Source organism: Lolium rigidum, chromosome 5 (genome assembly GCF_022539505.1).
Source record: "Lolium rigidum isolate FL_2022 chromosome 5, APGP_CSIRO_Lrig_0.1, whole genome shotgun sequence".
In the NCBI taxonomy this organism is placed as follows: Eukaryota; Viridiplantae; Streptophyta; class Magnoliopsida; order Poales; family Poaceae; genus Lolium; species Lolium rigidum.
Window position 1 is genome coordinate 22,523,925 of NC_061512.1, and position 72,089 is coordinate 22,596,013.

Genomic DNA, 72,089 nt, shown 5'->3' on the forward strand with positions numbered 1-72,089 from the left:
AGGCTTCCACCAGTGAGGAAAATCCTCACATGACGGAACCAGTCAGTGAAGTTGCTACCATTGCCCTTAAGCTTTTCTTTCTCTAGGAACTGTGATAAGGGGTGGCCCGATCTTCTCAGTAAGCAACGGTGGTGATGATGATCACGGGGTGATGGCAGCGGAGAAACACGACGATGTAGTGGATGATAACTTGTATGACGAAACGAGATCTCTCGATTGGTCCACTGTCGCCGGATGCAACGGCTCTCAACCACCGCAAGATATTCGCAACTCCACACACTTGCGCACGTAGCCGCCGACCACGAAGCGGTAAGTTGCAACCGTATAATTCCCAATGGAACAACGAGATCACACAAGACTTAAACGGGATCTACACAATATCCAAGCAATATAGTGTAGGGAATTCAATAGTTTTGCGAGCAAACAACTAAGAACTAGGGTTTATCTTAAACGTGGTCTAAAGCAACTTGTGGGGCGTCCCGAGGGACTTATATAGGCGTACGGGACGACCTCGGAGTCCAAAAGTACGAAAATAACCGACCCGGAATAGATCCGGTCGAGACAGACTCGGACTGGTCCGGTCTGGAATCCGGTCGACCGGGCTGTGGACCGGCCGGTCCGGTCTGTGGTCCGGTCAACCGGTCGGCAACCGGAAAACTGCGAGGTTTCCGGTTTTCGTCCGGTACGAGGGGCTTCGTCCGGTTGGCGGCCGGTTGGCGGCCGGTTGGCGACCGGTCGACCGGGCCAGGAACCGGGCGGTCCGGTCTGGGGGCCGGTCTGACCGGGTTCTGGACCGGCCTGGACGTCGTCTTCTCCTCTCGCGCATGCCTCCCGCTCCTCCCTCGCGCGTCCATGAGATATCTTCATGTCCGGCTCCATGTCCGGCTTCACGGCCATCTTGACGTCCGTCTTCATGTCCAGTTGCTCCTCTCCTCGTGCGATGCTCGTCTCCTCTTGATACCTGATGATACATAAGTAATAGGACTTAGGCGGTATAAAGTTCTCATCAATCAAAGTATCGTTTAGAAACAAGTTCACTGTTGTTTAAGTAGCTTCGCACGAGCTCGTGTCATTGGTCCAATCCCGACTTCATTGGACTTGAGCTTCACGACGAGGTTCATCTTCGGTTGGTAATGACGGAGGTAGTAGTGAGGTAGGGATGTCCTCATCATCTCCCCCCTTCAAAAGGCGTCGACCCCGACGCTCCAAGGTCTTCTCCATCATATGGTGTCAAATCAGCAACATTGAAAGAATTCATCGACACCAAACTCATCCTCTGGAAGATCTATCGAGTATGCATTATCATTGATCTTGGCAAGCACTTTGTAAGGACCATCACCACGAGGCTTCAACTTAGACTTCCTCAGCTTCGGGAATCTATCCTTGCGAAAATGTACCCAGACCAAATCACCAGGCTTGAACAACATCTCTTTGCGCTTTTTATTCATCCTTGCGGCATTGCTCTTGCCTTTCTTCTCAATCAACTCTTTAGTCTTCTCATGAATCTTCTTCACATAATCTGCCCTCTTTGATGCCTCCATATTAACTCTCTCATGTATGGGCAAAGGCAACAAGTCAAGTGGAGTAATGGGTTTGAAACCATACACCACCTCAAAAGGACATAGCTACGTGGTAGAATGTACCGCCCTGTTGTAAGCAAACTCCACATGCGGCAAACACTCTTCCCACTCCTTCGAGGTTCTTCTTGATCATGGATCTCAACGGTTGTGACAATGTTCTATTCACCACTTCGAGTTTGACCATCGGTTTGGGGATGACAAGTAGTACTTGAACAGCGGCTTCGTCCCCGACTTCCTCCAAAGCGTCTTCCAAAAGTAGCTCATAAACTTGACGTCACGATCGAAACAATAGTCTTCGGGACTCCATGTAGACGTACAATCTCCATGAAAAACGGGTTAGCAATATGCGACGCATCGTCGCTCTTGTGGCAGGCAATAAAGTGGGACATCTTAGAGAATCTATCCACTACCACAAATATAGAATCATGGCCTCTCTTAGTACGCGGCAAACCCAACACAAAATCCATACTAATATCCTCCCAAGGTGTAGTAGGTGCCGGTAAAGGAGTATACAAACCATGAGGCTTCAGCTTGGACTTAGACTTGTTGCAAGTAATGCATCTCCTCACATATCGATCCACGTCCCGCCTCATCTTTGGCCAATAAAAGTGGTCAGCTAGCATGAGTAGCGTCTTCTCACGCCCAAAGTGACCCATCAAACCTCCGGCATGTGATTCCTGCAATAAGAGCAAACGCACGAGACGATTCCGAAACACATAGTTTGTTAGCCCTAAACAAGAACCCATCATGTATGTGATATTTTTCCCATGCTTTACCAAGAGCACATAAGCGATATGGTTCAGCAAAATCATGATCGGTGGCATACAAATCACATAGTATCTCTAAACCAGGAATTTTAACATCAAGTTGAGTTAATAGCATATTCTTCCTAGATAGAGCATCGGCAACAATATTATCTTTTCCCTTCTTATGCTTAATAATGTATGGAAAAGACTCAATGAACTCAACCCACTTAGCTAGACGCTTATGCAAAGTAGATTGAGCTTTCGGGTATTTCAAAGCTTCATGATCAGAATGTATGATAAATTCTTTTGGCCACAAATAATGTTGCCAAACCTCAAGAACTCTAATTAAAGCATACAATTCTTTATCATATATTGGATAGTTCAACTTAGCACCAGATAATTTCTTAGAAAAATATGCAATTGGGTGACCCTCTTGCATCAACACACCACCAATTCCAATACCACTAGCATCACATTCAATCTCAAATTGCTTATTGAAATCAGGAAGTGCAAGCAACGGTGCAGAAGTTAACAATCTCTTAAGTTCATCAAAAGCATGATCTTGGGCTACGCCCCACGCAAAAACAATACCCTTTTTAGTCAAATCATTCAAAGGTGCAGCAATAGTACTAAAGTTGGGCACAAATCTGCGATAAAACCCAGCTAGACCATGGAAACTTCGTACTTGACTCACATTCATGGGAGTAGGCCAATTTTGAATAGCTTCAATTTTAGACACATCTACTTCTACTCCATGCTTAGAGACAACATAACCAAGAAATATGACCTTATCTTTGCAAAATGTGCACTTCTCAAGATTACCATAGAGTTGATTATCACGCAACACTTGCAAAACATGTCTAATATGTATAGTATGATCAGATTCATTGCGGCTGTAGATTAATATGTCATCAAAATACACAACCACAAATTTGCCAATAAAATCACGCAAAACATGGTTCATCAGTCTCATGAAAGTGCTAGGTGCATTAGTTAACCCAAAAGGCATTACTAACCACTCGTATAAACCAAATTTTGTTTTAAAGGCTGTTTTCCACTCATCCCCTTCTTTCATCCTAATTTGATGATAGCCACTACGCAAATCAATTTTAGAGAACACAGCGACACCACTCAATTCATCTAACATATCCTCTAAACGGGGAATAGGATGACGATATCGAATAGTAATGTTGTTTATAGCTCTACAATCTACGCACATACGCCAAGTACCATCTTTCTTAGGAACTAGAATAACGAGGAACAGCACAAGGACTAAGGCTTATGCGAATATAACCTTTGTCGAGTAGCGCTTGTACTTGCTTACGTATCTCCTTCGTCTCTTCGGGATTAGTGCGATATGGCGCCCTATTGGGCAGCGATGCTCCGGGAATCAAGTCAATTTGATGTTCAATACCTCGCAATGGTGGTAGGCCTGCGGGTACCTCCTCCGGAAACACGTCGTCGAATTCCTGCAAAACACTAGAAACACCAAGAGGAAGAGGGGTCATGTCATTAGAAACCAATACCGTACCCCTGTACAAAAGCACAAGAGGCATGGCCGTAGGATCCTCACTAAATTCTCTCATGTCTTCTTTGGTGGCTAATGAAACTAAGGAATTCACTCTCTCACTTTTCGTTATATCACTCACGACATTACAATTCTCTCGCCTATCTAGAGGTGCATCCTCCAAGTTGACTTCAATCTTCTGACGAGACTCATTGACAATTTGTTGTGGTGACATAGGCTGTAAGTTAATTTTCTTGCCCTTGTACTCCAAGTGATATGTATTGGCTCGGCCATTGTGTTGCACAGAACGATCATAGAGCCAAGGCCGACCCAATAGTAGGTGACAAACCGTCATAGGAACCACATCAAAATCAATGCAATCCTTATACGGTCCAATCGCAAACTCAACACGCACCATGTGGTTTACCTTCATCTCACCATTGTCGCTCAACCACTGAATATAATATGGATGCGGGTGCGGTAGGTACTTCAACTTCAGCTTGGTACATAACTCCTTGCTTGCTAAATTGCGGCAACTCCCGCCATCAATAATGACCTTGCAAGCCTTGTCAGGACCAACTAAAGCTTTAGTTTGGAACAAATTGCAGCGGCTGAGTAGATGCACTAGGCAACACATTAAGAGCACGTCTGCGACACAACAATGGTTCGAGCATCGGAAGGATATGCATCTTCACCATCGGTGTCATAGTCATCATCGTACTGGAGCATTTGGATCAACATCATCTCCGAGTCTCATACTCATTGTCCTCATTGACAATCATGACTTTGCGGTTAGGACAATCTCTCTTGAAGTGGCCCTTGCCACCACATGTATGGCAAAGCATATCGCGGTTGCGCGTTGTAGACATACTAGAACCACTCGTACTTGCAGCAGATTCGGATTTCTTTGCATTAGATACATTGGAGACCGGTTTGCTAGGCGGAGTAGAGTAAGGAGCGGAGCGCGTCGAAGGCGCCGGCGCCGTAGAGGGCGCGTGGGGTGTAAAACGCCCAGCTCCCGTAGCACGTCCCTTAACCTTTGCTTCTTCAGCCAACTGTGATTCAGCTTCTCTTGCATGATGTAACAGTTGATTCATATTGGTGTAGGTGTAATGACGAACAATGCCTTTAACATCATACTTCAATCCATTGAGAAAACGATGCATTGTCATCTCTAGAGACTCACGGACACGACCACGCTGCATAAGCATCTCCATCTCCATGTAGTACTCATCAACCGTCTTCACACCTTGCCTCAATAGTGTTAGCTTATCAAATATATTCCGCATGTAATTTGTAGGCACAAAACGAGAAGTCATAACCTCCTTCATTGCACGCCATGTACGGATAGGCTGCGCACCATCTTCGTCGCGGTTACGAACCAAAGAATCCCACCAACGCAATGCATAACCATCAAATTCAGAAGAAGCAAGCTTGATCTTTTTTATCTTCAGAGTAATTGGGATGTAAACTCCACAACTTCTCAATCTTGAGCTCCCAAGTAAGGTATTCTTCCACATCAGCTCCTCCTTCAAACTTGGGTATGGAAAACTTGGGCTTACCCAATCCATCTTCTTCATCCTGTCCACGACCATTGCGGCCAAGTGGAACCCAACCACGAGGACGATGACCACGAGGCGCACCACGAGCATTGTGTGCGTCATCTTCAAGCTCAGGATCTTCATCATTTTCTTGTTGTTGTTGTTGTTGTGCAGTCAAGTTCTCAATAGCGAGACGCATATCCGCAATATTGCGCTGTATATCCGTCATTTGATCGGACAATCCCGTGACGGTTACATTAGTAGCATCCAGCGTTTGTTTGATCTCATCAACTGTACTCTTAAGCTCATCATCCTTAGTGCGGAATTCACGTCGCATCTCATTACGAAGAGCTTCATACTCCCTCCATGTGATGATATCTGCCGAATTCTTGTTTTCCTGGTTAACAATCTTATTATCACTAGCAGACATGATTAGTAGGTTAGTGCACTAAATCAAAAATATATGGTGGTACTCTCACAACTCACTCAAAACTGATAAGAAAAGGAAATCTTACCGTTCCAAAGTAAATTAGTGTTGCTTACCACTTGTAGTAACAACTAGTGCACGGATGTAGCGAAGCGAATATCAAGGGTATAAGAACAATCACACGACAAAGCAGGGTATATGTAGGGCTGTAGGTAGGCTACCTATTTGCACCAATAACAAGCTCTAGCGCTGACCGTAGACAACCAAAGATACTCACACAAGGCGATATAATGGGGCAATGCAACTATATGGAGGAAAGGTTGCAATGCACAAGAGAGACGCTAGCAAAGCTCAACGAGACGAGGCACAAGATTGCTCAACTACGGATGCGGTAAAGAAAACTTAGGCCTTTCACTTGATTTCAACTAGCACACACTTTTCTTTTTGTATTTTCTTTTTGTAACACACGCAGCTATGTAGCTCTTTTTGCTTCTTTTCTATTGTCTCTTTTGTTGATTTTATGACTCAACTCCTTGATAACACGGCCAACAAGATATGCAATGCACCAAAACCCTAATGAGCAGCCTGTCTAGCGGTAAAACTAGTCTCTTCTGGGGAAGTTCCTAGTCACGTATATCGAAAGCCTGTAGCTATGGTTTGGACAAACACACTGTATGCTATGTGGACTCGGAGTAAACAAAACTGACTCTAGATGATAAACTAGATGAAAAGAAAACACAAACCCTAACAATTCTACTAGAAGAAAGATAAAGGTACGCAAAAACAACTCCGAAAAGCAACTAAAACTCAAAATTAGTGCAATCTATGGCTATGGCAAACCCTAACCCTAATTTTTTTGGCCTTTTCTGGATAGGAAAACACTCACAACTCAACTATGGGATGGATTGTGGATGGCTTACCGAGGAAAACTGGAAATCTGATACCAAGATGATAAGGGGTGGCCCGATCTTCTCAGTAAGCAACGGTGGTGATGATGATCACGGGGTGATGGCAGCGGAGAAACACGACGATGTAGTGGATGATAACTTGTATGACGCAACGAGATCTCTCGATTGGTCCCTGTCGCCGGATGCAACAGCTCTCAACCCTGCAAGATATTCGCAACTCCACACACTTGCGCACGTAGCCGCCGACCACGAAGCGATAAGTTGCAACCGTCTAATTCCCAATGGAACAATGAGATCACACAAGACTTAAACGAGATCTACACAATATCCAAGCAATATAGTGTAGGGAATTCAATAGTTTTGCAGAGCAAACAACTAAGAACTAGGGTTTATCTTAAACGTGGTCTAAAGCAACTTGTGGGGCGTCCCGAGGGACTTATATAGGCGTGCGGGACGACCTCGGAGTCCAAAAAGTACGAAAATAACCGACCCATAATAGATACTGGTCGAGACGGACTCGGACCGGTCCGGTCCGGAATCCGGTCGACCGGGCTGTGGACCGGCCGGTCCGGTCTGTGGTCCGGTCAACCGGTCGGCAACCGGAAAACTGCGAGGTTTCCGGTTTTCGTCCGGTACGAGGGGCTTCGTCCGGTTGGCGGCCGGTTGGCGACCGGTCGACCGGGCCAGGAACCGGGCGGTCCGGTCTGGGGGCCGGTCTGACCGGGTTCTGGACCGCCTGGACGTCGTCTTCTCCTCTCGCGCATGCCTCCCGCTCCTCCCTCGCGCGTCCATGAGATATCTTCATGTCCAGCTCCATGTCCAGCTTCACGACCATCTTGACGTCCGTCTTCATGTCCAGCTGCTCCTCTCCTCGTGCGATGCTCGTCTCCTCTTGATACACTGATGATACATAAGTAATAGGACTTAGGCGGTATAAAGTTCTCATCAATCAAAGTATCGTTTAGAAACAAGTTCACCTGTTGTTTAAGTAGCTTCGCACGAGCTCGTGTCATTGGTCCAATCCTGACTTCATTGGACTTGAGCTTCACAGCAGGTTCATCTTCAGTTGGTAATGACGGAGGTAGTAGTGAGGTAGGGATGTCCTCATCAAACTGGTTAAAATTGATGGAGGGGGGCGCCATGATCTACAACATATTTGCAAAGAGTTTAGACTAAGTTTATGATAAAATGAGTTCAGATTTTAATTCTTAAATTAACTAGGTGAACTCCCACTCAAAACAACATCCCTCGCATTGTCTTAGTGATTACACGAACCAAATCCACTACACCAAATCCGATCTTCATGAGAAAATATGTAGGTTCAAAGGCGAACACTCAAAGTGTTCACCATATCATTCATATGACTCATGCTCTATCTTTCAGTATCCCGTGTTCCGAGACCATGTCTGTACATGCTAGGCTCGTCAAGGCAACCTTAGTATCCGTGCGTGCAAATCTGGCTTGCACCCATTGTATGCACATGTAGAGTCTATCACACCCGATCATCACGAGATGCTTCGAAACGACAAGTCTTAGCAACGGTGCATACTAAGGATGAACACTTTATTATCTTGATATTTAGTGAGAGGGATCATCTTATAATGCTACCTTCGCGATCTAAGCAAAATAAGATGCATAAAAGGATTAACATCACATGCAATTTATAATGTGTGATATGATATGGCCTTTCTTCTTGTGCTTTTTATCTCCATCTCCAAAGCATGGACATGATCTCCATCATCACCAGCATGGCGTCAAGGTCAGTGGCGCCGCTTCATGGTTGCCCATCACTTATAGCTACTATAACAACTACTTGAAATAAAGCTATTACATGATGAATAGACATGCATGTCTTTAACAAAAATTAAAGACAACCATTAGGCTCCTGCCGGTTGCCATAATACAACAGTGAACATCTCATACATCAAATATAATCATCATCACATCATGGCCATATCACATCACCAAACCCTGCAAAAACAAGTTAGACGCCTCTAATTTGGTTTGCATATTTTACGTGGTTTAGGGTTTTCGAGTAAGATCCAATCTACCTACGAACATGAACCACAACGGTGATACTAGTGTTGACAATAGAAAGTGCAAATTGTAATCTTCACTATGGTGGGAGAGACAGACACCCGCAAAGCCACTTATGCAATACAAGTTGCATGTCAAGCGTGGAGCAAGTCTCATGAGACGCGGTCATGTAAAGTTAGCCCGGGCCACTTCATCCCACCATCTCGCAAGATGCAAAGTACACAAACTAAAGCAACAAAAGCATCACCGCCCACAAAACCATTGTGTTCTACTCGTGCAACAGATCTATGCATAGACATGGCTCTGATACCACTGATGGGGTTCGTTGCATAGAAAACAAAAAATTTCCTACCGCAAGACGAATAAAACCAACAGATCTAATCTATGGAACACCCAAGATCTAATCTACAAGATCGAAGCAACGAGATGGAGATGAGACTAACCCTCGAAGATTCCAAAGCCTACGAGATTAATCTCGTTGTTGGTGTAGACGATCGTCCCCGGTGCTGCAATCCGGCAGCACTTCCGTACTCGGTCGCGCGTACGGTGTCGATGAAGCTCCTTTCTCTCCCGTTCCAGCGGGAAGCGGAGGTGTGGTAGATCTCCTCCAAGTTCCAGCAGCACGACGGCGTGGTGGTGGTAGTGGAGGAAGAAAACTGCAGGGCTTCGCCTAAGCCTGGAGCAGCGTATGGTGGAGGAGAGGCGGCCAGAGGAGGAGGCAATGATGGGGGGTGGTGGCCGGCCACCCCCTCCCCTCTTTATATAGGGGGCCAGCCGGCCAGGGTGGCCCCCTTCCCATCTAGGGTTAGGGGGCGGCGGCCAAAGGGGGAGAGGGCTTTCCCCTCCCCCAAGTTGATCCCCCCCAGGGAAACCCTAGGGGGTTGGCCGGCCTGGGCCTTGGGGGGCATGTGCCCCTGGCCCATTAGGCCAGGAAGCATCCCCTCGGCCCATGATAGGCCTCCTAGGTCGTGGGCCCCATGGTAAATCCCTCCGGAACCTTCTAGAACCTTCCAGTCAACCACCGAAAAAATCCCGAACATTTCCGAAACCTAGAAATCAATTTCCCTTATATGAATCTTATTCTCCGGACTATTCCGGACCTCCTCGTGACATCCTGGATCACATCCGAGACTCCGAACAAACTTCGTCTCCATACCATATTCAAATCTACTTATGCGACATCGAACCTTAAGCGCGTCACCCTACGGTTCGCGAACTATGCAGACATGGTTGAGACTCCTCTCCGAGCAATAACCAATAGCGGGATCTGGAGATCCATAATGGCTCCCACATATTCAACGATGACTTAGTGATCGATTGAACCATGTACATACGATGCCAATTCCCTTTGTCTCGCGATATTTTACTTGTCCGAGGTTTGATCATCGGTATCTCCATACCTTGTTCAACCTCGTTACCGACAAGTACTCTTTACTCGTACTGTGGTATGTGATCTCTTATGAACCATTCATATGCTTGCAAGCTAATCAGATGACATTCCACCGAGAGGGCCCAGAGTATATCTATCCGTCATCAGGATGGACAAATCCCACTATTGATCCACATGCCTCAACTCACACTTTCCAAATACTTAATCCCATCTTTATAACCACCCATTTACGCAATGGCGTTTGATGTAATCAAAGTACCCTTCCGGTGTAAGTGATTTACATGATCTCATGGTCGAAGGATAAGGCAACTATGTATCGAAAGCTTATAGCAAATTGAACTTAATGACTTGATCTTATGCTACGCTCATTTGGGTGTGTGTCCATTATATCATTCAACTAATGACATAACCTTGTTATTAATAACATCCAATGTTCATGATCACGAAACCATGATCATCTATTAATCAACAAGCTAGTTATACAAGAGGCTTACTAGGGACTCCTTGTTGTTTACATAACACACATGTATCAATGTTTCGGTTAATACAATTATAGCATGGTATATAAACATTTATCATAAACACAAAGATATTATAATAACCACTTTATTATTGCCTCTTGGGAATATCTCCAACATCGAGATCGTCGTCGTCCGCCTCCTCCTCCGTGGTCGCCGCCTCCCGTCACCGCTGCTACATCGTGTTGAACACCACTTGGGCCGCCTCCTGGTCCGCGCCATCCCTGAACTGCTCGTCTAGCACCGCGAGCTCCGGGTCCTCCTCGATGCCATCATAGTCGTCGAAGAACTCGTATAACTCGAGGAAGTTGGCCGGGAGGGGTGGAGGTGGAGACAATGGTGGAGGTGTTTGGCCGCCGTTGATGCGGCTCAGCATTGGGTTGGTGGTGGCTAGGCAACGAGGCATGTTTTCGTGGAGGCGGAGAGAAGGATTGCTTTGCAGCTGTGGTAGCGATATCAAGCAGAGTCTGTCTTTTATAGCCGGTTGCGGCACAAAAAGAGGCGGGGAGAAAGCACGGGAAGCGGTGGAGAAGACGCAGGAGGATGCATGGGAAGGCGGACGATGGTGACGCGTGGAGGAGCGTAGCACCGACATGACGTCTTGCCTGCTCAACCTTAGAAACCATCATCGTCATTAAGGTTCATGTCGCTGACGAGGAAGGCCCACCACTCCCGATGCATCTCTGCATTGCGTCTAGCGCCCCCGCAACGCCCCCTTTGTAGAGGGAATGGGCTTGGGGCGCCGTGCAGCGTACTGGGCCGTGTGGGCAGAAAAGGGCTTTGGCACGTACCACTGGAGGCAATCAAACGTCCAGCCCGGCTCAAATCCCCTTTGGCAGATAGTTCGGAGGACGCGACTTGCGATGCTCTTAATGGTGGTACACAAACAAGCCTCCATTCCCGTTGCCATTTGAATTTAGTGTCTTAGAGCATCTCCACTTGGATTGGTAAAAACTGCAAATATAACAATTTGCTTCAAAAATGTTGCTCCAACAGCATTTGTATAAGTGGTTGCTCACACAAAATTATAGCAAGCTTGCTATCCTTGCACCTCCACTTTGTATATATACTATATACAAAGTCTAGAGTCACTTGCTATATTTCTAAAACCTACATGGCAGAGGACCAACCACCTGCACGGGACTATTCTGCCCGCGACCCTTTCGCGTCGGTGTGGACCCGTGACCTCGTCGTCGTCGTCTCTTGCCGCCCCAATAGCCATGGAGGGCACGCCCGACCTCCCAGGTGTGTCCGTAGACCCCGCGCCTTGTTCGCCGCCCCTGCATGTTCTCCGCCTGTCCCCGCGCGTCCGCCGGTCCCAGTGGGAAGCCGAGGAGGCTACCATGTGACCTTTCCACGCTGGTGCCACCAAATCCTCCAGTTTGTGTCACACGTGTTCGATTCCGCCTGGTTTCGGTTGGATTGATGGTCGGCGGCATCGGTTTCGGCCAATCTAGACTTATTGACCCGTCCCATGGCTGCTGGTTTCGTCAACATGTTCGCGGGAGGCTCGTATCCATGGGGATGAAAAGATAGAAGGAAAGAAAAGGGAAATGGATGACCAACTGACATGTGGGTCCTAGTGTAGATTCGTTTCTGTCTCTAGTTTTAGGATTGCTATTATACGAAGGCTACAAAAGCAAAAGCTTGTGTGGATTGCTATACCCTCTCTCTCATCTTTCTATAGCCAATTTTTAGCAATCCAATATGCAAATGCTATTGGAGATGCTCTTAGAGCAGTCTCAGAGATAATTTACTAAAAGAAGCACTAATCTCATATGTAAGCACATGATTGTAATTTTAATTTTTTCTGTGTTTGCATGGTTTGAGAAGTAAAATAGTATTGTTAACACAGAAGATTTTGATGGAACATACAAGGAATCCATTTGTTCACTGCCTCTGCTGCAAAGTCAACCATGCTTGACAGAAGAACTTCGGTGAGATGTTTGTGCGGTTGTACTTTGCTAGAATTTCTGTGAGATTTGCTGGATGATTTCCCTGATCTTGATGGCTCGGCGGCCGCAAGATATTGCATACCACATTGTCCACACGCCATTGACGCAACCTGCGTGTAAACGGGAAGATGACGCGCCAAGGTATGGAGAAAAGGGCAGCCAAAGCCGGCCGGCAACCTTCTGGAGCCACACAACCGGCCGCACCACTCGCCAACAAGCCAGCCAGGTCAAGATTCTTACATCATGCATCGTCCTGATTCTGGAGATGGAAGAAAATGAATGTACCTCGCTCCGAAGTATTTCCAGCATGATATGCGCATGCATGCATAACCCTTCCTGTGATAATTCGTTCTCACCAAATCACACTTGAGGCTTCAGGATTTATTGAATAGTCAGGCAGTGATAACTTTGTCACTCAATTTTGCATGCGTAATTTTTTTTTTGCTAAATAGTGTTTTTTGGTTGACTCAACATTCATATTAAGAAGATGCATGCAAAAAAGAAGTTCACACTCCGCTCCTACATGCTACCTCGCTTCTATGAATAAGGTATATGTGTATTTTAAAACGGACTTTGACTATATTGTGCGTAGTTAGTATTGTTGAATTCGTATTAAAAAACACCTTCTAATAATGATAATTTTATACCAACAATATTTACATATTTGAATTAATTTTTGGCCAAATAAAAAACACGGAAAATGAGGGGCCCTTATACATTGGAATGGACAGAGTAGGAAAGATGCCCGTAGCCCATAGAACAAGAACAAAGTGACACAACCCAAGCAATGGAACATCAATGTCATATACTATTTTAACTGTTTTTTATCCACAATAGATTTACCTGGACCAATACATTAGATTGGTATACTATTTGGGGGATTTGTTCTTTTACTAGGTCGTTTAGGAATAGTATTACTTATCAACCCCATTTATTATGCCTTTCCTCTCGGATTAGTTCTTGTTTGTATATCATTATTTTTTTGACCCTGTTTGTATATCATTATTCTATTTTGTTACTATTAAATTTCTACTTTGTAGTTGTGGCACAACTTTTTATTTATGTGGGATCCATAAATACCTTGATCATATCAGTTGTAATGTTTGTAAATGGCATTGAATGGTTAAAATAAAAAATTATTGGACAACCTAAATGCACGAGTCTGGTCCGGAGACTACGCCACCAGGCCCACCACGCATGTTGGGTACATACTTCCTTTGCCATCCGCTCAACAAGACACATCATGCCTCGACACTAGGCAACGTAATGTAACCTTTACAACAGAGCATTCCAAGCTAACAAACAGTTACCTAGCAAGTCTCGCCTAAAAGTTATGTTTATGATATGTTTGATTCACATGATTCACAAATCGTAGGAACAAAAAAATGATAAAAATGTAGGTACAAAACAAAGCATTGAAAAACACATAAATTTTGTAAATTTAGTTGTTTGGTTCACATGAATAGGAAAATGCACAGAATTCCTAGTAAGCATGGTCAAATCAAAGCCAGACCGCACGAGGAACTATAATAAGGATGTTACTATACCACTAGAGACCTTGATCATACAGAGGATGTGGACTTCCCCCGTTTCGGAAAAAATAGAGACCTTGGTCTTGTTATTGATGCGCATGATTCTGAAAAAAAGAGGTACATATGAGTTTTTCCTTCAAAACAGAGATCAAAGAAATTTTCCGTGTGTTTTTCCTTTGCAGCTCTTTTGAACCAAACAACTAAATAGCACCACAATAGGGAATTTCAAATATATAAGTTATTCCTCGATTTTTCTTTTGAACCAAACAAGCCCCAAGAAGTGATGTGCCCAAAGCTCCTTTCTTACTTGTGTCGAACAATATGATGAAGTCCTATATTCCTAGTAGTTAACGTGTATAGATGCATCTTGATCCAATTGTGTTCCAAAAGATCTTTTATACATGAAGATCTTCCGAGAGCCTTGTTTTTTTCCATTCGAGTAGAATTAGAAATTAATTACTAATTAAATATACTCTTAATAAGTGAAATATAACACATGTGTATAAGTGGCATATTATGATCACTTTCGATCGTGTAATTCAAAAAATTACAGGAATATAAAAAAAATGCATATAATATAGTGTCAATATTTAAAATGCTACATGAGCCAAGAAAATTAAAATAAGCCATAGATATGGTTTGATTACACCATCAAATAAGAGTATTTACATAACTTCCAAGAGCATCATGTACATAGGCGACACGCGTTTGTGAAAAGGCACAAAAACTATATTTTCCATGCATGCGTCCTCTCTCAAAGCTGGACATGGATCGAAAGGACAAGCTAGGTTGTAGTGGGCACCTTGTAACAAACCGGCCATAGCTTACCAAATCGTCATAAAGGAAGGCTTGGAGCTATGTGCACATATGTGTGGCCCATGAATCTTCCAAAGGGACCATGCATGCATGCAAGGTGACAAATGTACTTGGATCGCCATGACATCAGGGATGTGCGTGGTGGTTAGGCATGCCAACAAAAAGTTGCAACTAATTAGATGTGCACTCATGAGCACACCTCGTGGTGAAAAAGAAAAGTAAATTACCAATGTTGACAAAAATAAGAATTCTAAGTAATTCTATAGAATCTTGTATGCTTTTTTTTTCTTCTTTCTGCAAATATAACTTATATGCTCTTCAATTTTCAAAGAAAGATATCTACTCCTTTTAAGAATACTTTTACCGCTAATTTTTTCGTACAAAAGTCCCTCGTCACTAACGTACTCTATGAAAAATTATGTATACATGAATTTCAAGCATTTGCATTTTCTCTATTAAGTTTAAAACTTGGGATATATTTCCATTAAATTGACATTTTGCAAGTGAGATCAACATAGATCAAAGAAAATAGCTAGAGAAGAATTTTGTGTATGTGTGATAAGGATGGAGCGTGTCTCCCATAGTACAAGACCCAAAAGAGTAGGAAAGTGTGGGCAATCATGCGTGCAAAGTGGGATCATGAAAAGATGGATGGACGGCAGTTTCATCCTTCAAGCAAGAGCCAATCATTCAGCTGCACTGCTACCAGCTCTTCTGTAGACCTATCTTGCAAGCAAGAATTGATAATCAATTGTCCTCAGGATGGACATGACAACTCATTTTATAATTCTTTTCAACACTCCTTCTTTCTGTCCCTTAGGGAATAAGATTAATCATATCAACCATTCGTTTAAATTATTGCTACTACGGTGTTTGTGAATTCCACACCACCAGAATGAATGAATAATAGTCACCACTGGTAACATTTATTATCAATTCAGTAACATAGCTATCAACGTTTTATGAATATCATTATGCAAGGAAACAGGATATTAGTAACATATATCATTTGCATGTAGTAATATAAACAATGTTGTCGATACAGACAATGGAACAAAAACATGATCTCCTTTTCTAGATTGATGGATATAGATAAATATGCTTTTTTATGCCCCTAACAAACATCATTGTAATCACAATGATATAGCTGAGATTGAATGAATTAGCAAGCCATATCATAGATATGGAACTAAACCCTCTTGATGGCTAACTAGATCTAGAACATTAAACTCTTGGGAGTACTTGAGCGATTAGTTTTCATCTTCTTCTTGCAGAAGTTCTGGTAAGACAAAATAACAATACATATGCATGTTAGATTACGATGTAAATCAAGAAATTGAAAAATAAGTACATAAATTAACCTGAGTAGAGAAACCCAGTAATAATGCCAAAGGTTGTCAAAACAGTCACCGTCGAAAAAATCTCACGTATGCAAAATAAAAAAGATAGAATTAACCGAAATTCGATCTAAAATGATAAATCACATGCGACAAGATCGATTCAGATATTAATTACTACCGGCACAAGTCAATTTATACGTCACCCTCGGAAAAGAAGTTCTTTTCTTAGTCGGCAAATCTGGCAGCGGAAAGAAAGTTGAGTAATCGGCAAGATCTAAAGAAACCCAAGAATCCCAGATCCGTGGACAGGAAGAGGATGAAAGCTAGAATGAATAAAAGAACTAGCATAGGATCATCTCAACTTACACAGAAATTAACAAACCTGGCAGGCCATCAATCAATGGAGAGGAAGATGGATCTCGATCATCTCACCCTTGAGGCCGGATTCCTGGAAGGCTAGCTAGAAGAACCTGGCGAGATTGATGCATCCATACCATATGGATGGAGATTTTAGGGTTTTCGTTGTGCTCCCACTAGCAGATGAAACTCCAGCATGACCTGATTGATGGATCCCGATCCTCCCCATCATCCATGAGTTCGATCATCAGATCATGCTGGCAGCTTCACCAACTCGTGGTGCACCTGATCTACCCTTCGCAGAGCAAGAAAGGGAAGAACTTGAGCTAGAGAGAGGGGCGGGGAGAGAGATGGAGATGTCTGGGAATTATTGGGGGAGAGCAGAAAGAGACTGGGATATATAGAAGGCCAAGCGGTCAGTGAGAAACTGAGAATTGCTCTCTTACTTTTTCACTGATGTTCCATAGTCCGTACAATGTTAGTTACTTGTTGCTGTTAGTACTAGCAGGACATAGTGGGGAGTAACATAGAGTAGTAACATGGTGCATGTTACTACTCTATGTTACTACCTTCATAGTGGATAGTTACTATATGGGGAAAATTGATGATAACCCCCCCAGTTCGCGCGACTTTGATCATAACCCCACCTTTGTGTCGCTGACATGTGGGGTCCGGACCCACATGTCAGTGACACAAAAGGGGGTTATGATCAAAGGCGCGCCAACTGGTGGGGGTTATCATCAAATGCCCCTTACTATATGTGGTGTCATGCATGTTATATTTATTAGACTTGTAGACTCATCTTGTCTTGATAAGTGTGATGTTATGGTAACATAGCTAGTTACCACCTCACTCTCTTTCTTCATTTATTACCATGCCATGTCACCAAAATGCATTGGGGTGTGTGATGTTACTAGCTATGTTACTCCCACTATGAGTAGTCTAAGCACTAGACAAGGTTGGAGAGAAAGAATGGAACTGGGCGCCACTAGTACTGCTGTGAAAGTGTGAAAATCACTGCTGCACCAGACCACGAGTGGCTAGCTGTGAATGAAATGTGCACAGGACTACCAGGAGTTGTAATCACATCAGATGCGTCAAAGAATAGATCCAAGCAAAGCAAGCTAGAGACGAAATGTCGCCGATTCGCTGGATCAAAATATTATATAAATAAGAAAATTTGGTTTGCGGTCCCAAATTTAAGGCATGCCACCAAAGGCATCCAAAGATCCCAAATTTGTATATTAACCTTCATTTTTTTCTGCGCCAACAATTGTTTATCAGCCGTCTATAATCGATTCCGTCTAGCAACTAGCTAGCTAGGGACCATCTCGTCCATGTCAACATCACATTAAGTTGATAGCAATTTTTCATAGTATGGAGTTTTAATCGTACGTCTGTCTACCAAAAATAAGGCCAATGCATTGTTAATTATTTCGTGGAGGGAAATTTTATAAATTTTGTGAACACACCCAAGTAGTCCTGTTCACTCTTCAATTCCTCATTTTCACTTGATTAGAAGACACTGTTTGCTCATAATTAATTACTACTTAATGGTTTTGTTTGGATGAATCATAAGAGCAAATATTGATCTGTTCACCCTTTAATTCCTCATTTTCAGTTGATTAGAAGGCACACGTCTGAAAAAATTAAATTTGGATTTTTTCGATAAAGAGTAAATATTAGTAAGATGATTGTTACTATAATACTATTAATGATTGTGTTCACAAATCGCAAAGAAATTTGATTTTGTACACGATCAGTAAAGAAAAAGAAAATTGATCTGTTAGATAGCATGAGAAAATGAGGGCTGCACAGAGTGGCAGAACGGCTGTGCAGTGACACAGTTCTGGAAGGGTGAAAGTGACGAGATCGATCGATATATCCATCAGTAACTTCCGTTGCAGAACTTGGTAGTACTGGCTAAGTTTCTTTATATATGTATATGTAGCTTCATAGGCGCGGTCTGGATCCTTGCTTGATCTAGCTAGCGAGCTCTTATTTTATTTCCAAATCTAGTGGAGCTAATTACGCTAATGTATACAGGCAGATAGTGGAATAGACTTGTCCTACCAGCCCAATGCAATTGCTTGAACAATGTGTATATAGTACTACTGAAGATATGGCCATGAATGTACGTGTGTATTTTTATAGGTAGGTATTTCTAGAGCTGAAGTAAATCATGTGGAAAAAAACACTAGTATTTGGTGTTCATCATATAGTATTGGTTCCATCTTTTTGTTTCTGCTCTACGTACTAGCTGAACTACTCGAGCGCAAGAACTCAGTACATAATGTCTCTATCATCAAATCATCACGTATGGAGCTAAACAGATTAATTTGTTTAATATATATTGTGCTAGTTAGTTGTGGCCAAGAGTTTATGCTATACTAGATTTTGCATAATAATCATATACATAGGGATAGTTAGTTCTTGCTGACCTAGCTAATTAACTAACACTAGTTAAGTGGTATAGTGTGGGGACAAAAAACTAAAAAAACCATGAACACACATATCAAATATGGACTATCTGTGAACGAAATGAAGTGATATATGACATTCCCCACAAATTAAGTACCTAGCTAGCTAGTTTGTCAAGCAAGCAGAATGGTTGTGCAAAAGTTAGAATGAATTTCATTCCCTTGCTTCTCTACTACTATGAATGTCTGGTCCTGCCACAGCGCATACATGCAGTGGTAGTACTACACATTTTTCGGTTACCAGCTGCAGTATTAGAGATTTAGGGAATGATGACATGCCCTCCCATTGGATCTGCACACACATATGCCCATTGTTGTGAAGAAATGATGCTGTCAGTCATGATCTAACAATGATTCACACGCAGGAGCTAACACACGCTGCGAGTCAAAGCTAGATCATGCTGGCAGCTTCACTCATTCACATGGGCATCTGATGAATCTACCTCTATCTCTAGGAAATTCCTGTCGTTCCAAGAGAATTTGTGTGTGTACTAGAAACTAAGATGCTTCAAAAGCGGGGAGGAAAGCAATAGATTAGCTAGTATTGAAATCAGAAAGGAAGTTCTTCCTTGAACGACTCACCAAGTACACAAGCACAGGATGGAAGGTGTTTGGAGAATGTAGAATAGAGTAGAAGAAACAAAAAGAGAACAAGACCGTTTGCCCTGTGTCAAGAGCTGGATGGGCACATGTATTTATAGAGGAAATGTGTGTGGTACTGGGTGATTGGTTGTCATGGTGGAGAGGTGATGCTAGGATATTATATTTTTTCTTGAGGTTGTGGATGCAAAAGTAACATAGCTGGTCAAACTATAAATTCAAAATATCATTAAAAACTAAATACTACTATTTTTTATAAAATGTTAGACACAGGGAGGGTTTAGATAGGGAGGTAGGGCTGATGCACGACGTGTCTGCACAGGGGAGGGCAGAGAGACAGATAGGTGGTAGCTAGGGTGCGGCTGCGTGCATGCATCGATCCATGCCATGCATGTATCGAGCTATAGCGATAGGATCGTGTGGATCGATGTATCGATGTACTCCTAGCTGTAGAGGAGAACCTGTCTTTAAAAAAATGCAGTAGGAGAACCATGAATCACTGTGTGCAGTAGTATCTGTGCTGGCACGGGTACGTACATCTAGCTAGCGGTAGGCCTTGTCGAGTAAAAGCATTTGATTATCGGATCGAGGCCCATGCTTACCTCTTTTCATGTCTAACTGTTTTCTGCAGTTGACAGACAGATTAAGTTAAATTAGGGTCCTTCCAATACACTAAACACACGGCATATGCATCGATCTTACCTGTCGTAGACACATTCGTCGATCTTGTGTAAACTAACTCCAAAGTATCTAGGTATAAAATCGTAAACTAGGTAAAAGGTATGCCATCTAACCTTAAAAAAGCTTCTCCTCAACCTAACCTTCCCACCTCCACAATGCTACTGACCTAATTCTAAAACTCCGAGGATCGAAAATGTTCAGAGTCGTTCATGCATGCGAGATTAGTCAACTAATCAGCCGGCCGCAAGCGTGCATGCGCTTGTTGGGATACGTACATGTGTGGGAGATGATGCCACCGGGAAGGTGAGACAATAAAGTACAGGTTGCAAGAGCATCTCTAAATTTTGCGTTCGTAGTACCAAAAACCAAAATTTAGAGGAGCAATCTTTTTTTCAACATAATTTGCAAATTTAGCACATTCATACATGACAACATAACATATGATGATTCACAATGCATATAAAGTCGCAATTGATAGCATCATCTAAACTTAACAAATTGGTAGCTTTCAAATACAAATTGATAGCACTAGTCATCATCTTCGTCAAACCTTCTCCACTAGTCATCTTCTTCCTCAAACCTCCTCCTATTGTAGCGCATGACTAGAGCAGACAACCTACTCGTTATCGATCGCAAGGATCCACCATCTCCACTTGTTCTTTGGTTGAAGTTGACCTGCACTAGTGGAGAAGAGGCCTTTTGTCCAAAGCCCTTAGGAGCAATAGTCACCGTTTTGAAGCAAACCAGGACAAATGGGGGGCATTGGTCCCTATTTGTTCCGCGCGGGGCGACCCCACCCATTGGTCCGGGTCCGTTTGGGCCCCTTTAGTCTCGGGACCAAAGGCCCACCTTTTGGACCCGGTTTTCCTTACCAACCGGGACAAAGTCTCCATCTGCCTACATATATGCCCCTGCCCAAGTGTGAGCCACGCTTAGCAATTTTTCGACTTCTTATCACAAGAGGGATGTATGTTGCTTTTCTCTCTTCACATGCACAAGAGGTGTTTGATGAAATGACTAAGAGTTTTTGCCACTTGAGTTCACACAAAACAAGCCACACTTAACTGTCTTTTTTCTTCTCCATCGAGGTTAACAACTTTATCCTTTCATCTGTCATTGATAAAATGCATGTGTATATATATGATGCTCTATAATGGTTTTTGATAAGCTTAATTATATCATGCAGATGAATCGGCAATGGATGTACATTGACCGGCGTTTTGACGAGTTCACTTCGGGCCTGAGTAATTTTATCATCATGGCTGAAGCAAACAAACATGGTGGCTTTATGTATTGTCCATGTGTTAACTGTAAGAATGTCGTAAATTACGCTCACTCGAGTAGCATTCACGGCCACCTGCTGCGATCTGGTTTCATGTCCCAGTACTATTCTTGGACCAAGCACGGAGAAAGAGGGGTTATGATGGAAGACAATGAAGAAGAAGAGGATGATGACAGCTATCCCATGTTCCCTGAATACGGTGATTCTGCATAGGGGGGTTGTTTTCCATCAGAAGGCAATGAAGCAGAAGATCAAAAGGTACCAGATGAGCCCGCTGATGATGATCTTGGTCGGGCCATTGCTGATGCAAGAAGAGAATGTGAAACTGAAAAGGAAAGGTTGGCCTTCGACTAGATGATAGAGGATCACAACAAATTATTATACCCAACTTGCGAAGATGGACATAACAAGCTAGGAAGCACACTGGAATTGTTGCAATGGAACATAGAAAACGGTGTCACTGACTCAAGATTTGAAAAGTTGAGCCAAGGTGTCACTGACGCAGAGAACGCAGAGAACGATCTTATACTGCATTGCGGTGTAAGATCAGACGAGATGACCCAGGTGATGTTGAGGGCGAGCGCCCAAGGAAGAGGGTTCCTGCCAAGGTTATGTGGTATGCTCCTATAATACCACAACTAAAACACTTGTTCAGAAATAAAGAGCACGCTAGGTTGTTGCAATGGCACAAAGAAGACCGTAAGAAAGACGAGATGTTGAGACACCCTGCTGATGGGTCCCATTGGAGAAAAATCGATAGAGAGTTCCCGTACTTTGCAGAGGATGCACGGAACTTAAGGTTTGGTCTAAGTACAGATGGCATGAATCCTTTTGGAGAGCAGAGCTGCAGCCATAGCACCTGGCCTGTGACTCTTTGTATCTATAACCTTCCTCCTTGGTTGTGCATGAAGCTCAAGTTCATTATGATGCCAGTGCTCATACAAGGCCCGAAGCAACCTGTCAACGACATTGATGTGTACATGAAGCCATTAGTCGAAGAACTTCTATAGCTGTGGTCCATAGCAGGTGTATCTGTGTGCGACGAGCACAAGCATGAGGAATTTGACCTACGAGCACTGCTTTTGGTAACCATCAATGATTGGCCTGCTCTTGGTAACATTTCAGGACAGTCAAACAAGGGATACAATGCATGCACACACTGTTTAGATGAGCTCGAAGGTGACTATTTGGATAAATGTAAGAAGGTCGTGTACCTGGGGCATCGCCGATTTCTTAGGCATACCCATCCCGTAAGAAAGAAAGTCAAGCATTACAACGGTCAGGCAGATCACCGGAAGAAGCCTACCCACCGTAATGGTGCTGATATATTTGGTATGGTCAAGGATCTAGAAGTAATATTTGGAAAGGGTCTTGGCGGACGGCCTGTTCCGAATAACGATGTCGGACACGCGACCATGTGGAAGAAGAAATCTATATTTTGGGATCTACCCTATTGGAAAGTCTTAGAGGCCCGCTCTTCAATCGATGTGATGCACGTGACGAAGAATCTTTGCGTGAACCTGCTAGGTTTCCTGGGCGTGTACGGGAAGACAAAAGATACACCAGAAGCACGGGAGGACCAGCAACGTATGAAAGACCCAAAAAACTGCATGAGACAGATAAAGGACGTCATTACTCCAGCTACGCTCTTACAAAAGCAAAGAAGGAAATCTTTTTTTAATGTCTGAGCAGTATCAAGGTCCCGTTTGGCTTCTCCTCCAATATAAAGGGAATAATAAATATTGCAGAGAAAAAATTCCAGAGCCTGAAGTCTCATGACTGCCACGTGATAATGACGTAGTTGCTTCCGATTGCATTGAGGGAGCTTCTACCGGAAAATGTTCGACTACCCATTGTGAAGCTATGTGCATTCCTTAATGCAATTTCTCAGAAGGTAATCAATCCAGAAATTCTACCGAGGTTGCAGAATGATGTGGTCCAATGTCTTGTTAGTTTTGAGCTCGTGTTCCCACCATCCTTCTTCAATATTATGACGCATCTCCTTGTTCACCTGGTCGATGAGATTTCCATTCTCGGTCCTGTGTTTCTACACAATATGTTCCCCTTCGAGAGGTTTATGGGAGTCTTAAAGAAATATGTTCATACCCGTGCTAGGCCAGAAGGAAGCATCTCCATGGGCTATGGAACAGAGGAGGTCATTGAGTTCTGTATTGACTTTATTCCTGACCTTAAGCTGATTGGTGTTCCTGAATCGCGACATGAGGGGAGACTAAATGGAAAAGGCACACCAGGAAGGAAATCAATGATATGTAGGGACGAGATTTCTTTCACTCAAGCACACTACACATTTCTACAAAGTTCCACCTTGGTGGCTCCGTATATCAATGTACACAAGAATTTTGTACGCTCCCAGAACCCGGGGCAGTCGAACGATTGGATTACACGTGAACACATGTTGACTTCCGGCGGTTGGTTGCAAAAGCATCTCATGAATGACACCAATATTGGAGATCAGCTGTACTTGTTGGCCCAGACACCATCTTCGACTGTATTGACTTTCCAAGGGTACGAGACAAATGGGAATACATTTTACACGATCGCCCAAGATAAAAAGAGCACCAACCAAAACAGTGGTGTCCGCTTTGATGCAATAAACAACAAAGGCCCAAATGACACATATTATGGTTACATAGAGGAGATATGGGAACTTGACTATGGACCTTCTTTTAAGGTCCCTTTGTTTAGGTGCAAATTGGGTCAAGAAAACAAGAGGCGGGGTTCAGGTAGACAAGTTGTATGGAATGACAACAGTGGATCTCAACAATCTTGGGTATAGAGACGAACCACTGCGTTCCCGCCTATTTTCTTCCCGCGCTTTCCACCGCTTCCCGCCTCCATCTTCCCGCCATTTTCACTATATATATGTAGGCTTGGACTCCATTTTCATATCACATCTAGACTCAGATCTCTCACATGGCTTCCATCGTATCTCTAACCCCTCGGGAGGCGGCGGCGCTTTGCTCCTCGAACTACCCCTGCCCGCTGGGCTACTGATGCGCGTAAATGTACACGTCCGTTGGGAACCCCAAGAGGAAGGTATGATGCGCACAGTGGCAAGTTTTCCCTCAGAAAGAAACCAAGGTTTATCGAACCAGGAGGAGCCAAGAAGCACATTAAAGGTTGATGGTGGCGAAATGTGATGCGGCGCAACAACAGGGATTCCGGCGCCAACGTGGAATCTGCACAACAAAACCAAAGTACTTTGCCCCAACGAAACAGTGAGGTTGTCAATCTCACCGGCTTGCTGTAACAAAGGATTAAGCGTATCGAGTGGAAGATGATTGTTTGCAAGAAAACAGTAAAACAAGTATTGCAGTAAATTGTATGCTATGTAAAGAATAGGACCGGGGTCCACAGTTCACTAGAGGTGTCTCTCCCATAAGATAAAAGCATGTTGGGTGAACAAATTACAGTCGGGCAATTGACAAATAGAGAAGGGCATAACAATGCATGTACATGATATGATAAATATAGTGAGATTTAATTGGGCATTACGACAAAGTACATAGACCGCCATCCAACTGCATCTATGCCTAAAAAGTCCACCTTCGAGTTATCATCCGAACCCCATTCGGTATTAAGTTGCTAAGCAACGGACAATTGCATTAAGTATGGTGCGTAATGTAATCGACAACTACATCCTTAGACATAGAATCAATGTTTTATCCCTAGTGGCAACGAGCACATCACAACCTTAGAACTTTCTCATCATCTGTCCCGAGTGTCAATGAAGGCATGAACCCACTATCGAGCATAAATACTCCCTCTTGGAGTTAAGAGTACAAACTTGGCCGAGCCTCTACTAATAACGGAGAGCATGCAAGATCATAAACAACACATAAACAAATAGATTGATAATCACCATAACATAGTATTCTCTATCCATCGGATCCCGACAAACACAACATATAGTATTACAGATAGATGATCTTGATCATGTTAGGCAGCTCACAAGATCCAACAATGAAGCACAATTAGGAGAAGACGACCATCTAGCTACTGCTATGGACCCATGGTCCAGGGGTGAACTACTCACTCATCACTCCGGAGGCGATCATGGCGATGAAGAGTCCTCCGGGAGATGAATCCCCTCTCCGGCAGGGTGCCGGATGCGATCTCCTGAATCCCCCGAGATGGGATTCGCGGCGGCGGCGTCTCTGGAAGGTTTTCCGTATCGTGGCTCTCGGTACTGGGGGTTTCGCGACGGAGGCTATTTGTAGGAGGAAGGGCAACGTGGGGGGCCACACGAGGGCCCCACACCATAGGTCGGCGCGGCCAGGGCCTGGGCCGCGCCGCCCTATGGTGACGGCGCCTCGTGGCCCCACTTCCTTCCCTCTTCGGTCTTCTGGAAGCTCCGTGCAAAAATAGGACCACGGGCGAAGATTTCGTCCAATTCCGAGAATATTTCCTTACTAGGATTTACGAAACCAAAAACAGCAGAAAACAACAAGCGGCTCTTCGGCATCTCGTTAATAGGTTAGTTCCGGAAAATGCATAAATATGACATATAATGTGCATAAAACATGTAGGTATCATCAATAAAGTGGCATGGAACATAAGAAATTATCGATACGTTGGAGACGTATCAGCATCCCCAAGCTTAGTTACTGCTCGTCCCGAGCGGGTAAAACGATAACAAAGATAATTTCGAAGTGACATGCCATTATAATCTTGATCATACTATTTGTAAACATATGTAATGAATGCAGCGATCAAAACAAAGGTAATTACATGAGTAAACAAGTGAATCATATAGCAAAGACTTTTCATGAATAGTACTTCAAGACAAGCATCAATAAGTCTTGCATAAGAGTTAACTCATAAAGCAATAAATCAAAGTAAAGGTGTTGAAGCAACACATAGGAAGATTAAGTTTTAGCGGTTGCTTTCAACTTATAACATGTATATCTCATGGATATTGTCAACATAAAGTAATATAACAAGTGCAATATGCAAGTATGTAGGAATCAACGCACAGTTCACACAAGTGTTTGCTTCTTAAGGTGGAGGGAGATAGGTAAACTGACTCAACAATAAAAGTAAAAGAAAGGTCCTTCAAAGAGGAAAGCATCGATTGTTGTATTTGTGCTAGAGCTTTTATTTTGAAAACATGAAACAATTTTGTCAACGGTAGTAATAAAGCATATGAGTTATGTAAATTATATCTTACAAGTTGCAAGCCTCATGCATAGTATACTAATAGTGCCCGCACCTCGTCCTACTTAGCTTGGACTACCGGATCTTTGCATGCCATGTTTAAACCAAGTGTCACAAAGGGGTACCTCCATGCCGCCTGTACAAAGGTCTAAGGAGAATGCTCGCATTTTGGATTTCTCGCTTTTGATTATTCTCAACTTAGACATCCATACCGGGACAACATGGACAACAGATAATGGACTCCTCTTAAATGCATAAGCATGTAGCAATGATTATTGTTCTCATATGAGATTGAGGATATATGTCCAAAACTGAAACTTCAACCATGATTCGTGGCTTTAGTTAGCGGCCCAATGTTCTTCTCTAACAATTTTGCATGCTCCAATCACTAAAATGATAGATCCTTCAGACAAGACGGACATGCATAGCAACTCACATGATATTCAACAATAGTTGATGGCGTTCCCCAGAAGCATGGTTATCGCACAACAAGCAACTTAATAAAAGATAAAGTGCATAAGTACATATTCAATACTACGATAGTTTTTAAGGCTATCTTGTCCCATGAGCTATATATTGCAAAGGTGAATGATGGAATTTTAAAGGTAGCACTCAAGCCATTTACTTTGGAATGGCGGAGAAATACCATGTAGTAGGTAGGTATGGTGGACACAAATGGCATAGTAGTTGGCTCAAGGATTTTGGATGCATGAGAAGTATTCCCTCTCGATACAAGGTTTAGGCTAGCAAGGTTATTTGAAGCAAACTCAAGGATGAACCGGTGCAGCAAAACTCACATAAAAGACATATTGTAAACATTATAAGACTCTACACCGTCTTCCTTGTTGTTCAAAACTCAATACTAGATATTATCTAGACCTTAGAGAGACCAAATATGCAAATCAAATTTCAGCAAGCTCTATGTATTTCTTCACTAATGGGTACAAAGCATATGATGCAAGAGCTTAAACATGAACAAAACAATTGCCAAGTATCACATTATCCAAGACATTTTAGAATTACTACATGTAGCATTTTCCAATTCCAACCATATAACAATTTAACGAAGAAGAAACTTCGCCTTGAACATTATGAGTAAAGCCTAAGGACATATTTGTCCATATGCAACAACGGAGCGTGTCTCTCTCCTACAAAGTGAATGCTAGGATCCATTTTATTCAAACAAAAACAAAAACAAAAACAAACCGACGCTCCAAGTAAAGAACACAAGATGTGATTGAATAAAAATATAGTTTCAGGGGAGGAACCTGATGATGTTGTCGATGAAGAAGGGGATGCCTTGGGCATCCCCAAGCTTAGACGCTTGAGTCTTCTTAAAATATGCAGGGGTGAACCACGGGGGCATCCCCAAGCTTAGAGCTTTCACTCCTCTTGATCATAGTATATCATTCTCCTCTCTTGACCCTTGAAAACTTCCTTCACACCAAACTTCAAGCAAACTCATTAGAGGGTTAGTGCACAATTAATAATTCACACATTCAGAGGTGACACAATCATTCTTTACACTTCTGGACATTGCATAAAGCTACTGGACATTAATGGATCAAAGAAATGAATCCAACATAGCAAAAGAGGCAATGCAAAATAAAAGGCAGAATCTGTCAAAAACAGAACAGTCCGTAAAGACGAATTTAAAGCTGGCACCAGACTTGGTCAAATGGAAAAACTCAAAACTAATAAAAGTTGCGTACATATCTGAGGATCACGCTCGTAAATTGGCAGATTTTTTCGAATTTTCTACAGAGGCCTGTGCCCAGATTCGGGACAGACAACATTGCTGTTTCTGCGCAGCGATCCCAAATATAACATCAACTATAACATAGAAACTTTACTTGGCACAAAAACATGATAAGAAGAGGTTGCTACAGTAGTAAACAACTTCCAAGACTCAAATATAAAACAAAGTACTGTAATAAAAACATGGGTTGTCTCCCATAAGCGCTTTTCTTTAACGCCTTTCAGCTAGGCGCAGAAAGTGCAAATCAAGTAACATCGAGAGTAGAAGCATCAACATCATAACTTGTTCTAATAATAGAATCAAAAGGCAACTTCATTCTCTTTCTAGGGAAGTGTTCCATACCTTTCTTGAGAGGAAATTGATATTTAATATTACCTTCCCTCATATCAATAACAAGCACCAACGAGTTCGAAGAAAAGGTCTTCCCAACACAATAGGACAAGATGCATTGCATTCGATATCCAAGACAACAAAATCAACGGGGACAAGGTTATTGTTAACCGTAATGTGCACATTATCAATCCTCCCCAAAGGTTTCTTTTTAACATTATCGGCAAGATTAACATCCAAATAACAATTCTTCAATGGTGGCAAGTCAAGCATATCATAAATCTTTTTAGGCATAACGAAATACTTGCACCAAGATCACATAAAGCATTACATTCAAAGTCATTGAATTTCATTTTAATGATGGGCTCCCAACCATCTTCTAACTTTCTAGGAATAGAAGTTTCAAGTTTTAGTTTCTCTTCTCTAGCTTTTATGAGAGCATTTGTAATATGTTTTGTAAAGGCTAAATTTATAGCACTAGCATTAGGACTTTTAGCAAGTTTTTGTAAGAACTTTATAACTTCAGAGATGTGGCAATCATCAAAATCTAAATCATTATGAGCTACAGCAATGGGATCATTGTTCCCAAGGTTGGAAAAAATTTCAGCGAGCTTTATCACAAGCGAGTTTCAGCGAGTTTTAGCAATTTCGAGCAGTTTTGTACGCTTTGCACTAGAAGTAGAGACATTGCCAACACCAATTATTTTACCATTGATAGTAGGAGGTGCAGCAACATGTGAAGAATTAGCATTACTAGTGTTGGTAATAGTCCAAACTTTAGCTACATTATTCTCTTTAGCTAGTTTTTCATTTTCTTCTCTATCCCACCTAGCACGCAATTCAGCCATTAATCTTATATTCTCATTAACTCTAACTTGGATGGCATTTGCTGTAGTAGTAATCTTATTATCAATATCATTATTAGGCATAACTTTCAAATTTAAAAGATTAACATCAGAGGCAAGTCTATCAACTCTAGAAGCAATAGTATCAATTTTATCAAGCTTTTCCTCAACAGATTTGTTAAAAGCAGTTTGTGTACTAATAAATTCTTTAAGAATAGCTTCAAGACCAGAGGGTACACTCCTATTATTGTTGTAAGAATTCCCATAAGAATTACCATAACCATTACCATTAGCAGAAGGATATGGCCTATAGTTATTACCAGAGTTGTTCCTATAAGCATTGTTGTTGAAATTATTATTTTTAATGAAATTCACATCAACATTTTCTTCTTGAGCAACCAATGAAGCTAAAGGAACATTATTTGGATCAACATTAGATCTACCATTCACAAGCCATCCAACTGCATCTATGCCTAAAAAGTCCACCTTCAGGTTATCATCCGAACCCCATTCAGTATTAAGTTGCTAAGCAACAGACAATTGCATTAAGTATGGTGCGTAATGTAATCGACAACTACATCCTTAGACATAGAATCAATGTTTTATCCCTAGTGGCAACATCACATCACAACCTTAGAACTTTACGTCACTGTCCCAGGTGTCAATGAAGGCATGAACCCACTATCGAGCATAAATACTCCCTCTTGGAGTTAAGAGTAGAAACTTGGCCAGAGCCTCTACTAATAACGGAGAGCATGCAAGATCATAAACAACACATAAACAAATAGATTGATAATCACCATAACAAAGTATTCTCTATCCATCGGATCCCGACAAACACAACATATAGTATTACAGATAGATGATCTTGATCATGTTAGGCAGCTCACAAGATCCAACAATGAAGCACAATTAGGAGAAGACGACCATCTAGCTACTGCTATGGACCCATGGTCCAGGGGTGAACTACTCACTCATCACTCCGGAGGCGATCATGGCGATGAAGAGTCCTCCGGGAGATGAATCCCCTCTCCGGCAGGGTGCCGGAGGCGATCTCCTGAATCCCCCGAGATGGGATTCGCGGCGGCGGCATCTCTGGAAGGTTTTCCGTATCGTGGCTCTCGGTACTGGGGGTTTCGCGACGGAGGCTATTTGTAGGCGGAAGGGCAACGTGGGGGGGCCACACGAGGGCCCCACACCATAGGTCGGCGTGGCCAGAGCCAGGGCCGCGCCGCCCTATGGTGACGGCGCCTCGTGGCCCCACTTCCTTCCCTCTTCGGTCTTCTGGAAGCTCCGTGCAAAAATAGGACCCTGGGCGAAGATTTCGTCCAATTCCGAGAATATTTCCTTACTAGGATTTCTGAAACCAAAAACAGCGAGAAAACAAGCAATCGGCTCTTCGGCATCTCGTTAATAGGTTAGTTCCAGAAAATGCATAAATATGACATATAATGTGCATAAAACATGTAGGTATCATCAATAAAGTGGCATGGAACATAAGAAATTATCGATACGTTGGAGACGTATCAGCTACCGCGTCCCCACCGGCTGGATGCTGAGCGTCGGAGGCGTACCGGTCCCTCCTGTCCCTCTAGGTGTCGCGCGCCAGATGGCCATCACGAACCACTACTACTTTGAGCTCACGCCATAGCAACGGAGGAATCCCTAGTGGCATCCCGACTACAGCCCGACTTGGGACGGCTTCTTCATCAATCGACATGAGAGTGCGCTTGCCAGGCACGAGGAGGACGGCCCGCCTCCTTCAAACTTCAACGAGGCCGGTCATCGCCTGTGGTGGCGCGGCCGGACTCTCCAGAGCGTCATGGCCTACCGTGGGCCGCGCCTGCGCTACCCTCATTCCTAGCCCACGCGTGCTCACCCGTTGAGGTTCGACTACCGCGACCCCGATGCCAGCGACAACGACGTCAACGACTACGACGACTACAGTGGCGATGTTTATAGGGCTAGGCACGAGTTAACATTTGAAAATAAGTTCGGCCAATTGTGACTTATTTTTCCATGTATCTTAATTTTCAGTTGAGCTATGTACTTTTCCTCCCGTAAGAAAAAGAAAATAGAAAAAGAAACATCCACCGGCGGGCCTGATGGGTCGGCACCATTGTTGCGTCGCTCCCTCGCCTGCTTCTCCTCCGCCTCCCGTGCGGCCGCTATGGCTCGGTGCGCCGCCACGTCCTCTTGCAAGAACTGTTGCAGCCTCACGTTGGCGGCGGCGTCCTTGAGCTTCTCGAAGGACTCGACTATAGCCCTCTGATCCGCCGCCCTCTCCTCCGGGGTAGGCGAATCAGGGTCATCGGAAGACCCTGATATGTCAGAGTCGGAGTCCTCTGCATCTGCGGCGGCGGCCACCCTGCGCTGTTCCAGCTCGGCGTCGACCGCCGCATGGGCCGCCCGCTCCTCCTCTGCTTCCTTCTCCGCTTCAGCCAGGGCCTCGGCGTCCCTGACCGGGTGGAGGAGGTCGGTGCTATCGTCGAAATCGAAATCCTCGTCGGAGCTCGAGGCTGGAGGAGGTGGAGTGGGAGGTGGAGGTGGAGGCGCGGCAGCCTGGCCGCGGTTGGCGCTGCTCATGGTGGCTCCGGTCGAGTCTGAGCGGTAGCGGCGCTACGGTGGTGGTTGTGCGGCAACTAGGGTTTTGTGGGGAGGAGATGAGATGCTCGCACCCCTATTTATATAGATCGGAGGCAAGGCGAGGCATCGCCATTTACGCGGCCGCAGACTGCCGAAGCGACGCCTCGGCACCAGTACTAGCGGAGAAGACGCATCGACACTGGGTCACTGCCAGGCGGGCCAGACGAAACGTTCGCGAGACGCGAGCTGACACTTTGCGCATCCGCAGAGATTCAACCTAGGCGCATATTTCAGCCAGGTTTGCGTTGCCGCGGACGGCCCGGTCACTTTGCGTCGCCCCGCTGGAGGTGGTACCAGACGCATTTTTCGGCCTGGCGGATGCAAACGGTTGCTCAGCGTCCGTTTGCGTCGTGTCGCTGGAGATGTCCTAACGGTTGCCCGCATGTCCTTATCCCGCCGACACTTTGGTACATGGCTTCAAATTCAAATTCATAAGTTATTCAAATTCATATTCAAATTCATATGTAAATTATACTTTTATTAGATAGAGATTTCTTTTCTGAACATTTTGATATATCATATGACATTTTTTGATTTGAAATAAGGCGGGAAACGAAAATAATTTGAAAGGGCACATACAAATTTGCCTTTGGTCCCGGTTCGTGCCATGAACCGGGACTAAAGGCCTATTTTGCGCGCGCACCGAAAAACACAGCGAAAATGGGCCTTTTGTCCCGGTTCGTGGCACGAACCGGGACCAAAGGGGGGCTATAACTCTTACACTTCGTCTCCGCGGAGATCAATCCCGCGGAGACGAAGCGCACAGGACGCTGCCAGGCTGCCGCGCTCCCGCCACGCTCTGTCGCCGCCACGCACACCACCGCCACCGTCATCGCCGTGCGCAGCCGCCCTCCGCCTCCTCTTCTCCACCCGTCGCCGCCTGCGTCGCCCGCGCGCGTCGGCCACCCTCTGCCTTCCTCCTCGACCACTGCCGCCGGCCGCACGACGCCTCCACCCCCACCAGTCGACGCCGCCGCCTCCTCTGCCGGCAAGGTGAGGCGCCGGCCCGGCCGGCCTCCCCCTTAATTTTTTATTTTACTCATGTATTATTGTTATTTATATTTGTTAATTAGTGTATATATGTTAATTAGTATATTGTTAGTATAGTTAATTGGGAAAATTGTTAGTATAGTTGTTAATTAGTATAGTTGTTAGTATATATTGTTAGTATATACTCCCTCCGTTCCATTCTATAGTGGCTATAGTTTTTTGGCACGGAAATTAGCGCAAGAGTAATCTTTACATAAGACCCCCTGGTTTAACGATTTGAGATCAGAGTAAAATGAGGAAAATAGAAAACTTCCTAAATTAAAATAACAAATCCTACAAATCTCTCTAGTTGACTCTCCATATATGTACAGCCAAGTTCTACTATTAAGAAAAGAAAAATAATACTTCATAAATCTAAGGAATCGTTGAGGTCATGCATTAGGAATCCCAATTAATTGTTTCTCTTTTGTATGGATTTTTTTCATGCATGTCGTGCGGGAGCTGACCGGTAGAGGGGGTAATTGAAAAAAAAGACAAGCTACAACCTTATATTCTGAAACAAATGCCAAAAATCTATAGGCATTATAAAAAGAACAGAGGGAGTAGTGGTTAGCATATTGTTAGTATAGTTAATTAGAAAAAATGTGTTATATAAAAAATAGGGAAATTTATATTAGTTAGAAACAATAGTTAGCAAAATTAGTTACAAATATTAGTTTGAAAAATTAGTTAGAAGTATTTGTTAGATAAAAATTTATCTGTTAGAAAAAGCAGTGAAAATTATAGTTAGAAAAATTTGTTAGATAAAAATGTATATGTTAGAAAAAATTAGTGAAAAGTAGTAATATTTGTTAGAAATAAGTTATTCAAATTAAATATTATATTTTTTTAGCCTGTATAGCTACGATGCCCCGCCCGCCGCGTCCTGGAGCTAGGACCGTTGTGGACCAGATGCTGCTGATGGCGGAGGTTTGGGACTGGGCTCCGCCTGGGTGGCACTGGGAGATGTTATCATCCGGGGCGCGCACCTTGGTGCGGAATCCAGGTCCCGTCGTCGACCCGGATATTCTCTGGTGGAGGTCGCGTGGGCCACGATAATTTCAGTGGGAGCCGTCCCCGCAGGAGGTCGTAGCTCAGCGCATTAGAGAGGAAAACGAGCATGTTCGCCGTTACCTGTATGCGTTAGACACCAGATATACGAGCGGATGGTCAGTTATGCAGGGATCTCACATTAGTTATGATCCTGTTATTGTTCCGTGGGTTTGGGTGTTCAGCCGGCGCGGCTCAGGACCCGGTCGGTGCCGTTGAGAGGTTTTAGTAGTGATGTATTAGGGTAAAATAAACATGGACCCGAGCTATGTATGGCCCAGCTTGGACAACAGGAAAATCAGTCCTTACCCCTCTTCGTCGTGCATTCCTACGATGATCCAGAGACGACATCGATGATCGAACGGGCGGCTAGAGGTCTGATACGTCTCCAACGTATCTATAATTTCTTATGTTCCATGCTAGTTTTATGACAATATCAACATGTTTTAGTCATACTTTATAATGTTTTTATGCATTTTCCAGGACTAACCTATTAACAAGATGTCACAGTGCTAGTTCCTGTTTTCTGCTGTTTTTGATTTCAGAAAAGTTAGTTTACGAATATTCTCGGAATTGGACGAAACAAAAGCCCACGGTCCTATTTTCCACGGAGCCTTCCAGAACACCGAAGAGGAGACGAAGAGGGGACGCGAGGCGGCCACACCATATGGCGGCGCGGCCCCACCTCTGGCCACGCCGGCCTATGGGGTGGGCCCCTCGGGCGCCCCCCGACGCTGCCCCTTCGCCTATTTATTCCTTCCGTCGCGAAAACCCTAGTACCGAGAGCCACGATACGAGAAAAGTTCTAGAGACGCCGCCGCCGTCAACCCCATCTCGGGGAGTTCAGAAGATCGCCTCTGGCATCCTGCCGGAGAGGGGAATCATCACCGGAGGGCTCTACATCACCATGCCCGCCTCCGGACTGATGTGTGAGTAGTTCATCCTTGGACTACGGGTCCATAGCAGTAGCTAGATGGTTGTCTTCTCCTCTTGTGCTATCATGTTTAGATCTTGTGAGCTGCCTATCATGATCAGGATCATCTATTTTGTAATGCTACATGTTGTGTTTGTTGGGATCCGATGAATATGGAATACTATGTCAAGTTGATTATTGATCTATCATATATTTTATTTATGTTCTTGCATGCTCTCCGTTGCTAGTAGAGGCTCTGGCCAAGTTGATACTTGTGACTTCAAGAGGGAGTATTTATGCTAGATAGTGGGTTCATGTCTCCATTGAATGGGGAGTGACAGCAACCCCTAAGGTTGTGGATGTGCTGTTGCCACTAGGGATAAAACATCAATGCTTTGTCTAAGGATATTTGTATTGTTTACATTATGCACAGTACTTAATGTAATTGTCTGTTGTTTGCAACTTAATACTGGAAGGGGTGCGGATGCTAACCTGAAGGTGGACTTTTTAGGCATAGATGCATGCTGGATGGCGGTCTATGTTCTTTGTCGTAATGCCCTAAGTAAATCTCATAGTAGTCATCATGATATGTATATGCATCTCTATTTGTCATTTGCCCAACTGTAATTTGTTCACCCAACATGCTATTTATCTTATTGGAGAGACACCACTAGTGAACTGTGGACCCCGGTTCATTCTTTTACATCTGAAATACAACCTACTGCAATCATTGTTCTCTTTTGTTTTCTGCAAGCAAATATAATTCTCCACACCATACATTTAATCCTTTGTTTTCAGCAAGCCGGTGAGATTGACAACCTCACTGTTAAGTTGAGGCAAAGTAGTTTGATTGTGTTGTGCAGGTTCCACGTTGGCGCCAGAATCACTGGTGTTGCGCCGCACTAAACTCCTTCACCAACAACCTTCACGTGGCCTTCATCTTCTACTGGTTCGATAAACCTTGTTTCTTACTGAGGGAAAACTCACTGATGTACTCATCATACCTTTCTCTTGGGGTTCCCAACGGATGTGTGCTTTACCGTCACAAGGAGCTGCCTCCCACGCCAGCAGCAACTTTTCTGTCGCCGTTGCTGGGGAGATCAAGACACGCTGCAAGGGGAGTCTCTCACACCCAATCTCTTTACTTTGTTTATTGTCTTGCTTTATTTTATTCTTTGTCTTGTTTGATTTCTTTATATCAAAAACAAAAATAAATTAGTTACTCGCATTTACTTTATTTATCAGTTTACTTTTGTTTATTTCATCATGCTTCACCCTAAGTTCACTTTGAAAGATATATCGGTAGGGAGTGGGTCTATCATTGGAAGAGATAATATAGAAGAATTTTTCACTCATGTTAGTAGGTTTGAAGATTTTGAAAATAGATCCTTGGTAGAACTTGCTCCTAAATATGAAATTGCTACTGCCTCTTTAGTGCACATGTTGGAAGCTAGATTTGTTAATCTTAATCCATAATGCAACACATGTTTCTTACACTTTGTGATATGTAAGAAGGAGAGAAGAAAGATTTTGTTTTAGAAACCCTTCTTAAAGAATTTGGTGATGTAGCTAGAGAAGCTAGGAAAGTCTTTATTCAACATAAGATGCTTGGCTTTTATACCAATTTTGCAAATACCCTTGAAAGGAGGGAAAAAATAGGCTAAGATACACTAATAAAGCCAATTGTGAGGGGAAGATTAAAATACCAATACCTTATAAACTCATAGGAATGCATGAGGCACTAGAAAAGAATTTTGATTGGATTGTTCCTGAAAATTTATTTGAGGAGGATAGTAAGCCTAAAAGTAATGAAAAAGGAGCTTCTTACATAGATAAGATACAATGCATAGTTGAGAAAACTCCAAACTCCTCTGTTGATGCTTCATCTCTTGATATTACTTGATTTGCACTTTCTGCGCCTAGCTGAAAGCCGTTAAAGAAAAGCGCTTATGGGAGACAACCCATTATTTTATTTCTGCAATTTTTGTTTTATATTTGAGTCAATGTGCTTGTTACTACTGTAGCAATACCTTTGTATCTTTATTTTCTTGCATTGTTGTGCCAAGTAAAGTCTCTAATAGAAAGTTCATACTAGATTTGGATTTCTGCGCAGAAACAGATTTTGAGCTGTCAAGAATTTACGTTTTTATCTCTGTAGAAGAATCTAACAATTCTGAAAAAATTCATGCGTGATCCTTAGATATGTACGCAACTTTCATTAGTTTTGAGCTTTTCCATCTGAGCAAGTTAAGTGCCTCGAAAAAATTCGTCTTTACGGACTGTTCTGTTTTGACAGATTCTGCATTTTATTTCGCATTGCCTCTTTTACTGTGTTTGAGTGGATGTCTTTGCTGCATTAAATTTCAGTAGCCTTGGGTAATGTCCAGAAGTATTGGGAATGATTGTGTTCTTGCTGAACATGTGAATTTTTGATTATGCACTAACCCTCTAATGAGATTGTTTTGAGTTTGGTGTGGAGGAAATTTTCAAGGATCAAGAGAGGAGGATGATATGATATGACCAAGAAGAGTGAAAAGTCTAAGCTTGGGGATGCCCCATGGTTCATCCCTGTATATTTCAAGAAGACTCAAGTGTCTAAGCTTGGGGATTCCCAAGGCATCCCCTTCTTCATCAAAAAACTTATCAGGTCACCTCTAGTGAAACTATATTTTAATTCCGTCACATCTTATGTGCTTTACTTGGAGCGTCTGTTTGTTTTTATTTTTGTTTATGTTTGAATAAATTCGGATCCTAGCAATCCTTGTGTTGGAGAGAGACACGCTCCGCTTTTTCATTTGAACACTTGTGTTCTTCGTTTTACTTTCATATTCATGACGAAAGCTGAAAGCCTCAGCATTGATTGTTATTTGGTTGGAAACAGAAAATGCCTCATATTGTCTTGAATAATTTGATACTTGGAAATTGTTTTGAGCTCTCAAGTAGATCATGTTTAAGCTCTTGCATCATGTAGTTTAAATCTATTAGTGGAGAACTACCGTAGAGCTTGTTGTTGAAATTTGGTTTGCATGATTGGTCTCTCTAAGGTCTAGATATTTTCTGGTAAAAGTGTTTGAACAACAAGGAAGACAGTGTAGAGTCTTATAATGCTTGCAATATGTTCTTGTGTAAGTTTTTACTGTACCGGTTCATACTTGTGTTTGCTTCAAACAACCTTGCTAGCCAAAGCATTGTACTGAGAGGGAATGCTTCTCGTGCATCCAAAAACCTTGAGCCAAAACCTATGCCATTTATGTCCACCATAACTACCTATATGTGGTATTTTTCTGCCATTCCAAAGTAAATTGCTTGCGTGCTACCTTTAAAAAAATTCATTCCTTGTCTTTGCAATACATAGCTCATGGGAAAGTAGCCTAAAAAACTATTGTGGTAATGAATATGTCGCTTATGTATCTTAGTTCTTATAAGTTGCTTGTTGAGCGGTATCCATGTTTCTGGGGACGCCATCATCCTGTCACACCTTTGTTGAATATCATGTGAGTTGCTATGCATGTTCGTCTTGTCTAAGTAAGGGAGATTTGCCATGGGTTGAAATGGTTTGAGTGTGCATATGTTGTTAGAGAAGAACATTGGGCCACCAACCAAAGCCATGTATCATGGTGGAAGTTTCAGCTTGGACATTAATCCTCAAAATCTCTTATGAGAATATTATTTGTTGTTGAATGCTTAAAGCATAAAAGAGGAGTCCATTATCTGTTTTCTATGTTGTCCCGGTATGGATGTCCTTAAGTTGAGATCTATAAAAATCGAGAAATCAAATGCGATTTATCTCCTTGGACCTTTGTACAGGTGGCATAGAGGTACCCCTTTGTGACACTTGGTTGAAACATATGTAATGCAATGATAATCCATGGAAATCCGAGCTAATTAGGACAAGGTGCGGGCACTAGTAGTATTCAATGCATGAGGCTTGCAACTTATAGGAAGTTTTATGCATAACCCATATGAATTATTACTACCGTTGACACAATTATTTCCATGTTTTCAAAATAAAAAGCTCTAGCACATGAGTAATCCTAGCTTCCCTCTGCGAAGGGCCTTTCTTTTACTTTATGTTGAGTCAGTTTACCTACTTCTTTCTATCTTAGAAGCAAACACTTGTGTCAACTGTGTGCATTGATTCTTACATGCTTACTTATTGCACTTATTATATTACTTTGTGTTGACAATTATCCATAAGATATACATGTTGAAAGTTGAAAGAAATTGCTGAAACTTAATCTTCCTTTGTGTTGCTTCAAAACCTTTTACTTTGAATCTATTGCTTTATGAGTTAACTCTTATGCAAGACTTTTTGATACTTGTCTTGAAAGTACTATTCATGAAAAGTTTTTGCTATATGATTCAGTTGTTTAGTCATTATCTTTTTGTTAGCAAACTATATACCATTGCTTTGAATCACTTCATTCATCTCATATGCTTTACAATAGTATTGATCAAGATTATGTTGGTAGCATGTCACTTCAGAAATTATTGTTTTTATTGTTTACCTACTCGAGGGCGAGTAGGAACTAAGCTTGGGGATGCTTGATACGTCTCCAACGTATCTATAATTTCTTATGTTCCATGCTAGTTTTATGACAATACCAACATGTTTTAGTCATACTTTATAATGTTTTTATGCATTTTCCGGGACTAACCCTATTAACAAGATGCCGCAGTGCCAGTTCCTGTTTTCTGCTGTTTTTGATTTCAGAAAAGTTAGTTTACGAATATTCTCGGAATTGGACGAAACAAAAGCCCACGGTCCTATTTTTCACGGTGCCTTCCAGAACACCGAAGAGGAGACGAAGAGGGGACGCGAGGCGGCCACACCATAGGGCGGCGCGGCCCCACCTCTGGCCACGCCGGCCTATGGGGTGGGCCCCTTCGCCTATTTATTCCTTCCATCGCGAAAACCCTAGTACCGAGAGCCACGATACGAGAAAAGTTCTAGAGACGCCGCCGCCGTCAACCCCATCTCGGGGGGTTCAGAAGATCGCCTCCGGCACCCTGCCGGAGAGGGGAATCATCACCGGAGGGCTCTACATCACCATGCCCGCCTCCGGACTGATGCGTGAGTAGTTCATCCTTGGACTACGGATCCATAGCAGTAGCTAGATGGTTGTGTTCTCCTCTTGTGCTATCATGTTTAGATCTTGTGAGCTGCCTATCATGATCAGGATCATCTATTTGTAATGCTACATGTTGTGTTTGTTGGGATCCGATGAATATGGAATACTATGTCAAGTTGATTATTGATCTATCATATATGTTATTTATGTTCTTGCATGCTCTCCGTTGCTAGTAGAGGCTCTGGCCAAGTTGATACTTGTGACTCCAAGAGGGAGTATTTATGCTAGATAGTGGGTTCATGTCTCCATTGAATCTGGGGGAGTGACAGCAATCCCTGAGGTTGTGGATGTGTTGTTGCCACTAGGGATAAAACATCAATGCTTTGTCTAAAGATATTTGTATTGTTTACATTACGCACAATACTTAATGCAATTGTTTGTTGTTTGCAACTTAATACTGGAAGGGGTGCGGATGCTAACCTGAAGGTGGACTTTTTAGGCATAGATGCATGCTGGATGGCGGTTTATGTTCTTTGTCGTAATGCCCTAAGTAAATCTCATAGTAGTCATCATGATATGTATATGCATCTCTATTTGTCAATTGCCCAACTGTAATTTGTTCACCCAACATGCTATTTATCTTATTGGAGAGACACCACTAGTGAACTGTGGACCCTGGTCCATTTTTTTACATCTGAAATACAACCTACTGCAATCATTGTTCTCTTTTGTTTTCTGCAAGCAAACATAATTCTCCACACCATACGTTTAATCCTTTGTTTTCAGCAAGCCGGTGAGATTGACAACCTCACTGTTAAGTTGGGGCAAAGTAGTTTGATTGTGTTGTGCAGGTTCCACATTGGCGCCGGAATCACTGGTGTTGCGCTGCACTAAACTCCTTGACCAACAACCTTCACGTGGCCTTCATCTCCTACTGGTTCGTAAACCTTGGTTTCTTACTGAGGGAAAACTCGCTGCTGTACTCATCATACCTTCCTCTTGGGGTTCTCAACGGACGTGTGCTTTACCGTCACAAGGAGCTGCCTCCCACGCCAGCAAGGTCATGGAGCAGATGTTCAGTATGAAGATTAATATCCAATGGCTGAAGTCGTAAACAAGTATAGATACGGACATGATCTCGTCAAACTTGGCTAGCTCGCGCGTCTAGGGACTCGGATGCGAAGGTTGCATGAATGGTACCTGAAAGCGTGTCGAAATTCTGAACGCTACCTCACGGTGGCAGTTAGAGATGAGCATTACTTTCGGGGGAAGGAGGAGATAAACCTTGAGTTTGAAGAACTATTTCAGTTATTCAATCAAGACGCCCTCGACAAATCTGTCATCAGTTGCTACTGCATGTAAGTGATTTATGTATGTAATTAAGTCTGTAGCTCAGCTCATTCATTTGCACTAACAATTATCCTCACTATATTCTTTTTGAACGCTATATATTATGCAGAATGAAGATGCTTGAATGCAAAAGAGGCAAGCTCTATGACATCGGGTTCATTGACCCAAACACCGTTCATGAAGTTACGGTTCGACAGTACGCCAAGGACACAGAGGACAACATGCTAATGTTTTTACAGAAGCAAGCAAACAAAGAGGATATATTATTTCCTTACAACTTCAAGTGAGTGTTATAACATACATTATGCTTGTGCAACTTCCACTTTATTCTCCTAATCATTTAGCTTAAGAAAGGAGTCGTACTTATCATGGACTCGAAACGTAAAGAACATGCGGAATTGGCGAACATGGCTGCCATGCTCCAGAGGTAATTTCAATCAATTTCGTATTGGAATCTTCATCTGTTCTCATTCGACAATATCATAAACTAATCAATAACTCATTTACTCATTTTTTCTTTGCTGGGCAGGGCTTGGAAACGGTTCATCAATACTGTTCCGGGTAAATGGAAACCGGAGCTTACATTTAAAGATTAACCTGTAAGTAGTACTATATATATAGCTATGTCCGTGAATCTCTTTGATATTTTGTTTCAATACGATGCTTGATTATTAGTTTGATCTAACTATTTTTTCGTAAAGTCTTTGAAGCAGGAAGCCAGGAATAACTTATGTGGATACTACGTCTGCGAGTTTATTCGTCAGATGGCCTGTCACAGGGATGCGGAGGATGCTATACACGCCACTCGTGTACGTGAACAATATTTCACAATTAATCTTATTTTATTACCATCAATTGTATTGAGTTCCATTCATATATAGATGATACACCTGCGGGACACTTTCATAACGGAGGATCGCATATGCGCAATTCAAGAGGAACTCACAGGATTCTTTCTTACCGAGGCCATTGCCCGAACTGGAGAACACCATCGGGAGTTCATAGATCTTGATCGACATCGTTCGGCATATATGAGATAGATATGGTAAAGAGGTTCGACTTTATATTGTAAACATGCATTACATGTATTGTATTTCATGACGATGTCTATATATTCATGACGATGTTTGTGGTTTCTTGAATGATGTATGCATTGCAGAATTGAATGAATAATATAAAACTCTGAAACTCTGCCGCGGCAGAGAAACACTGCTCCACCCTAAACCTCTGCCGCGGCAGAGAGACGACCATTTTATCTGCCGCGGCAGAGACCCTCCAGTCCCGGTTCGTACCTCAAACCGGGACCAAAGGTCCTCCACCACGAGCCCCTGGCCGCACCACGTGGCGGGGCCTTTGGTCCCGGTGCACATTTGAACTGGGACTAAAGAGTTGACCCTTTAGTCCCGCCTGTTTGGTCCCGGTTCGAAAACCGGGACTGATGGCCCAAATGGACCGGAACTAAAGCCCCGTTTTCCACTAGTAATGGATCCCTTCCCAAAATTGATTGAATGGTTTCTTATTTCCAATGAGTGTTTGATGATGCCATGCGAAGTATAAATCGTTGTCCTCATCCACGTCTTGTTCATATGCCGAAATTCACCAAATTTTCCAAACAAAAAGGGGTTGGAAAGCTTACCTTAGCCGATCGGGTATCCAAGGATCATCTACTTCATCTGTCGGTGCCAGAGCTGGGGTAGGGGCAAGGGTTGCAGCCAATTTCTGAGGTGATGGCAGTGTCGGAGCCGATGTCGGTGTGGTTGCTGCCGCTGGCGCCCGCACGAGGTCCTTCAAACCTAAATCCGGCGACTTGCAGTGGAGCGAGGACGAAGAAGCCATGCCGGAGGTGCGCGGCCCTGTGAATCCGGATTTTCCTCGACGGATTTCGTTGGCGTCGGGAATGGATTTGCTCGAGGTTGCGCCGCCTGATTCGGTCGATATAGGCTGCCGGCGGCTACACAAAGAAGGTAGGAAGGTCGGGGGAGCCTACGCAGAGTCGGTGGCTACACAGAGAAGGTAGGAGGAATGGGGGAGCCACGTTACTGGTGATGTTAGACTAGACAAAAATTCTTATGTCACTCGACTGAAGTGACATCTCAATCATTGGGCGGACAGATCAATCATTGTCCTCACACAATCGGCTGTCGCTGACAGGGGGAACCATCGCATGGCGGTTATTTTTGTCATGACGAGTCAGGCCAGGTGGGCTTTGGACCTGGATATGGCCATCATAGATCCATGATGGCCTATCCAAACCGTTAGTTTCTCCATCTGTGACGTGAGATTCAGCACAAGTTTCCAAACCGTTAGTATCATTGGTCTGTGACGATATTTTGACATCCGCTGATGATGTCAAACCGGCAGCCAAAATAGGGTGTGTTGTAGTGGCGCTAGCTAGTTGGCACACTCTTTGGGGGCAACACAACTTGACCAAAAGCTCATGTGAGAGTACCCGTTCCGCATGTGTAATTGCTTCTCTCTCTCTGGACCAAACACACCCCTCCCTCTCTTTGTCTTGCTCTAGAGCACGCGACACCGCCCATTCATACATGTTGGATGCATAGATAACTGAGAGCTCAAGACCATGTTTATGCAGCCATGGCTTGCGCCATTAGCCTTTAGACCGTTCCAAGAGCACCTTAGGACACCGCGCATCTTCCCCACTCCATCAAAGAAACCACCTTATAGAGCAAGGCCAACACTCTTCGTGGATGCAATGCTGATACATGCATCTCAAATGTATCTACTTTTCCAAGCACTTTTCTCAAAGATTTGTTCCAGAATCTCACTATACTTGGATAAAAACTGCTGAATCTGACGCTGTTTTTAGCAAAGTCTCGTTTCTGTTAGTTTTTGCAGGATATAAAATCAGGGAAAAATACCGGTGGAGTTTGCTGGCGTGTAGGGAGGCAGCTCCTTGTGACGGTAAAGCACACGTCCATTGAGAACCCCAAGAGGAAGGTATGATGAATACAGCAGCGAGTTTTCCCTCAGTAAGAAACCAAGGTTTATCGAACCAGTAGGAGATGAAGGCCACGTGAAGGTTGTTGGTGAAGGAGTTTAGTCTAGCGCAACACCAGTGATTCCGACGCCAATGTGGAACCTGCACAACACAATCAAACTACTTTGCCCCAACTTAACAGTGAGGTTGTCAATCTCATCGGCTTGCTGAAAACAAAGGATTAAACGTATGGTGTGGAGAATTATGTTTGCTTGCAGAAAACAAAAGAGAACAATGATTGCAGTAGGTTGTATTTCAGATGTAAAAGAATGGACCAGGGTCCACAGTTCACTAGTGGTGTCTCTCCAATAAGATAAATAGCATGTTGGGTGAACAAATTACAGTTGGGCAATTGACAAATAGAGATGCATATACATATCATGATGACTACTATGAGATTTACTTAGGGCATTACGACAAAGAACATAGACCGCCATCCAAGCATGCATCTATGCCTAAAAAGTCCACCTTCGGGTTAGCATCCGCACCCCTTCCAAGTATTAAGTTGCAAACAACAGACAATTGCATTAAGTACTGTGCGTAATGTAAACAATACAAATATCCTTAGACAAAGCATTGATGTTTTATCCCTAGTGGCAACAACACATCCACAACCTTAGGGGTTGCTATCACTCCCCCAGATTTAATGGAGACATAAACCCACTATCTAGCATAAATACTCCCTCTTGGAGTCACAAGTATCAACTTGGCCAGAGCCTCTACTAGCAACGGAGAGCATGCAAGAACATAAATAACATATATGATAGATCAATAATCAACTTGACATAGTATTCCATATTCATCGGATCCCAACAAACACAACATGTAGCATTACAAAATAGATGATCCTGATCATGATAGGCAGCTCACAAGATCTAAACATGATAGCACAAGAGGTGAAGACAACCATCTAACTACTGCTATGGACCCGTAGTCCAAGGATGAACTACTCACGCATCAGTCCGGAGGCGGGCATGGTGATGTAGAGCCCTTCGGCGATGATTCCGCTCTTCGGCAGGGTGCCGGAGGCGATCTTCTGAACCCCCCGAGATGGGGTTGACAGCGGCGGCGTCTCTGGAACTTTTCTCGTATCGTGGCTCTCGGTACTAGGGTTTTCGCGACGGAAGGAATAAATAGGCGAAGGGCGAGCATCGGGGCGCCGAGGGGCCCACCCCATAGGCCGGTGCGGCCAGAGGTGGGGCTGCGCCGCCCTATGGTGTGGCCGCCTCGTGGCCCCTCTTCGTCTCCTCTTCGGTGTTCTGGAAGGCTCCGTGGAAAATAAGACCGTGGGCTTTTGTTTCGTCCAATTCCGAGAATATTCTTAAACTAACTTTTCTGAAATAAAAAACAGCACAAAACAGGAACTGGCACTGCGACATCTTGTTAATAGGTTAGTCTCGGAAAATGCATAAAAACATTATAAAGTATGACTAAAACATGTTGGTATTTTCATAAAACTAGCATGGAACATAAGAAATTATAGATACGTTGGAGACGTATTAGAGTTTTTCATCAAATGAGAGGCCCTGGAGCTTTGGATCACGAGAGGGGAGCCACGAGGCCCAAACGAAGCCAAGTGGCGCGCCCATCTTCATAGGGCGCGCCACCAGGGCTGGTTTGGCCCATAGTAGTCGTCTTGCATCCCCCCTTTGCGTGATGCCTTATATACCCTAAAAACTACCCTGCCAGAAGCACGGGTCGTTTCGCGAAATAGAGCGCCACCGAGACCACGATCTTCGTTTCAGGGGCCATATTAATCCTGGTCTCTAGCCCGGAGAGAGGGATTTCGAGGGATTCTTCATCATCACCACCACCGACATCATCACCAAACACCATAGACTCACTCTGCATCGCCATGAGTGAGTATTTCCCTATAGGCTTAAGGGGTGGATAGGGTTTGGATGAGATTGACCATGTAATCATCCATATGTATCGAGATTTGAGGTGTTTTTCTTGAAGATATTCTTGTATGAGTGTTGGTACACATTGCTATGTTTAATGCTTGTTACTAGTGCTCGAGTGACATGATTTTAGTTTGAACCTATATTTCTTTATCATATATATGAGGTTGGTATCTATTTGCAAGGTGTATTGCTTATTATTATGTTGACACTGCGAATCCCTAAGGTGACAGATAGGAAAAACAAGAGGAATATATGATAGTTCGAGGATATTGTGTGTTAATGAATCTTAATGCGTTGTTCCGGGCTATTCGAAAGGATAGACCTTAATTGCTTTTAATTCCAAGTTGGCACCGGTAAAATGGGCGAGCAAGATAAAAGATGATATGCAAATTCTTTTTGTTAGTATGCATAGGTATATATGGAGCACACACCTACAGAAAACTAAATTAGAGACATATGCTAGCCATGTTAGTTGGACTACATTATATGATAAATATCATCCATACAACACCCCACTAATACCTCATGCCTATGCTTTTAGCCACTGAAAGTTACATAATACTCTTTCCGGTGAAAACTAGAAATCTGTTGCTACTATTAACTATTTTGAATCAATTACTATACAATCACCACTTGCTTTGTGAGTTTATTGATATACAGGTGTGGTTGAGAGTGACGTCTCAATTGCTAAACTCTTATTGGTATTGTGCTTCGGGTTGATGGCGCCAAACAATCTTGTTGGCAGTTGTTATGGAAGCGGTTGGGAAACCCCAAGAGGAAGGTGTGATGAGCACGGCAGCAAGTTTTCCCTCAGTACGAAACCAAGGTTTAATCGAACAGTAGGAGAGAGCCATGACTTCTGAAGGTGTTGCTAGCTGACTATTGGCAGGGCGCACTGCCGGCGTCATCAACAACGTGGAACCTGCACACAACACAACCAAAGTACTTTGCCCCAACTTGCAATGAGGTCGTCAATCTCACCGGTTTGCTGAACACAAAGGATTAGACGTATCGAGTGGAAAGAGATGTTTGCAGTAATTAAAGAGAACAAGAATTGTAGTAAATAAAAAAGCAGGATTGCAGTGGTTGAATTTATCAGTGTAAAGGAAAGGACAGGAGTCCACGACTCACTAGAGGTGTCTCTCCATAAAGATAAATAGCATGTTGGGTGAACAAATTACAGCTGGGCAACTGACAAAATATCGACCATACATGACAAGATGATTACTATGAGATTTGATTGGGCATTAGAACATAATACATAGACCGTAATACAACTGTGTCTATGAATAATAATCCACCTTTCGGTTATCGTCCGAACACCTTTCAGTATTGATACGTCCAATTTGCATCACTATTTTGTATCATAATTTGCTGTTATTCATTGATATATTTCATATTGGGACACAATACTTATGTTATTTCATCTATTTTGCATGTTTCATCATCATTGGAGGATCAAACACCGGAGCCAGGATTCTGCTGGAAAAAGCGCCGTCAGAACGCATTATTTCGGAAGATCAACTGTGGAAGGGAATTTCACGAAAATTCCTATTTTTCCAGATGACGGAGGGAGCCAAAAGAGGGAGCAGAGAGGAGCCACTGTGGGCCCAGACCACAGGGCGGCGCGGCCCAAGGCCTGGCCGCGCCACCCTGTGCTCTGGGGGCCCCACAGCCCCTTTCGCCTCCTTTTCTTCGCGTACTCCTTCGTCCCGAAAACCTAAGCCACAGAGGGATCCTCACGAAGGGTTACAGCCGCCTCTGCGGGGCGGAGAACACCAGAGAGAAAAGAGCTCTCCGGCGGGCAGGAATCCGCCGGGAAATTCCCTCCCGGAGGGGGAAATCGACGCCATCGCCATCGTCATCGAGCGGGACATCATCTCCATCATCATCATCATCATCTCCACCATCTACACCGCCATCACCACCGCTGCACCTCGTCACCGCTGTAGCAATTCGGGTTGGATCTTGATTGTTTGATAGGGGAAACTCTCCCGGTGTTATTCTATACTTGTTGTAGATGCTATTGAGTGAAACCATTGAACCAAGGTTTATGTTCAGATTGCTATTCATCATCATATCACCTCTGATTGTATTCCATATGATGTCTCGTGAGTAGTTCGTTTAGTTCTTGAGGACATGGGTGAAGTCTAAATGCTAGTAGTGAATTATGGTTGAGTAATATTCAATGTTATGATATTTAAGTTGTGGTGTCATTCTTCTAGTGGTGTTGTGTGAACGTCGACTACACGACACTTCACCATTTATGGGCCTAGGGGAGTGCATCTTGTATTCGGTTGCTAATTGCGGGGTTGCCGGAGTGACAGAAACCTAAGCCCCCGTTAGTATATCGATGCAGGAGGGATCGCAGGATCTCAGAGTTTAAGGCTGTGGTTAGATTTATCTTAATTACTTTCTTGTAGTTGCGGATGCTTGCAAGGGGTATAATCACAAGTATGTATTAGTCCTAGGAAGGGCGGTGCATTAGCATAGGTTCACCCACACAACACTTATCAAAACAATGAAGATTAATCAGGCTGTATGTAGCGAAAGCACTAGACTAAAATCCCCGTGTGTCCTCGAGAACGTTTGGTCATTATAAGTAATCAAACCGGCTTGTCCTTTGTGCTAAAAAGGATTGGGCCACTCGCTGCAATTATTTCTCTCGCATTTTATTTACTTGTACTTTATTTATCCGAAATATCAAAACCCCCGAATACTTGTCCGTGAGCATTTACAGGTGAATCCTTCATCGAAACTGCTGCCAACACCTTCGCTCCTCGTTGGGTTCGACACTCTTATTTATCGAAAGTACTACGATACACCCCCTATACTTGTGGGTCATCAAGACTATTTTACAGGCGCCGTTGCTCGGGGAGTGAAGCGCTATTGGTAAGTGGAATTGGTAAGGAAAACCTTTACTTGTTGTGCTGATTTTATTTCTCGCTGCTGCTATAAATCATTATGGAGAGATCTTCTCTTCAATTTCTATTTGGGAAATCTACTACTACTGCAACGGTAGTGGATGAAGCGCCAGGTGAGGAAGTAGTACCATATAAAATACCTATGAAAATTATTGAACGTGTTATGGATAACCGCTATGAAGGGGATGGAACTGTCCATCCTGGTGATCATTTACTGTTTTTGCATGAATTATGCGGGTTATTCAAATGTGCGGGTATTTCTATGAATGAAGTTAGGAAGAAACTATTCACTATATCGCTTGTCACGGTAAGCGGCGCACTTGGTATAAATTGCTGAAGAATGGTGATTCTATTGATTGGGAGGACATTGTGCCTTTATTTTATTCCAAATTTTATCCTCCAAGTGAAATTCACAAAGATCGGAACCGCATATATAATTTACGGCCTCATGATGGAGAGAGTATTGCCCAAGCTTGGGGAGATTGAAGTCTTTAATGCTCAAATGCCCCATTCATGAGCTTCCTGGTAATGTTATTATTGATAATTTCTATGCAAGACTTTCTTTTCAAGACAAGACCTTGCTTGGATACTTCTTGTTCTGGATCATTTACGCGCAAGAATGAAGAGTTTAAAAGGGACCTTCTTGATCGGATCCAAGAAAATACTGAAGGATGGGAGAACGACAAAGATAGAGAATCAGGTATAATTTATGATTATAAATGCATTGAAGCTTTTATGGATACTGATAAATTTCGTAATATGAGTGCTACATATGGTCTTGATTCCCAAGTTGTTGCAAATCTTTATAGAGCTTTTGCCTCTCATTATGAACTGCCTAAGAAGAATTTTGATAAGTATCATGAACCGTATAAAGATAAAACTGATTCATCCGTAAACAAATGTGTAGTGGTTGAAAGCTGTTGATAATGTTATTCCCGAAGCTTATATTGAAAAAACTCCTTTCCACTGCTAAAATGAAGGAGTACTCTGTCATATCTAGTGCGGTTAATAAAAGTGAAAAGAAACCTAAAGAACCTGAAGAACAAATTAAAATTGAACCTCTTTGTTGCAATAGTTAAAGATCTTGTGACTGAAAATGTGGAGGATGGTCATATTATTTTCTGTGAAGATGCTTCTAATATTGTTTCACATCCTAATAAATCCAAACAAGTTAGTGTTCCTATGCTATCCGTTAGAATTGGTGATCATTGCTATTATGGTTTATGTGATATTGGTGCAAGTGTTAGTGCTATTCCTTATGAGCTTTACACGGAGATTATGCACGAAATTGGTTCTTGTGAACTTGAAGATATTGATGTAGTTATTCATCTAGCTAATAGAGAAACTATTTCTCCAATTGGTATTGTTCGAGATGTGGAAGTTCTATGTGGTAAGATTAAATATCCTGTGACTTTTTGGTACTTGGTTCTGCTTGCTAGTGATCATTGTCCTATCATTTTTGGTAGACCTTTTCTAAATACTTGTGGAGCTATTATAGATTGTAAGAAAGAGAAAATATTGACTAGATTTGCTGGTGAACCTTATGAATTTAACTTTTCTAAATTTACCAAAACTCCTTATAAAGCTGACTTGCCTAGTAATGATTTTAAAATGGAGCAGTGTGCATCTATTGTTCTTGTTCCTAATAATCCTTTGCAGCAACATTTGGAGAATAGTGAAAGTGAAGCTTTTAGGAAAGAAAGAGATGAGCTTGAGGAAATTTTTCGTCGCCAACCTATTCTCAAGCATGATTTACTAGGTGGAAGATTTGGGTACAACACCGCCACCAAAGGAAGATCCTGTTTTTGATTTAAAGCCTTTACACGATAATCTTAAATATGCTCATATTGATGATAAGAAAATATATCCTGTTATTATTAGTTCTAAGCTTTCGGAGATTGAGGAAGAAAGGTTATTGGAAATATTGAAGAAACACCGAGGAGCTATTGGCTATACTCTTGATGATTTGAAAGGGATTTCTCCTTCTATTTGCCAACATGCTATTAATATGGAAGAAGACGCAAAGCTTCGTTGTTGAACATCAACGTCGTCTAATTCCGAAGATGAAGGAAGTGGTAAGAAACGAGGTATTAAAACTCCTTGAAGCTGGTATTATATATCCTATTGCTGATAGTAGATGGGTTAGTCCTGTTCATTGTGTTCCTAAGAAGGGAGGAATGAGCTGTTGTGCCTAATGATAATGATGAGCTTATTCCTCAAAGAATAGTTGTAGGTTATAGAATGTGCATTGATTTTCGTAAAGTTAATAAAGTTACTAAGAAAGATCATTACCCTTTACCCTTTATTGATCAAATGTTAGAGAGGTTGTCTAAAAATACTCATTTTTGCTTTCTTGATGGTTATTCTGGGTTTTCACAAATTGCTGTTAAAGCTAAAGATCAAGAGAAAACCACTTTTACTTGTCCTTATGGAACGTATGCTTATAGGCGTATGCCTTTTGGTTTATGTAATGCTCCTGCTACTTTTCAAAGATGCATGTCGCTATTTTTCATGGTTTTTGCGAAAGTATTGTAGAGGTGTTCATGGATGATTTTTCTGTCTATGGAAATTCTTTTGATAATTGCCTGCGAAATCTCGATAAAGTTTTGCGAGAGATGTGAAGAAACTAACCTTGTTCTTAATTGGGAGAAATGCCACTTTATGGTTAATGAAGGAATTGTATTGGGACATAAAATTTCCGAGAGAGGTATTGAAGTTGATAGAGCTAAAGTTGAAGCAATTGAGAAGATGCCCTATCCGAGGGATGTTAAAGGTATTCGTAGTGTTCTTGGTCATGCTTGGGTTTTATAGGAGATTTATTAAAGATTTCTCTAAAATTTCAAAGCCTCTTACTAATCTTCTTCAAAAAGATGTACCTTTTGTTTTTGATGATGATTGTAAAGAAGCTTTTGAAACTCTAAAGAAAGCCTTAACAACTGCTCCTGTAGTTGAACCTCCTGATTGGAATTTGCCTTTTGAAATTATGTGTGATGCTAGTGATTTTCTTTGTAGGCGCTTGTTCTTGGACAGCGGGTAGATAAAAAATTAAATGTTATTCATTATGCTAGTAAGACTCTTGATGCTGCTCAAAGAAATTATGCTACAACTGAAAAAGAATTGTTAGGCTGTAGTCTTTGCTTGTGATAAGTTTAGACCCTATATTGTTGATTCGAAAGTTACAATTCATACTGATCATGCTGCAATTAGATACCTTATGACAAAGAAAGATGCTAAGCCAAGGCTTATTAGATGGGTACTTCATGTTGCAAGAATTTGATTTACATATTATAGATAGGAAAGGTGCTTGATAATCCTGTTGTTGATAATTTGTCTAGATTGGAAAATATTGCTTATGATCCTGTTCCTGTTAATGATAGTTTTCCAAATGAACAATTGGCTGTAATAAAGGTGAGCTCGCGAGAGAGCCCATGGTATGCGGATTATGCTAACTTTATTGTTTCGAAGTATTTGCCTCCAACCTTTTCAGCTCAGCAAAGGAGGAAATTCTTTTATGACTTGAGGCATTATTTTTGGGATGACCCACACTTATATAAAGAAGGAGTGGATGGTATTATGCGAAGATGTGTTCCTGAATATGAACAACGGGAGATATTGAATAAATGTCATGGAAGTGTTTATGGAGGACATCCATGCTGGAGATAGAACCGCGCAAAAGGTTCTACAATCAGGTTTTTATTGGCCAACACTCTTCAAAGATGCAAGGAAATTTATTTTATCTTGTGATGAATGTCAAAGAGTTGGTAATATCTCCGGACGCAATGAAATGCCTATGAATTATACTCTTGTTATTGAACCATTCGATTGTTGGGGATTCGACTTCATGGGTCCTTTCCCTTCTTCGAGACGGTAACACTCATATACTTGTCGTTGTTGATTATGTTACTAAATGGGTAGAAGCTATACCTACAAAAAGTGCTGATGGTGAGACCTCTATAAAAATGCTTGTAGATATTATATTTCCTAGATTTGGAGTACCTAGATATATTATGACTGATGGAGGTTCTCATTTTATTCATGGAGGTTTTAGAAAAACTCTTGCTAAGTATGGTATTAATCATAGAATTGCTTACGCTTATCACCCTCAAACTAGTGGTCAAGTAGAATTATCAAATAGAGAGATTAAAGCTATCTTAGGTAAGGCTGTTAATAAATCTAGAAAGAATTGGCCTAGCAAATTGAAAGAAGCACTATGGGCTTATAGAACTGCTTATAAAAATCCTATGGGAATGTCACCTTATAAAATGGTTTATGGAAAAGCTTGTCATTTACCTCTAGAACTAGAGCACAAAGCTTATTGAGGTCTGTTAGAGAATTAAATAAAGACCCTAAATTAGCCGGTAATAAGAGGTTGTTGCAATTAAGTTCTCTAGATGAATGGAGAAATGAAGCTTATGAAAATGCTAAACTCTTTAAAGAAAAAGTTAAGAAGTGGCATGATAGAAGGATCATTAAAAGAGAATTTAATGTTGGAGATCAAGTTCTATTGTATCGGTCTCGTCTCAGATTCTTTGCGGGAAATTACTCTCAAAGTGGGAAGGACCATATGTTGTTGAGGAGGTGTATCGTTCGGGAGCAATTAAAATTAGCTCTCTCCAAGGCAATGCCACACAAGTGGTGAATGGACAAAGACTCAAGCATTATATCTCGGGTGATTCTTATAATGTTGATGTTGATATTATTCAAGTGGAAACACCGGAGGCCTTCATCAAAGGACAAATTGACGATCCGCCGAAGCTCGGACTTTGAATAGGTAACAGTACAGGTAATAAAAAAGTCCGCGTTTACCTTTCCGAACATTATTTCTGCTTTTTTTAGAAAATATGAAAAATTACGGAATCGAAACGGAGTGGAAAAGACGCGCGAGGGCCCGTCACCACAGGCCGGCGCGGGCCCCACCCCGGCCGCGCCGACCTATGGTGACGGCACCTCGGCGTCCCGTTTCCACTCGTTTTCGACACGGAATCTTCCTTTTGTCGTAAAAATATTTGCTATATAATCCCCGGACCCCTGGAGGTCCGTAATATCGTTTTCTCGTCGTGTTTTGTTTCGAGCTGTTTTCTGCCGGGATGCGCCTGGATCTAGATCCATCATGTCTTCGTCGGGAACTCAGAAGGACAGTTTCTTTGAGGACGTCGTCAACCCGTACATGAACGAGCTGAAGATGCACCCCAAAGAGTTGCAGCTCGTGGATGGAGAATTGCAGATCAAAGATGTCCAGGGTCCTAAGGGAGAAGGGAGCTTGGAAGCCGGGATGGAGAAGGTCGGAACAAGAGGTTTTCAACTACAAGAAGATGGCTGAGCGTGAAGTGGATATCTTTCACAAGATTGTGTCTGAACTCATTGATGGACACAAGAAGGAGACTGCAAAGCTGTGGGATGATATCTTCTCACTTCACGACACCACCAACAAACTCCAAGCTCAACTCTATGATGTTCATAATCAAAGCGTGAGTATGAAAACGGGTTTAAGCGCATAGGTCATGCTGCTAGTTTCGGGTTTCCGGAGACCAAGATGTCTTTTGTTGATGGAGGGCCTCTTCCATGGAAGTCCGATGACGACAAAGATTCACCACCATCACCTAAGGAGTAATTCATCATCGGTATTGGCATCCCCTTGGTTTGTTCCAAGCTTGGGGAGTGCCGCGGTATCCACATCACCACCTTTATCTTTTACTATCAAGTAGTGTCATATCATGAGTAGGGAAGTTATTATATAGAATAGTATGCAATGTGGAAGTATCTCTCTTAGTTATCTATGTATCCATTGGTGTGAGTTATCGTTATGGAATATTAATGAGAAGTCTTATCATTTACTTTTTGCACACCTTATTTTAGTTTGCAATCTCCATTATATGATTACTCTTGATATGAGTATTGATATCACTTTGGGAGCATTAAGTAAATCTATTTGGTTTTGGCAAACTTAGCATTGGTCAATAGCAACAACATCTTGATGTTTAATTAGAAGAGAGAAATACACTTAGATACATTACTCTATTATCTCTATGCTTAGTATTCGAGGTTAAAATTGCTTGTGCTTATGAGAAAGATGCATGATTGTTTCTATCATATGTATATTTGTTTGTTTCCCTCAACCCTTATGCTTGCTATCAAACCTTGCTAGCCAAAGACCTGTATCGAGAGGGAATGCTTCTCATACATCCATAACCTTAAACCAAACCTTTGCCATTTGTGTCCACCATACCTACCTATTACATGGTATTTTACTGCCATTCCAAGTAAATACTTCATGTGCTACCTTTAAATAATTCAAACTATACTACTCCTTATTTGTGTCAATGTTTAATAGCTCATGAGGAAGTATGTGGTGTTTTATCTTTCAATCTTGTTGGGCAACTTTCACCAATGGACTAGCGGCACATCCGCTTATCCAATAACTTTGCAATAAGAGCTGGCAACGGGATTCCCGAGTCCCAAAGTAATTAATCAAAATAGACACTCCTCCATGGTTTGTGATTGTTGGACGGCACCCGAAGGATTCGGTTAGCCATGGCTTGAGAAAGCAAAGGTGGGGAGGAGTGTCAACATAATAAAACTAAAATAAAAAGGCACTCCTTCATGGTATGAGATTGTTGGCAGGCACCCGAGGATTCGGTTAGCCATGGTTTGTGAAAGAAAGGTTGGAAGGAGTGCCACCCAAAAATAAAATAAAATGGGAGCCGCTCTTTGAGAGTTTGTCTGGCAAGGGGGTTAGAGTGCCCGCTACCATTCGTTGACAACAACAAACACCTCTTAAAATCTTACTTTTATTCTCTTTATATGATTTCAAAACTTGAAAAGCTCTAGCACATGATTTAATCCCTGCTTCCCTCTGCGAAGGGCCTATCTTTTACTTTTATGTTGAGTCAGTAAACCTATTCCCCTCTATCTCAAGCAAGCAATTGAGTTGTTGTGAACCAATCATTTATGCTATGATTCAGCTAATCATGTCTTTTATACTTTCTTGTTTAGTACCAATTTTATCCGAATGAATATGACTTTGAAGTTATCAATGATTATGAAGAGATTGTCATGCTTAAATATGAAGGCTCAGCTATAAATTCTAATATGAAAGCTTTGCTTAGAAGAACAATCCGTTAGTAGTTCTTCGACCAAGAACAAAGTTTGCCATCATCAATTATGATTTCTTATGCACCTTTACTTGTGATTTCTCTTTACTTATTTCGAGATGAGTTATATGAGGAAGTTGTTTACTAGAATGTCTTGTGCAAATGAATATGATGCTTCTTGTCCGTATTTTATTTATCGACTCTTCACTCCATAAACATGTGGTCTTGTTTATCGAGCTCAGTTTCGCTTGGGGACAAGCGAGGTCTAAGCTTGGGGGGGTTGATACGTCCAATTTGCATCACTATTTTGTATCATAATTTGCTGTTATTCATTGATATATTTCATATTGGGACACAATACTTATGTTATTTCATCTATTTTGCATGTTTCATCATCATTGGAGGATCAAACACGGAGCCGGGATTCTGCTGGAAAAAGCGCCGTCGAACGCATTATTTCGGAAGATCAAGCTGTGGAAGGGAATTTCACGAAAATTCCTATTTTTCCGGATGACGGAGGGAGCCAAAAGAGGGAGCGAGAGGAGCCACTCGTGGGCCCGGACCACAGGGCGGCGCGGCCCAAGGCCTGGCCGCGCCACCCTGTGCTCTGGGGGCCCCACAGCCCCTTTCGCCTCCTTTTCTTCGCGTACTCCTTCGTCCCGAAAACCTAAGCCACAGGGGGATCCTCACGAAGGGTTACAGCCGCCTCTGCGGGGCGGAGAACACCAGAGAGAAAAGAGCTCTCCGGCGGGCAGGAATCCGCCGGGGAAATTCCCTCCCGGAGGGGGAATCGACGCCATCGCCATCGTCATCGAGCGGGACATCATCTCCATCATCATCATCATCATCTCCACCATCTACACCGCCATCACCACCGCTGCACCTCGTCACCGCTGTAGCAATTCGGGTTGGATCTTGATTGTTTGATAGGGGAAACTCTCCCGGTGTTATTCTATACTTGTTGTAGATGCTATTGAGTGAAACCATTGAACCAAGGTTTATGTTCAGATTGCTATTCATCATCATATCACCTCTGATTGTATTCCATATGATGTCTCGTGAGTAGTTCGTTTAGTTCTTGAGGACATGGGTGAAGTCTAAATGCTAGTAGTGAATTATGGTTGAGTAATATTCAATGTTATGATATTTAAGTTGTGGTGTCATTCTTCTAGTGGTGTTGTGTGAACGTCGACTACACGACACTTCACCATTTATGGGCCTAGGGGAGTGCATCTTGTATTCGGTTGCTAATTGCGGGGTTGCCGGAGTGACGAGAAACCTAAGCCCCCGTTAGTATATCGATGCGAGGAGGGATCGCGAGGATCTCGGAGTTTAAGGTCTGTGGTTAGATTTATCTTAATTACTTTCTTGTAGTTGCGGATGCTTGCAAGGGGTATAATCACAAGTATGTATTAGTCCTAGGAAGGGCGGTGCATTAGCATAGGTTCACCCACACAACACTTATCAAAACAATGAAGATTAATCAGTTGTATGTAGCGAAAGCACTAGACTAAAATCCCCGTGTGTCCTCAGGAACGTTTGGTCATTATAAGTAATCAAACCGGCTTGTCCTTTGTGCTAAAAAGGATTGGGCCACTCGCTGCAATTATTTCTCTCGCATTTTATTTACTTGTACTTTATTTATCTGAAATATCAAAACCCCCTGAATACTTGTCTGTGAGCATTTACAGTGAATCCTTCATCGAAACTGCTGCCAACACCTTCTGCTCCTCGTTGGGTTCGACACTCTTATTTATCGAAAGTACTACGATACACCCCCTATACTTGTGGGTCATCAAGTATTAAGTTGCAAGCAACAAATTATCGCATTAAGCAATGTGTGTAAAGTAAACAATAGAATTACCCTAGGATAAAACATTGTTTTTTTTCCCTAGTAGCAACAACACAACTACAATCTTAGAAGTTACTATCACTCTCCCAGATTACTAGAGGCATGAACCTACTATCGAGCATAAATACCCCCTCTTGGAGTCACAAGAATCTACTTGGCCAGAGTATCTACTAGCAACGGAGAGGATGCAAGATCACAAATAACATATGACATGAATATATAATCGACCTCAACATAGTATGCAATATTCATCGGATCCCAGCAAACACAACATGTAGGATTACATAAAGATGATCTTGATCATGTAGGGCAGCCCACAAGATCTAAACGTGAGGCACAAAATGGAGAAGACAACCATCTAGCTACTGCTATAGACCCATAGTCCAATGATGAACTACTCACACATCACTTCGGAGGCGGGCATGGTGATGTAGATGCCTCCAGCGATGATTTCCCCCACCGATAGGTTGCCGGGAAGAGCTTCAGAACCCCCCGAGATGGGTTCTGCGATGGCGGCCGCAACGGAACTTTTCGTGGATGGAGGCTCGGGTATGTAGGGTTTTCCCGAGAACGTGAATAAATAGGCGGAGGATTTAGGTCGGTGGGGTGCCTGGGGGGCCACACCACCCCTAGGCACGGGCCACATCCAGGTCGCGCCATGGGGTGGTATGGCCGCCTTGTGGCGCCACTTCTTCCCCCTCCGGACTTCGTCTTTGTTTCGGTAAAATATTGACTTCGTCTTTTGTTTCGTCCAATTTCGAGAATATTTCCTGTACAACTTTTCTGAAATACAAAAACAGAAGAAAACAGGGAACTGGTACTGTGGCATCTTGTTAATATGTTAGTGCCAGAAATCATATAAAAGTGCAACAAAGTGTAAGCAAAACATATATGAATTGGTGTAAAACAAGCATGGGGCATAAAAAATTATAGATACGTTTGAGACGTATCATGTCCCCCTTGAGTCGAACTATAAATTTGGGTAATACTTCCCATCAAAGATTTCAGGGATCCCCTATACTTGTGGGCATCAAGACATTTTATGGCGCTGTTGCCGAGGAACCTAGATTTATTGGTAAAGCCACCTGTTATCATTTAGTTGCTGCACTTATTTGTTTCTCACCATGGGAAAGAATAAGAAACATGCTAAGAAGGACCTTAGGCCCTCCACTACAAGGAAAGGTACGAATTTGCCTACTAGACCATATTTTTCACATGATGTTGCTGCTGCTCCTGATATTAAAACGGAAGTTATTGTTCAAACAAGTTCACCATTATCTATAATTTCATCTACAATTGAAAATGATTTGTTAGGTATTGACAAGGATAAAGAGGGGACACCTGATTTATCTAAGTCTTTGTGTGATGAACATATGGAATCCGAATATTAAGAAGATGAACTTAAGAATGAAGATGATAGTTCTTTGAGTCCTAAAGTAGCAAATGTTAAAGAAGATGGTACCTTTATTGAAACTTTATGAATATGGAATTGAATTATTTGGATGAATTTGAAGCTAGTATGGGTTCTTTCTTAGATGATTTATTTCTTGTGGCTAGAAAAACTGAAGCACCTGTGAAATACATCAAAGATAAATACTATAAATTTAATGTTGATCGTGAGAAAAAGAGAAAACCGAAGCCATTAAGTTTAACGGTAGAGAGGATGAACTTCCTTGGGAACACTTAATAAACCTCACTGAGTTAGCTAGTGCTATTACTTCTTGAAATTTCTTCCTTTCTCTCTATAGGAGGAGAAGCAAAAGCTTGGTATAATTCTTTAGCGCCAAAGTCTATTACTAGTAAAGAAGCATGCATTTACTTGTTTTGTAATTACTATTTTTCTGCTAGTAAAATACATGCTATATATGGTTGAAGAAATTACTAACTTTGGTCAAGGTAAAGAAGAAGACATTCCTCAGGCTTGGGGGAGATATAGTGCCCTTGGGATGCGCTAAGTGAAAAATCTAGATCTTATCTAGACAGTATTGGAGGTAATATTTTCATGCATAGAACCATGGAGAAGCTAAGACTTCACCATCAATAAGAACTATGATGATTGGCATATTGAAGAAGATGGTATCCAGAAAAGGAGGGGCATTCTTGAATTATCTAATGAAGACATGAAAGAAGCTTTAAGGACTATTAAAGAAAAGGGCATTAAAACTTCTGACTTGAAGAAATATTCTGAAAATGATATCAAACTTCCTATTTATGAACCATGTTTTCCTATTCAAGTACATGCTTTATGTTCTGGTAAAAGTAATAAAGAGGTATCATCTCCTGCTGAAATATCTTATGTTAATGATTTAAGTTATTCTACTTATGATCAGAAATACTTTGAATATGCTATTAAAAGAGATATAATGGAAAATTCTCGTAATATAGAAATTATTCATAAGGAATTGAGGTCTTGTTTAGATTCTCTTAAAATGACTGTCAAACATTAACATGTGATGAATAATCAAGTGGAGCAAATGATTTCTCCTTAAAATAAATCATATGAGAAGCTTCTTGATGAGAAAAGACAGGTATGTGGAGTTAATACTAGGGGAGGCTCAAGTACTCAGGACCCTGATTATCCTGAAGGGCATCCAAAGAGAATAGAACAAGAAGCTCGTAAGAAGAAATCTTTTACAGGAGAATCCCCCAATGAAAGTGAAGAGAATGAGAACTCTGAAGATCAAGATAATGGTATATCTATTTCTGATGCTGAAACGGAAGATGATAATAATGAAGAAGATGTTGAAATGTCTCAATCACATGAAGAACCACCTAAAGATGATGCTAATAAAGACCATGAGCCTATAATAAATTAAGCCCCTCAATCCTCCAAGGATAAAAGTAAGAAGAAGATGGCTCCACCTGAATCAAAAGGTAAATAAAGGGATTTGTGGGTTCATAGAACTATACCATATCCCCAAGAGGTAACTAAAACTCTAGATAATGAAATATTGAAGTTTATTGAACTGATAAAGAGTTTATAATTGCAAATTCCTCTTATTAATGCTATTAAAATTCCTCCATATTCAAAATATATGAAAGACATTGTTAATAATAAGAGTAAAATACCTAATGAAGCTATTACAGCTATGCTTGTTGATTATTCTTTTAAGGGAAATTTACTAGAAAAGCGTGGAGATCCAGGTATTCCTACTATTCCTTGCACAATTAATAATACTTATGTGAAATATGCGCTATGTGATCTTGGAGCAGGGGTAACTGGCATGCCATTCTCTCTTTATAAGAAGCTCAATTGGAATAAGTTAGTTCCTACTGAGATTTCTCTTAAAATGGCTAATAATCCACTGTTATTCCTTTGGCATATGCGAAGATGTTCCTATATGATTTCTAATGTGCAAACTCCTACAGACTTTGTGATATTAGAAATGGCTGAAGATGATAACATATCTATTATTCTTGGTAGACCTTTTCTAAATACTGTAGGGGCTGTTATAAATTGCACTGAAAGCAAGGTCACCTTCCATGTAAAAGAAAAAAAGCACACTATATATTTCTCAAAGAATAATTCTATTGAGCTACCAGAGAAAAGCGTCAATTCTATTGAACCAAAGGTTCTTAAAATTAGAATATTTGAAATACCAATTTCTCCTCCAAAACCAAAGTACCAAATATCAATGGTTGGACCAATTCCAATCCCTTATGAGGTACCCTGAAATTTATTTTCTTATTTTTATTGAATCGTTGTTTCTATCTTTATCATAGTAATGATGAGACTTGATCAATCTCATTGTTAACATGATAATGACAACATCATGATTCCTCTTACATTACTGCTACATTAGTATTAAAAGTTTCTTGCAAATTTTCCACTTAGCATTTAATTCCCTCAATTAATTTCTGCCAGCTTTTAACAGTTTTTGAGTTCTGGAAAATTTTGAACACAAAATGTTCTTCAAAAATCACCAAAAAATACACATGTCATTTTTCTGCACAGAGGATCCACCAAGAAAAAGGATGATGCAAAACATCAAACAGGGGAGAAAAGGCACTTGGTGGCGCGCCCACCCTTGCAGGGAGCGCCTCCTAGCCTTGTGGGTCCCATAGAGGCAGTTAGGTGAGAGGCAAATGTCTAAGTTCTTCCCCTCGACTCAAAACCCAACCAGGTATCCTTAAAAAAGTTTCCTCTGCCCCATTGCTGCTCCATATTCGATCTCTCAATTTGGGCAGCCATTTGCAAATTCCTTTGGAGGAATTACTCTTGGGTATGTGACTCCTCCACCCATCCAATTTGTTTTTGATATGATGATTTATATTTTGAGGAGGATGTTGTTCTTGGTGTCATATATTATGTTTGAGAAATACCTATATTTGTAAATTTTAGGGTGAAATAATTGATAGTTTTGCTTGGTAGAGCCTCCATGAGTATTCTTTAGCATATATAACTTGCTGCATCTAATTATTTAGTTGTTTTTTATTAGAGTGTTGTAAGGTAATACTCTCATGGAGAAGGGAAAAGGGCTATTTAGTGGCCTAATATGAAGAAGGAAGGCTAGAGTGGCCATCAACATGGATGATGATTAACAAATGGAAGATGATATGATCTATCATGCAGAAGCTTTGGATGTGTACACCACAAGTTGGCAAGATCCAAGAATGCTCAAGGAGCTGCACATAGAGGAATACTTTGTCTTCTTCTTGGAGAGGACCAAGCTAGATGGATTCGCAAGCCATCCCTACAAGACATATGCAGAAAGAACTCGCGGAACAACACAGGTTTGTACACTAGAAGAAAAGAGTAGGTAAGAAAGGTAAATCCTTCCCGCCTGATTAGATATTAAATTTGTCATGAAACAACACATGTTTGTCATGTCCATTGATGAATTTTGCAAGAGTATTAATCTCCCAAATGCTGGGAGCTGGGAAGAAATTCCTAGTGACTCTGATGAACAACTCCGGACATTTTGGAGAAGCATTAGTGTGGATTTTTCTATAGATATACATAGGGGTAAACTTTCTCAAATTCAACATCTAGGGCTGAGTAGCTAGGAAGAATACAACTGCTTGCAGAGGACCCATTATCTATTTGTTGAGATGTGCTAAAAATGGGATAAATCCTAGCTTTAACTTGGGTGTAATCCTTGTTAGAACTCAGTCTTATGCTGTTTCTCATAATGAATCTAAACCAATCTATGCTGGTGCTATTGCCACTATGGTCTGTGAAGACATTGAAGAAGAAAAGAGATTTTAAAATATTGGAACTAAAATTTTAGAGTCCAACTTGTTGGATTCTACGATGTTGGTTAAAATGGATATGCTTATTAGAGTTTGGAACAATGATTTTTGGATGTATAAGTTCATGGTTAGGCGTGGTTCTTTCACCTGTATTTTGCTTCCTCGCCTTGAACATTTTGACAGGTTATCAAATAGATGGATTGTTGAGCAAGAAGAGCATGAATGGAATTTGGCCCCTGAAGCTCCCGAGGACGATGCATGGACGGAGGAGGTCCCTGAGCCTCCCCATCAGGAGGTGTTGGAGGAGGTACATGCACCGCCTCAAGAGGAATGGTACAAGCCTGCACCACCTACATAGGATGCATGGTATGCGCCTGCACTTCCAACACCGGACGCCTGGGGGAATGCACCTTGTAGTGCCTGACTACCAGCCTAGGGAAGCAGGGACGGGGCCAGGAATGAAGTATAAGGGGGAAAATCTTAGTATGAGGGGGCGGAACTAGCTAAAATCACACAAATAAGGAGCTGCCATGGCTTGTCTTCAAAGGAAAATCATGAGCATACGGGGGCACAACCCCCCTCGTCCACCCTTGTCTCTGTCCCTGTGGGGAAGGGACTTCTTCCCAGTGGAGGAATGAGGGTGCTTCTTCACAGGGGAAGAAAAGGCTCTTCTACGACGATGGATCATATGGTTGGGGGCCCAACCCCAACTATCCCGGCTACTAGCTTCACCCCAAGCTTAGACGAGTATGTGTTCTTCCCCTCTTCTCTATTGTATATTGCCATGTTAGTTTTCATTTTCGTTGAATGCATTGTAGTTCTTTTTAATTTGCAATTTGAAAAAAAAACCAAAAATATTTCTATTTGTGTTGCTGCATGTACTTTCATTTTAACAAAAACTCAAAAACCAAAAGGATTTCCGTTTTAGCAAAACAATGAGTGTAACAAAATCTACATGATGTTATTCATCGTTTTATTTTAAATTCCTAGCCTGTAACTCCGATTGGACTAAAATTTTGGCAGCATTTATAACTTTCCATCCCCTAATCTCACAAAAATTGGCAAAAAATTCTGGGATGTTTAAGTAGGGCGAAATTGAGTTGCATAGCTGCTAGAGTTTGTTGGCAGATTTTGTTTTTCATCACTAAAAGTGGCCAGTTGATTTTGCTAATGGTCCGAAATGATTGCTATACTTATATATTGATCCCATCCACATAAGACATTCTATTGACATCATATCTGTAAGATTGTTGTTGTAAGAAGAAGATGCTTCGAGTGAACCAAGTTTAAATTTCTTAATTCTATATGTGAGCATATTGTGCAGTTCAAGTTGGGAGAGGAAGAACAACCAGGATGAAACTGTATGTGAGGATCTATAAAAGAGGTATGACACGTTTGCTATATTCATGTATGGAATTTAACGATAGCAAATACTTGTACATAGTTTCATCAATACTTAGGGAAGTGATACTAGATGTCTACTATATTTGTGTTCTCTTCTTTATTTACGATGCAAATGAGATATTATTGAGGAATACTACTTATACATGATTGAGAGATAGTGGCTCTAAATAAAAGTATATGCATCACATTATGCTTGTTATTTCGGACTTTGCACATATTCAATAATGAATTATATTTCTATGTGTCTTTAAAATATGAATGTTGATGTCTGTATAACAGTTCAACCCTTTAAATGGATAACCTCGTCATCAAAGCATACATAAGTCGGCTGATAGTATCTTTAGTTGACCAACTAATATCTGGTTAGCCTTTTAACCATTGAGCCACCACTTAGAAAAAAAAAGAAAAAAAAGAGAAAGATGAAGAAGAGAAAGAGAAAAAAGAGAAAAGAAAGAAAAGAAAGAGAAAAAAAAAGAGAGAGGAAAAAGACAAGAAGAGTTAGAACCTAATGAGTCAGCTATTTTTATATCAAGGTGGAGGGCTAAAACTAAGAGGTGCCCGAAGCCTAGCCAATTGCTATTTTGTTCCAAATGGGAAGAGCCCCTTGCCACTCATAAGGTGAAAAGCTAAGAAGCGAACATGTGACACATTTCACTCCATCATATGGTCAACTAAAGATACTAGATACTTACTAATGTATGAGTCTTCTATGAGAGTTTTAATGTTAAAATACTGGAAGGGTATGAAATCCTCCCATTATTTGGTTTTGCAATGAAAGCATAATGAAATTACTAATAGATAAATGAAAGAATCAAAGGTCTCAAAAACCTTGAGAATGATTCAATCAAATGCGATGCGAGAATGTTGTTTGTTGCCACTATCAATTAATCTTGTCCAAATAGTATTGCCATATAGTACCTCTTTTTCACCATGAATGGATAGAAGAACATGAACGTAGTGCATATTTAGTAACACTTTGCCATTCATTTGTGAAGCTATGTATCAAATACTTTCCATGTTAAATTGTTTATGCATGCATAGAGCAAAGTTCTTGTCAAAGTCTTTTATCGCTTCTGCACTATGTTTCAGTTGTTTGAGGATAAAAAACGAGCTAAGCTTGGGGGAGTTGATACATCTCAAATGTATGTACTTTTCCAACCACTTTGCTCAAAGATTTGCCCCAAAATCTCAGCATATTTTGCTAAAACTGCTTAATCTAACGTTGTTTTTAGCAAAGTCTCGTTTCAATCAGTTTTCGTAGGAAATAAAATCGGGGAAAATACCAGGGGAGTTTTTCATCAAAAGAGAGGTCTTGGAGCTTTGGATCATGAGAGGGGAGCCATGAGCCCCAAACGGAGCCAGGTGGTGCGCCCACCTTCATAGGGTGCGCCACCAGGGCCCGTTTGGCCCTCGGTCGTTGTCTCGCCTCCCCCTTTGCGTGGTGACTTATATACCATAAAAACCTACCCTACTTGAAGCTCGGGACGTTTCACGAAACAGAACGCCGCCGAGACCACGATCTTCATTTTGGGGGCCAGATTAATCCTGCTCTCCACCCCGGAGAGAGGGATTTCGAGGGATTCTTCATCATCACTGCCACCAACATTATTACCAACCACCATGGACTCACTCTCCATCGGCATGACTGAGTATTTCTCTGTAGGCTTAAGAGATGGATATGTTTTGGATGAGATTGATATCATCCATACGTATCGAGATTTGAGGTGTTTTTCTTGAAGATATTCTTGTATGAGTGTTGGTACACCTTTTGTATGTTTAATGCTTGTTACTAGGGCCCGAGTGACATGATTTCACTACATAACCTATATTGATTTATCATATATATGAGGTTGGTATCTATTTACAAGGTGTATTGCTTATTATTATCTTCACCCTGCGAATCCCTAAGGAGATAGATAGGAAAAACAAGGGGAATATATGATAGTTTGAGGATATTGTGTGTTCATGAATCTTAATGCTTTGTTTCGGGCTATTCGAAAGGATCAACCTTAATTGCTTGTAGTTCCAAGTTAGCCCCGGTAAAATGGGCGAGCAAGATAAAAGATGTTATGCAAATTCTGTTTGTTAGTATGCATAGCTATATTTGGAGCACACACCTACACACAACTGAATTAGAGACACGGATGTTATGTTAGTTGGATTACATTATATGATCAATATCATCCAGACAACACCCCACTACTACCTCATGCCTACGCTTTTAGCCACTTAAAGTTACTACATGATACTCTTTTCGGTGAAAACTGAAAATCTGCTGCTACTATTTACTATTTGACGTTCACTATTTAAATCAATTACTAAAGTCTTATTGGTATTTTTGTGTTCCCCTTGAGTCAAACTATAAATTTGGGTAATACTTCCAATCGAAGATTTCAGCGATCCCCTATACTTGTTGACATCAAATGCACAATATTTGGAGCGGGGGTCGATCCCTTATACTTGTTATCATCATGTTCTTTGAGAAGCCTGATTGATCTAAGAAAACTTCATCCTCTTTTGAACAGAGCAAATCTGTCAAGTTGATGACAAGAACTTGAGTTACACAATTGCAATCCTCTTAATATAATCCTCATATAATACAATATACAAGGCGTACGTAGAGCTTTTACAGCACAAGGGACCTGAACATGGGTAATTCGAGTCCCTCGTATCATATAGTGATCTGGGCGACTCCACGTCCAAATAAATTGCTTAGTCGCACAAGTATAATCGTGAGGTCGTAGATCTCCTCGATTTTGTCCCTCGACGAGTACATTTCGATGACATGGGTGACCACCTGCATTGATCGTGGGTGCGTGCTGCAAAGTTATGTTTATGTTGCAAATATATTTATGTTTTCTTCAAACGGTTATTTTTTGTTGTTGTGTGCGCTCGATGATTTTTCTTGGTGGTTTGTTACTATCATTAAGGGTATGTTGCATACACACTAATTTGTTGCTTCATCATGTGTCTTTGAAATGTTGTAATGTTTTCTGCATGTTAAAAACCATGACATGAGACAACAGTCTTGACAACGTTGCAAATAAAAATTTGCATCGAAGGAGCATCGTGTTGTAACGGTCGAATGGTCATGATCGGTCTGTGGGGTGTGTAGCTCTATCGGAAGCAACACAAACACATGAAAGAAATGTCATTATATTCATGCTTGATCTTAGGGCTCCTTTGATTCATAGGATAGAAAAAATCATAGAAATATGAGAAACATAGAATTATTGTGTCATGCCTAGTTGAATACTATAGGAAGATGAGTTCTTTTTTATTGTGCCAAACGAATTTTTCATGAGGTATGACCTCACTACAGGAAAACGCGGCTTTGCCGTGTTGACAAAATACACAGCAAAGCCCCTCCGGAACACGGCAAAGCTCTTGCCGTGTGGCGGAACACGGCAAAGTCCACACGGCGAAAAACAGCACGGCAAATGACCTTTGCCGTGTGCCTTTTCGCGCGGAACACGGTAAAGCTTTCGCCGTGTGCCTTCCACCTCGGAACACGGCAAATATTCAGTAGACGGAATCCCCCACTTAACGGACGGCGCCACGTCAGATGATCTTTGCCGTGTGCACACAAATAGAGAACACGGCAAATATTCAAACATTCGCTGTGTGCCAGCCACCAAGGAACACAGCAAAACATATTCTTTGTCGTGTGCCACACCGGCGGACGGGCACGGCGAAAGATCGGTGCGACCCACCCCTTCCCTCTCTTTGCCGTGCGCCACCGACGAGGGAACACGGCAAAGGCCTCCCTCTTTGCCGTGTGCCACAAAAGCCGTGAGCACGGCAAAGGCCGTTTGGCCTGACCAAATGGTCGCCCGGGATGCACAGGCTGCTGCCACGTGTACTCTTTGCCGTGTGCATGCACACGGCAAAGATCTTTGCCGTGTGCATGCACACGGCAAAGGGCACACCCAGTTTTTTTTGGTTGTTTCCTTTTAATCCCTGCATGGAAAGCAATATATATACATTTAACAGTTCAAAACTCACAAATATCATCATATATCTCGATTTCATCATAGCCGGTGTCACATCAGCATAACCACATAAATAAAAACAAAATAGATCATCAAATGTCCATAGAAGTCACATAGTTCATCAAATGTCCATACAAGTCACATAGTCCATCAAATGTTCAAAGAAGTCATATAGTCCATAGCGGTTACATATCCATAGTGCAAAGTACATAAACACCATATAGATAAGGCAAAGCTAGCCACATGTCCACCGCAAACACATGAAAACCATGATGATCAAGGGCTTTACATGTTGGTCACTCCGGTGATGATCAAGGGGCATCATGTTGCACATCCTACAAGTTTCAAATGAAGAGGGCATTGTGAGATTGGCACATCATATATTTTTGACAAGTTGCAATTTTGACAAGTTTGGACAATAAAGTGAGATTGACAAGTCATATATGTTTGAGAAGTTGCAATTTTGATGAGTTTGAAGACTAGAGCGAGGCTAAACTTAGAAGCATGTGAGACACCAATTTAGGAGAACTAACCTGGAACAACGCGCGTTGGTTCCCCATGTTCGCGCTTTGCTGAGCTGTCGTATGAGGCGTCGGTGTGATTTCCAATTCACCTTGGGCCGCATGGTTGGAGCCGCCAACCGAACTCTGTGACTACAACAACAAATGGTGAGCATTATTTAACAATAGACGCAAAGACAGCAAAATGGCATATGTACTGACTACTTACCCAAGGGAAGGTGAAAGGAGGAGGAGGATGAGGACCAGTCCCGCCAGTCGGCATCAAGGATTGCATCTGGACTCTCATAACCTCCAGCATCTGCTGCTGCTGGATCAGGGCCTGCTGCTGCTCGGCCAGCTGCTGCTGCTGCTGGCTCACCAAAGTCTCCATGTCCTCACGTCGCCTCCTTTCTTCAGCCACCTCATTCTACGTTGTGCCATTTGTTTTGTCATGATTGTTGCAGCAGAAAATATGAAACAAAGTGTAGATTAGGGAGGATAAAGAACATACCCGAATCTCCTCCATAGCTATGGTCCCAAGCCGTGGGCGTTTCTCTATAGCAGGCTGGGAGCTCGTCCTGCCCCTTCGGAGTTGGGAGAGAGTAGGAATGGTCTCAGGGGGAATGTTGCCATCTCCAATCGATAAGCGCCCATTCCTCTGGCCTTCTCCCGCCAGCACAGCAACCTCGGGGTCAAAGTTGGAAGTGCGAGGGTCGGCGTCGTCCCCGTGTACCTCCTTGTACTTCTGCACGAACTTGGTACTCCGCAACTGTGATCCTTTATTCACCCACATCGAGCCCGTTGTAGGATGAGGCTTTTTCCTTGTATGCATTGTTTCCCAAAACTCAAAGAAGTTGGGATCCACGCCTGTCTTTTTGGCCTGCAAAAGAGATAGCATTTTAATACATGTAGTACCTAGTCTGCGAGCATGCATCGTTCAGCTAGCTAGTCTACGAGCATACATGTAGTAATGGTAGATTTTGCACTCCAACTCATAAAAAGAACCAAATAGTATGTATGAGACATTTGTGCACAGAAATTAACTGTTCTGCCCATGAAAGTTTCATAAATAGTGCACAGAAATGCAGTTTAGTAAACTGAAGATAAGTAGAAAGGAGGAGAACCTTCGACAGTTAAATGCATCATCTCTTTTTATTTTGTAAAAACTGTTGATCAGTTATAAGAATCAAAGCATCTAAAATTAATGTGTATGTGTTATGTGAAGCCAGTCCGTGTGTGTAGCCAAAATAAAACTCTACTCACATTGGGTATCTGCACTCCAACCACGCATTGAATCCAACAAAAGTAAGGTGACTATATGCATCATTTAGACGTTTAAAAAAGAACCTGCTGACTATATGCATCCACGCATTGAATCCAGCCAAAGTAAGGTGAATCCAAAATAATTTTACTTGCATCATTTAAACGTTTAAAAAGGAACCTGCTGACTATAAATGTTATAATATATTGTATACGTACGTCAAACTACTGTATGCACTTCTTATGTTGAATTACTGTTTGTTTCAAAGAAGTGCAGTGCTCACCTCTCTTCTCCTGGCGACCTCGAGAGGGAGGCTGCCCTGGACGTGTGAAGCACCTTCCATCATCGCTCGGTAGATCTGTCCCTCCGTGTGCTTCTTCTTGTACTCGTCGCTTGTCCAGTGCTTCACCATGGCCGCGTAGCATTTCTTGTTGGAACTCACATACTGAGGAACCACCTGCACAAAACACAAATATTACTGAAACGAGATGCGTTTAACAAGTCAAAATTTCACATTTGTATGGAAATACACATATCATTAGGTGCATGTAGGGGCGGGAAGTTGCGCAGGCCTACCTGCATGTACTGCCAAGCATCCAAATGCTTATTGCGAGCTTGCGACTTGCTAATGCGAACGTTGCGCTTCTCGGCGTACCAATTGAGAACGCAGCTCACACGCGCATCGTAGTGCATGTCCGTGACCATCTTGGTACAAATCTTGTACAACACGGCCATGCATTCTTCGTGCTTCCCCGGCTGCATGGCAAAGTACTTCTGCAAGCATGCACAAAGGTAAAAACGGTGAAAGCTATTATAGTGCTGCTATTGTCAAAGGCATTACTAAATGAGAAGTGAATGGAACTTACCCAGAAAAGACATTGCACCTGCTCCTGCATGTCTCCATACTCGGGGTTCGGGTTCTTTGCATACTTGTAGTCCTCCCAGTACCAAGCTACAGTTCTTTCACCACTAGGGAGCTTCACAATCCCAGGAAAATTTCTTCTCATGATGCAGCCAAGAATGCTCGAATAGGTGCGAGGCGGCGTGACATCATTCTTATATGCAAACACCCTGCACAATGAAAATAAAATAAACACATTA

The 72,089-nt window shown here is 42.2% G+C and overlaps 1 long non-coding RNA gene across 1 annotated transcript; it reads right to left on the reverse strand.

The window, feature by feature from the left end:
- Positions 1-16,044: 16,044 nt before the first annotated feature.
- On the reverse strand, positions 16,045-17,005 carry LOC124658424. Its single transcript, XR_006989186.1, has 2 exons — positions 16,664-17,005; positions 16,045-16,236 (listed from the first exon to the last, which is right to left on the reverse strand). It is a non-coding gene; the product is annotated as an uncharacterized LOC124658424 (long non-coding RNA).
- Between the last annotated feature and the right edge of the window lie 55,084 nt (positions 17,006-72,089).